Source organism: Phyllobates terribilis, unplaced genomic scaffold (genome assembly GCF_046119375.1).
Source record: "Phyllobates terribilis strain yellow unplaced genomic scaffold, ASM4611937v1 Scaffold_25__1_contigs__length_18738178, whole genome shotgun sequence".
Lineage (NCBI taxonomy): Eukaryota > Metazoa > Chordata > Amphibia > Anura > Dendrobatidae > Phyllobates > Phyllobates terribilis.
In genome coordinates, this window is record NW_027362785.1 from 11900443 (window position 1) to 11972531 (window position 72089).

The window sequence follows — 72089 nt, forward strand, 5'->3', positions numbered from 1 at the left end:
TCCCTACAATGCCTGGGCATGCTCCTGATGAGGCTGAGTATTGTGTGTGGCCTCCACGTGCCTGTATGACCTCCCTACAACACCTGGGCATGCTCCTGATGAGGCCGAGTATTGTGTGTGGCCTCCACGTGCCTGTATGACCTCCCTACAACACCTGGGCATGCTCCTGATGAGGCTGAGTATTGTGTGTGGCCTCCACGTGCCTGTATGACCTCCCTACAACGCCTGGGCATGCTCCTGATGAGGCTGAGTACTGTGCGTGGCCTCCACGTGTCTGTATGACCTCCCTACAACACCTGGGCATGCTCCTGATGAGGCTGAGTATTGTGTGTGGCCTCCACGTGCCTGTATGACCTCCCTACAACGCCTGGGCATGCTCCTGATGAGGCTGAGTACTGTGCGTGGCCTCCACGTGTCTGTATGACCTCCCTACAACGCCTGGGCATGCTCCTGATGAGGCTGAGTATTGTGTGTGGCCTCCACGTGCCTGTATGACCTCCCTACAACGCCTGGTTATGATCCTGATGAGGCTGAGTATTGTGTGTGGCCTCCACATGCCTGTATGACCTCCCTACAACGCCTGGGCATGCTCCTGATGAGGCTGAGTATTGTGTGTGGCCTCCACGTGCCTGTATGACCTCCCTACAACGCCTGGGCATGCTCCTGATGAGGCTGAGTATTGTATGTGGCCTCCACGTGCCTGTATGACCTCCCTACAGCGCCTGGGCATGCTCCTGATGAGGCTGAGTATTGTGTGTGGCCTCCACGTGCCTGTATGACCTCCCTACAACGCCTGGGCATGCTCCTGATGAGGCTGAGTATTGTGTGTGGCCTCCACGTGCCTGTATAACCTCCCTAGAACGCCTGGGCATGCTCCTGATGAGGCTGAGTATTGTGTGTGGCCTCCACGTGCCTGTATGACCTCCCTACAACGCCTGGGCATGCTCCTGATGAGGCTGAGTATTGTGTGTGGCCTCCACGTGCCTGTATGACCTCCCTACAACGCCTGGGCATGCTCCTGATGAGGCTGAGTATTGTGTGTGGCCTCCACGTGCCTGTATGACCTCCCTACAATGCCTGGGCATGCTCCTGATGAGGCTGAGTATTGTGTGTGGCCTCCACGTGCCTGTATGACCTCCCTACAACGCCAGGACATGCTCCTGATGAGGCTGAGTATTGTGTGTGGCCTCCACGTGCCTGTATGACCTCCCTACAACGCCAGGACATGCTCCTGATGAGGCTGAGTATTGTGTGTGGCCTCCACGTGCCTGTATGACCTCCCTACAACGCCTGGGCATGCTCCTGATGAGGCTCAGTATTGTGTGTGGCCTCCACGTGCCTGTATGACCTCCCTGCAACGCCTGGGCATGCTCCTGATGAGGCTCAGTATTGTGTGTGGCCTCCACGTGCCTGTATGACCTCCCTACAACGCCTGGGCATGCTCCTGATGAGGCTGAGTATTGTGTGTGGCCTCCACGTGCCTGTATGACCTCCCTACAACACCTGGGCATGCTCCTGATGAGGCTCAGTATTGTGTGTGGCCTCCTCGTGCCTGTATGACCTCCCTACAACGCCTGGGCATGCTCCTGATGAGGCTGAGTATTGTGTGTGGCCTCCACGTGCCTGTATGACCTCCCTACAATGCCTGGGCATGCTCCTGATGAGGCTGAGTATTGTGTGTGGCCTCCACGTGCCGGTATGACCTCCCTACAACGTCTGGGCATGCTCCTGATGAGGCTGAGTATTGTGTGTGGCCTCCAGGTGCCGGTATGACCTCCCTACAATGCCTGGGCATGCTCCTGATGAGGCTGAGTATTGTGTGTAGCCTCCACGTGCCTGTATGACCTCCCTACAACGCCTGGGCATGCTCCTGATGAGGGTGCGGATCGTCTCCTGTGGGATCTCCTCCCAGACCTGGACTAAAGCATCCGCCAACTCCTGGACAGTGTGTGGTGCAACGTGACGTTGGTGGATGGAGCGAGACATGATGTCCCAGATGTGCTCAATCGGATTCAGGTCTGGGGAACGGGCGGCCAGTCCATAGCTTCAATGCCTTCATCTTGCAGGAACTGCTGACACACTCCAGCCACATGAGGTCGGGCATTGTCCTGCATTAGGAGGAACCCAGGGCCAACCGCACCAGCATATGGTCTCACAAGGGGTCTGAGGATCTCATCTCGGTACCTAATGGAAGTCAAGCTACCTCTGGCGAGCACATGGAGGGCTGTGCGGCCCTCCAAAGAAATGCCACCCCACACCATTACTGACCCACTGCCAAACCGGTCATGCTGAAGGATGTTGCAGGCAGCAGATCGCTCTCCACGGCGTCTCCAGACTCTGTCACGTCTGTCACATGTGCTCAGTGTGAACCTGCTTTCATCTGTGAAGAGCACAGGGCGCCAGTGGGGACTTTGCCAATCCTGGTGTTCTGTGGCAAATTCCAAGCGTCCTGCACGGTGTTGGGCTGTGAGCACAACCCCCATCTGTGGACGTCGGGCCCTCATACCACCCTCATGGAGTCGGTTTCTAACCGTTTGTGCAGACACATGCACATTTGTGGCCTGCTGGAGGTTATTTTGCAGGGCTCTGGCAGTGCTCCTCCTGTTCCTCCTTGCACAAAGGCGGAGGTAGCGGTCCTGCTGCTGGGTTGTTGCCCTCCTACGGCCCCCTCCACGTCTCCTGGTGTACTAGCCTGTCTCCTGGTAGCACCTCCAGCCTCTGGACACTACGCTGACAGACACAGCAAACCTTCTTGCCACAGCTCGCATTGATGTGCCATCCTGGATGAGCTGCACTACCTGAGCAACTTCTGTGGGTTGTAGAGTAAGTCTCATGCTACCACAAGTGTGAAAGCACAACCAACATTCAAAAGTGACCAAAACATCAGCCAGAAAGCATTGGTACTGAGATGTGGTCTGTGGTCCCCACCTGCAGAACCACTCCTTTATTGAGGGGGTCTTGATAATTGCCAATAATTTCCATCTATTGTCTATTCCATTTGCACAGCAGCAGGTGACATTGATTGTCAATCAGTGTTGCTTCCTAAGTGGACAGAAGTTTCATTTACTTGGAGTTATATTCTGCTGTTTTCCCTTTAGTTTTTTGAGCAGTGTATATGTATATATATATATATATATATATATATATATATATATATATATATATATATATATATATATATATATATAATGCCTCAGTATCGGGGGTGGGGGTGCTGTTTTTTGCCCTCCTGATTCTCGGTTTGTCTTGCAGGCGTGTCTGCGGGGTCAATATTACATGTATTCTGTGAGTATAGCGCGGCGGTGTTCCCTCGGTCCTGCCGTATTGCTGTCACCGCCTCCCATGTGACGTCTGCGGCCGGTGATGGGTGACTGTGTCCCTACAGGTGCAGTCGGTGCGGAGCGTCGCCAGTCCGGATGGAGACTTCCTTTTTGAGATTGTCATGAAGAATGGGAAGAAGAAATTACTGGTAAACTCCTTGGGGGACGGCGAACGGGACAGGAAATGGAGGCGTGGCCTACAGCAGCCAATCAGATACCAAGGCAGGATAGAGCTTGGATTGGTGGCTGTGGGCCACGCCCCCTTGTCCTGCCAGCAGTGCGGGTCATGGCGGTGCGGTGGACTAGCTCTCCGTGTCTGTGGTGTCCATGACTATTAATCACCCCCAGCTGCTGACCCCGGGGGACTAGTGGGGGAGGGTGAGGGGAGGGGGATGTTCCCCAGACCCCCGGTGTCTGACCCCTGTGTGGTACGTGCAGAGTGCGGAGTCGGAGGATCTGCGGGACGTGTGGCTGAAGCTCCTGTGGAAATCCATGCAGCTCCCGGGCCCCGGACACTCCAGTTCCTCCTGCATCTGGTAAGTGAAGGGTTAATCATCCACCATCATTACGGAGCCGCAGGAGGAAGCGCGCTACTGCTCTCTGGTGTCAGTCTGCTGCCGGGTAAGCAGCACTGCCGGGGCTGGCATCGCAGCAGAGAGCTGGCGTCATTAGCAGGGGCTGGCATTTTTACTGGGGGCTGGCATCATTGCGGGGGGCTGGGAGCGTTGCAGGGGGCTGGCATCATTGTGGGGGGGGGCTGGCATCATTGCGAAGACTGCCATCATTGTGGGGGGCTGGCATTGTTAGCAGGGGCAGTCATCGTTGCGGGAAGCTGGCATCGTTGCAGGGGGGCTGGCATCGTTGTGGGAAGCTGGCATCATTGCGGGGGGCTGGCATCATTGCAGGGAGGCTGGCATCGTTGCGGGGGGGCTGGCATCATTGCGGGAAGCTGGTATTGTTGCGGGGGGCTGGCATCTTTGCTGGGGGGCTGCCATCGTTGTGGGGGGGGGCTGGGATAGTTGTGGGAAGCTGGCATCATTGCGGGGGGCTGGCATCGTTGCAGGGAGGCTGACATCGTTACAGGGGGCTGGCATCATTGCGGGAAGCTGCCATTGTTGAGGGAAGCAGGCATTGTTGAGGGAAGCAGGCATCGTTGCGAGGGGACTGTTATCATTGTGGGGGGCTGGCATCGTTGTGGGAAGCTGGCATCATTGCTGGAGGGTGGCATCATTGCGAGGGGACTGTCATCATTGCGGGGGGCTGGCATCGTTGTGGGGGGGCTGGTATCGTTGTGGGAATCTGGCATTGTTGCGGGGAGGCTGGCATCATTGCAGAGGGGCTGGAATAGTTGCGGAGTGGCTGGCATCGTTGTGGGAAGCTGGCATCGTTGCAAGGGGGCTGGCCATATTGTAGGGGCTGTCATCTTTGCGGGGGGGCTGGCACTATAATCTGTCCCTGCTGTGTCTCAGGTATGACATCCCAGAGTTGATCCAGCGCGGAATCTCCTTATCTGATTGGACCCCGAGAGACGACACCATCAATAATCCCCCGGAATATGCAGTACAAGGTGGTAATGTGTGACGTCCGGACCCCTCATGTTACTTCACCTCTCCCCCACACACAGAATCCCCTGTACATCCTGTCCTCAGCCTGGTGGGGGTTGTAGTCAGTGACCCCTGTCCTCTCCGCAGGAAGCTCCTCTTATGTATGAATACAATCTACTTAAGTCCAGCCGACCTGATCACAGCAATAAGAGGGGCCACACTGGCCCGGACCCCCGTGTGTAAGACACCTGGGGAATAGCGGGCACGACGCCTCACGTGACATTAACCATCTCTTTACTACAGAGAGTGAAGGTGGCACAAATTCCGACTCTGTGTTCAGCCACTACGACGTCCACACATCCCGGACTCTGGCGTCCACTCCACCTGCTGCTGCAACTAATGCTTCTCCTCCTGCGTCTCCTGTTCTCTCATGCGGTGATGAAAGATCCTCCTCTCCTGGTAAAGTCCTGTGACCTCCTGTTCCCTGCTGCGCCACCTGCAGCTGTTCCTCCTCCCTGCGGCGCCACCTGCAGCTGCTCCTCCACTCCACACGATACCTACAGCTGCTCCTCCACTCCACACAACAACTGCAGCTGCCCCTCCTCTCCACACAACACCTGCAGCTGCTCCTCCACTCCACACGACACCTGCAGCTGCCACTCCTCTCCACACGACACCTGCAGCTGCTCCTCCTCTCCACACGACACCTGCAGCTGCTCCTCCCCTTCACACGCCACCTACAGCTGCTCCTCCCCTCCACACGCCAACTGCATCTGCTCCTCCTCTCCACAGGACACCTGCAGCTGCTCCTCCTTTCCACACGACACCTGCAGCTGCTCCTCCTCTCCACACGACACCTGCAGCTGCTCCTCCCCTTCACACGCCACCTACAGCTGCTCCTCCCCTCCACATGATACCTACAGCTGCTCCTACTCTCCACACAACACCTGCAGCTGCTCCTCCTCTCCACAGGACACCTGCAGCTGCTCCTCCTCTCCACACGACACCTGCAGCTGCCACTCCTCTCCACACGACACCTGCAGCTGCTTCTCCTCTCCACACGCCACCTGCAGCTGTTCCTCCTCCCTGCGGCGCCACCTGCAGCTGCTCCTCCGCTCCACACGATACCTACAGCTGCTCCTCCACTCCACACAACACCTGCAGCTGCCCCTCCTCTCCACACAACACCTGCAGCTCCTCCTCCACTCCACACGACACCTGCAGCTGCCACTCCTCTCCACACGACACCTGCAGCTGCTCCTCCCCTTCACACGCCACCTACAGCTGCTCCTCCCCTCCACACGCCAACTGCATCTGCTCCTCCTCTCCACAGGACACCTGCAGCTGCTCCTCCTTTCCACACAACACCAGCAGCTGCTCCTACTCTCCACACGACACCTGCAGCTGCTCCTCCTCTCCACACGACACCTGCAGCTGCTCCTCCCCTTCACACGCCACCTACAGCTGCTCCTCCCCTCCACATGATACCTACAGCTGCTCCTACTCTCCACACAACACCTGCAGCTGCTCCTCCTCTCCACAGGACACCTGCAGCTGCTCCTCCTCTCCACACGACACCTGCAGCTGCCACTCCTCTCCACACGACACCTGCAGCTGCTTCTCCTCTCCACACGCCACCTGCAGCTGTTCCTCCTCCCTGCGGCGCCACCTGCAGCTGCTCCTCCGCTCCAAACGATACCTACAGCTGCTCCTCCACTCCACACAACACCTGCAGCTGCCCCTCCTCTCCACACAACACCTGCAGCTCCTCCTCCACTCCACACGACACCTGCAGCTGCCACTCCTCTCCACACGACACCTGCAGCTGCTCCTCCCCTTCACACGCCACCTACAGCTGCTCCTCCCCTCCACACGCCAACTGCATCTGCTCCTCCTCTCCACAGGACACCTGCAGCTGCTCCTCCTTTCCACACAACACCAGCAGCTGCTCCTACTCTCCACACGACACCTGCAGCTGCTCCTCCTCTCCACACGACACCTGCAGCTGCTCCTCCCCTTCACACACCACCTACAGCTGCTCCTCCCCTCCACATGATACCTACAGCTGCTCCTACTCTCCACAGGACACCTGCAGCTGCTCCTCCTCTCCACACGACACCTGCAGCTGCCACTCCTCTCCACACGACACCTGCAGCTGCTCCTCCTCTCCACACGACACCTGCAGCTGCTCCTCCCCTACACACGCCACCTACAGCTGCTCCTCCCCTCCACACGCCAACTGCATCTGCTCCTCCTCTCCACAGGACACCTGCAGCTGCTCCTCCTTTCCACACAACACCAGCAGCTGCTCCTCCTCTCCACACGACACCTGCAGCTGCTCCTCCTCTCCACACGACACCTGCAGCTGCTCCTCCCCTTCACACGCCACCTACAGCTGCTCCTCCTCTCCACACGACACCTGCAGCTTCTTCTCCTCTCCACAGGATACCTACAGCTGCTCCTCCTCTCCACACAACACCTGCAGCTGCTCCTCCTCTCCACACAACACCTGCAGCTGCTCCTCCACTCCACACGATACCTACAGCTGCCCCTCCACTCCACACGACACCTGCAGCTGCTCCTCCTCTCCACACAACACCTGCAGCTGCGCCTCCTCTCCACACGACACCTGCAGCTGCCACACCTCTCCACAAGACACCTGCAGCTGCTCCTCCTCTCCACACGACACCTGCAGCTGCTCCTCCCCTGCACACGCCACCTAAAGCTGCTCCTCCTCTCCACACGCCAACTGCATCTGCTCCTCCTCTCCACACGATACCTACAGCTGCTCCTCCTCTCCACAGGACACCTGCAGCTGCTCCTCCTTTCCACACAACACCTGCAGCTGCTCCTCCTCTCCACACGACACCTGCAGCTGCTTCTCCTCTCCACAGGATACCTACAGCTGCTCCTCCTCTCCACACAACACCTGCAGCTGCCCCTCCACTCCACACGACACCTGCAGATGCTCCTACTCTCCACACGATACCTACAGCTGCTTCTCCTCTCCACACGATACCTACAGCTGCTCCTCCTCTTCACACAACACCTGCAGCTGCCCCTCCTCTCCACACGATACATACAGCTGCTCCTCCTCTCCACACAACACCTGCAGCTGCCCCTCCTCTCCACACGATACCTACAGCTGCTCCTCCTCTCCACAAAACACCTGCAGTTACTCCTCCACTCCACACGATACCTACAGCTGTTCTTCCTCTCCACACGACACCTGCAGTTACTCCTCCACTCCACACGATACCTACAGCTGTTCTTCCTCTCCACACAATACCTACAGCTGCTCCTCCTCTCCACACAACACCTACAGCTGCCACTCCTCTCCACATGACACCTGGAGCTGCTCCTCCTCTCCACACGACACCAGCAGCTGCTCCTCCTCTCCACATGACACCTGCAGCTGCTCCTCCTCTCCACACGACACCTGCAGCTGCTCCTCCTCTCCACATGACACCTGCAGCTGCTTCTCCTCTCCTCATGACACCTGCAGTTGCTCCTTCTGTTCTCCACATGACACCTGAAGCTGCCCCTCCCCTCCACATGACACCTGCAGCTGCTCCTCCTCTCCACATGACACATGCAGCTGCTCCTCCTCTCCACACGACACCTGCAGCTGCTTCTCCTCTCCACATGACACCTGCAGCTGCTCCTCCTCTCCACACGCCACCTGCAGCTGCTTCTCCTCTCCTCATGACACCTGCAGCTGCTTCTCCTCTCCACATGACACCTGCAGCTGCTTCTCCTCTCCACATGACACCTGCAGCTGCTCCTCCTCTCTACACGACACCGGGAGCTGCTCCTCTACTCCACACGACACCGGCAGCTGCTCCTCTACTCCACACGACACCTGCAGCTGCTCCTCTCCACACGATACCTGCAGCTGCTCCTACTCTCCACACAACACCTGCAGCTGCCCCTCCACTCCACACGATACCTACAGCTGTTCCTCCTCTCCACATGACACCTGCAGCTGCTCCTCCTCTCCACACAATACCTACAGCTGCTTCTCCTCTCCACACGACACCTGCAGCTACTCCTCCTCTCCACACGATACCTACAGCTACTCCTCCTCTCCACAAAACACCTGCAGTTACTCCTCCACTCCACACGATACCTACAGCTGTTCTTCCTCTCCACACGATACCTACAGCTGCTCCTCCTCTCCACACGACACCTGCAGTTACTCCTCCACTCCACACGATACCTACAGCTGTTCTTCCTCTCCACACAATACCTACAGCTGCCCCTCCACTCCACACAACACCTGCAGCTGCTCCTCCACTCCACACAACACCTACAGCTGCTCCTCCACTCCACACGATACCTACAGCTGCTACTCCTCTCCACACAACACCTACAGCTGCCCCTCCTCTCCACATGACACCAGCAGCTGCTCCTCCTCTCCACACGACACCAGCAGCTGCTCCTCCTCTCCACATGACACCTGCAGCTGCTCCTCCTCTCCACACGACACCTGCAGCTGCTCCTCCTCTCCACATGACACCTGCAGCTGCTCCTCCTCTCCACACGCCACTTGCAGCTGCTTCTCCTCTCCACACGACACCTGCAGTTGCTCCTTCTGTTCTCCACATGACACCTGAAGCTGCCCCTCCTCTCCACATGACACCTGCAGCTGCTCCTCCTCTCCACATGACACATGCAGCTGCTCCTCCTCTCCACACGACACCTGCAGCTGCTTCTCCTCTCCACATGACACCTGCAGCTGCTCCTCCTCTCCACACGCCACCTGCAGCTGCTCCTCCTCTCCACACGCCACCTGCAGCTGCTTCTCCTCTCCTCATGACACCTGCAGCTGCTTCTCATCTCCACATGACACCTGCAGCTGCTTCTCCTCTCCACATGACACCTGCAGCTGCTCCTCCTCTCTATACTACACCGGCAGCTGCTCCTCTACTCCACACGACACCGGCAGCTGCTCCTCTACTCCACACGACATCTGCAGCTGCTCCTCCTCTCCACATGACACCTGCAGCTGCTTCTCCTCTCCACATGACACCTGCAGCTGCTCCTCCTCTCCACATGACACCTGCAGCTGCTTCTCCTCTCCACATGACACCTGCAGCTGCTCCTCCTCTCCACATGACACCTGCAGCTGCTCCTCCTCTCCACACGACACCTGCAGCTGCTCCTCCTCTCCACATGACACCTGCAGCTGCTCCTCCTCTCCACATGACACCTGCAGCTGCTTCTTCTCTCCACATGACACCTGCAGCTGCTTCTCCTCTCCACATGACACCTGCAGCTGCTTCTCCTCTCCACATGACACCTGCAGCTGCTCCTCCTCTCCACATGACACCTTCAGCTGCTCCTCCTCTCCACACGATACCTACAGCTGCCCCTCCACTCCACATGACACCTGCAGCTACTCCTCCTCTCCACAGGACACCTACAGCTGCTCCTCCACTCCACACGATACCTACAGCTGCTCCTCCTCTCCACACAACACCTACAGCTGCCCCTCCTCTCCACATGACACCTGGAGCTGCTCCTCCTCTCCACACGACACCAGCAGCTGCTCCTCCTCTCCACATGACACCTGCAGCTGCTTCTCCTCTCCTCATGACACCTGCAGTTGCTCCTTCTGTTCTCCACATGACACCTGAAGCTGCCCCTCCTCTCCACATGACACCTGCAGCTGCTCCTCCTCTCCACATGACACATGCAGCTGCTCCTCCTCTCCACACGACACCTGCAGCTGCTTCTCCTCTCCACATGACACCTGCAGCTGCTCCTCCTCTCCACACGCCACCTGCAGCTGCTCCTCCTCTCCACACGCCACCTGCAGCTGCTTCTCTCCTCATGACACCTGCAGCTGCTTCTCCTCTCCACATGACACCTGCAGCTGCTTCTCCTCTCCACATGACACCTGCAGCTGCTCCTCCTCTCTACACGACACCGGCAGCTGCTCCTCTACTCCACACGACACCGGCAGCTGCTCCTCTACTCCACACGACACCGGCAGCTGCTCCTCTACTCCACACGACACCTGCAGCTGCTCCCCTCTCCACATGACACCTGCAGCTGCTTCTCCTCTCCACATGACACCTGCAGCTGCTCCTCCTCTCCACATGACACCTGCAGCTGCTTCTCCTCTCCACATGACACCTGCAGCTGCTCCTCCTCTCCACATGACACCTGCAGCTGCTCCTCCTCTCCACACGACACCTGCAGCTGCTCCTCCTCTCCACATGACACCTGCAGCTGCTCCTCCTCTCCACATGACACCTGCAGCTGCTTCTCCTCTCCACATGACACCTGCAGCTGCTTCTCCTCTCCACATGACACCTGCAGCTGCTTCTCCTCTCCACATGACACCTGCAGCTGCTCCTCCTCTCCACATGACACCTGCAGCTGCTCCTCCTCTCCACACGATACCTACAGCTGCTCCTCCTCTCCACACAACACCTGCAGCTGCCCCTCCACTCCATATGACACCTGCAGCTGCTCCTACTCTCCACACGACACCTGCAGCTGCTTCTCCTGTCCACACGATACCTACAGATGCTCCTCCTCTCCACAAAACACCTGCAGCTGCTCCTCCTCTCCACATGACATCTGCAGCTGCTTCTCCTCTCCACATGACACCTGCAGCTGCTCCTCCTCTCCACACGGCACCTGCAGCTGCTCCTCCTCTCTACACGACACCGGCAGCTGCTCCTCTACTCCACACGACACCTGCAGCTGCTCCTCCTCTCCACACGACACGTGCAGCTGCTCCTCCTCTCCACATGACACCTGCAGCTGCTTCTCCTCTCCACATGACACCTGCAGCTGCTTCTCCTCTCCACATGACACCTGCAGCTGCTCCTCCTCTCCACATGACACCTGCAGCTGCTCCTCCTCTCCACACGACACCTGTTGCTGCTCCTCCTCTCCACATGACACCTGCAGCTGCTCCTCCTCTTTACACAATACCTAAGCTGCTCCTCCTCTCCACACAACACCTGCAGCTGCCCCTTCACTCCACACGACACCTGCAGCTGCTCCTCCTCTCCACACGACACCTGCAGCTGCTCCTCCTCTCCACACGAAACCTGCAGCTGCCCCTCCACTCCACACGATACCTACAGCTGCTCCTCCTCTCCACACGATACCTACAGCTGCTCCTCCTCTCCACACAACACCTGCAGCTGCCCCTCCATTCCACACGATACCTACAACTGCTCCTCCTCTCCACACGATACCTACAGCTGCTCCTCCTCTCCACACAACACCTGCAGCTGCTCCTCCTCTCCACACGATACCTACTGCTGCTCCTCCTCTCCACACGATACCTACAGCTGCTCCTCCTCTCCACACAACATCTGCAGCTGCCCCTCTACTCCACATGACACCTGCAGCTGCTCCTACTCTCCACATGACACCAGCAGCTGCCCCTCTACTCCACGTGACACCTGCAGCTGCTCCTCCTCTCCACATGACACCTGCAGCTGCTCCTCCTCTCCACATGACACCTGAAGCTGCCCCTCCTCTCCACACGACACCTGCAGCTGCTTCTCCTCTCCACATGACACCTGCAGCAGCGCCTCCTCTCCACATGCCACGTGCAGCTGCTCCTCCTCTCCACATGACACCAGCAGCTGCCCCTCCTCTCCACATGACACCTGCAGCTGCTCCTCCTCTCCACATGACACCTGCAGCTGCTCCTCCTCTCCACACGACACCTGCAGCTGCTCCTCCTCTCTACATGACACCTGCAGCTGCCCCTCCTCTCCACACGCCACCTGCAGCTGCTCCTCCTCTCCACATGACACCTGCAGCTGCTTCTCCTCTCCACATGACACCTGCAGCTGCTTCTCCTCTCCACATGACACCTGCAGCTGCTCCTCCTCTCCACACGACACCTGCAGCTGCTCCTCCCCTTCACACGCCACCTGCAGCTGCTGCTTCCCTCCACACAACACCTTCTGCTGCTCCTCCTCTCCACACGATACCTACAGCTGCTCCTCCTCTCCACACGATACCTACAGCTGCTCCTCCTCTCCACACAACACCTGCAGCTACTCCTCCTCTCCACACGATACCTACAGCTGCTCCTCCTCTCCACACAACACCTGCAGCTACTCCTCCTCTCCACACGATACCTACAGCTGCTCCTCCTCTCCACACGATACCTACAGCTGCTCCTCCTCTCCACACAACACCTGCAGCTGCTCCTCCTCTCCACACGATACCTACAGCTGCTCCTCCTCTCCACACAACACCTGCAGCTGCTCCTCCTCTCCACACGATACCTACAGCTGCTCCTCCTCTCCACACGATACCTACAGATGCTCCTCCTCTCCACACAACACCTGCAGCTGCCCCTCCACTCCACACAACACCTGCAGCTGCTCCTCCTCTCCACATGCCACCTGCAGCTGCTTCTCCTCTCTACATGACACCTGCAGCTGCTCCTACTCTCCACACGACACCTGCAGCTGCTCCTCCTTTCCACACGCCACCTGCAGCTGCTCCTCCTCTCCACATGACACCTGCAGCTGCTTCTCCTCTCCACATGACACCTGCAGCTGCTTCTCCTCTCCACATGACACCTGCAGCTGCTCCTCCTCTCCACACGACACCTGCAGCTGCTCCTCCCCTTCACATGCCACCTGCAGCTGCTGCTCCCCTCCACACGCCAACTCCATCTGCTCCTCCTCTCCACAGGTCACCTGCAGCTCCTCCTCCTCTCCACACAACACCTGCAGCTGCTCCTCCTCTCCACACGACACCTGCAGCTGCTTCTCCTCTCCACACGATACCTACAGCTGCTCCTCCTCTCCACACAACACCTGCAGCTGCTCCTCCTCTCCACACGATACCTACAGCTGCTCCTCCTCTGCAGCTCTGGACGTGACTGCAGGATGTTATGTGACATAGGATAGTGAGTGCAGCTCTGGATGTGACTGCAGGATGATATCTGACATAGGATAGTGAGTGCAGCTCTGGATGTGGCTGCAGGATGATTTCTGACATTGGATAGTGAGTGCAGCTCTGGATGTGACTGCAGGATGATATCTGACATAGGATAGTGAGTGCAGCTCTGGATGTGACACCTGCAGCTGCTTCTCCTCTCCACACTACACCTGCAGCTGTTCCTCCTCTCCACATGACACCTGAAGCTGCCCCTCCTCTCCACATGACACCTGCAGCTGCTCCTCCTCTCCACATGACACCTGCAGCTGCTTATCCTCTCCACATGACACCTGCAGCTGCTCCTCCTCTCCACATGACACCTGCAGCTGCTCCTCCTCTCCACATGACACCTGCAGCTGCTCCTCCTCTCCACACGACAGCTGCAGCTGCTCCTCCTCTCCACATGACACCTGCAGCTGCTCCTCCTCTCCACACGATACCTACAGCTGCTCCTCCTCTCCACACAACACCTGCAGCTGCCCCTCCACTCCACACGACACCTGCAGCTGCTCCTCCTCTCCACACGACACCTGCAGCTGCCCCTCCTCTCCACACGATACCTACAGCTGCTCCTCCTCTCCACACGATACCTACAGCTGCTCCTCCTCTCCACACGATACCTACAGCTGCTCCTCCTCTCCACACGATACCTACAGCTGCTCCTCCTCTCCACACAACACCTACAGCTGCTCCTCCTCTCCACACGATACCTACAGCTGCTCCTCCTCTCCACACAACACCTGCAGCTACTCCTCCTCTCCACACGATACCTACAGCTGCTCCTCCTCTCCACACAACACCTGCAGCTACTCCTCCTCTCCACACGATACCTACAGCTGCTCCTCCTCTCCACACGATACCTACAGCTGCTCCTCCTCTCCACACAACACCTGCAGCTGCTCCTCCTCTCCACACGATACCTACAGCTGCTCCTCCTCTCCACACAACACCTGCAGCTGCTCCTCCTCTCCACACGATACCTACAGCTGCTCCTCCTCTCCACACGATACCTACAGATGCTCCTCCTCTCCACACAACACCTGCAGCTGCCCCTCCACTCCACACAACACCTGCAGCTGCTCCTCCTCTCCACATGCCACCTGCAGCTGCTTCTCCTCTCTACATGACACCTGCAGCTGCTCCTACTCTCCACACGACACCTGCAGCTGCTCCTCCTTTCCACACGCCACCTGCAGCTGCTCCTCCTCTCCACATGACACCTGCAGCTGCTTCTCCTCTCCACATGACACCTGCAGCTGCTTCTCCTCTCCACATGACACCTGCAGCTGCTCCTCCTCTCCACACGACACCTGCAGCTGCTCCTCCCCTTCACATGCCACCTGCAGCTGCTGCTCCCCTCCACACGCCAACTCCATCTGCTCCTCCTCTCCACAGGTCACCTGCAGCTCCTCCTCCTCTCCACACAACACCTGCAGCTGCTCCTCCTCTCCACACGACACCTGCAGCTGCTTCTCCTCTCCACACGATACCTACAGCTGCTCCTCCTCTCCACACAACACCTGCAGCTGCTCCTCCTCTCCACACGATACCTACAGCTGCTCCTCCTCTGCAGCTCTGGACGTGACTGCAGGATGTTATGTGACATAGGATAGTGAGTGCAGCTCTGGATGTGACTGCAGGATGATATCTGACATAGGATAGTGAGTGCAGCTCTGGATGTGGCTGCAGGATGATTTCTGACATTGGATAGTGAGTGCAGCTCTGGATGTGACTGCAGGATGATATCTGACATAGGATAGTGAGTGCAGCTCTGGATGTGACACCTGCAGCTGCTTCTCCTCTCCACACTACACCTGCAGCTGTTCCTCCTCTCCACATGACACCTGAAGCTGCCCCTCCTCTCCACATGACACCTGCAGCTGCTCCTCCTCTCCACATGACACCTGCAGCTGCTTATCCTCTCCACATGACACCTGCAGCTGCTCCTCCTCTCCACATGACACCTGCAGCTGCTCCTCCTCTCCACATGACACCTGCAGCTGCTCCTCCTCTCCACACGACAGCTGCAGCTGCTCCTCCTCTCCACATGACACCTGCAGCTGCTCCTCCTCTCCACACGATACCTACAGCTGCTCCTCCTCTCCACACAACACCTGCAGCTGCCCCTCCACTCCACACGACACCTGCAGCTGCTCCTCCTCTCCACACGACACCTGCAGCTGCCCCTCCTCTCCACACGATACCTACAGCTGCTCCTCCTCTCCACACGATACCTACAGCTGCTCCTCCTCTCCACACGATACCTACAGCTGCTCCTCCTCTCCACACGATACCTACAGCTGCTCCTCCTCTCCACACAACACCTACAGCTGCTCCTCCTCTCCACACAACACCTGCAGCTGCCCCTCCACTCCACACGATACCTACAGCTGCTCCTCCTCTCCACACGATACCTACAGCTGCTCCTCCTCTCCACACAACACCTGCAGCTGCTCCTCCTCTCCACACGATACCTACAGCTGCTCCTCCTCTCCACACGATACCTACAGCTGCTCCTCCTCTCCACACAACACCTGCAGCTGCCCCTCCACTCCACATGACACCTGCAGCTGCTCCTCCTCTCCACATGACACCTGCAGCTGCTTCTCCTCTCCACACGATACCTACAGCTGCTCCTCCTCTCCACACAACACCTGCAGCTGCCCCTCCACTCCACACGACACCTGCAGCTGCTCCTACTCTCCACACGATACCTGCAGCAGCTCCTCCTCTCCACACAACACCTGCAGCTGCCCCTCCACTCCACACGACACCTGCAGCTGCTCCTCCTCTCCACACGACACCTGCAGCTGCTCCTCCTCTCCACACGATACCTACAGCTGCTCCTCCTCTCCACACGATACCTGCAGCTGCCCCTCCACTCCACACGATACCTGCAGCTGCTCCTACTCTCCACACAACACCTGCAGCTGCTCCTCCTCTCCACACGATACCTACAGCTGCTCCTCCTCTCCACACGATACCTGCAGCTGCCCCTCCACTCCACACGATACCTGCAGCTGCTCCTACTCTCCACACAACACCTGCAGCTGCCCCTTCACTCGACACGATACCTACAACTGCTCCTCCTCTCCACAGGACACCTACAGCTGCTCCTCCTCTCCACACGACATCTGCAGCTGCTCCTCCACTCCACACGATACCTACAGCTGCTCCTCCTCTCCACACAGCACCTGCAGCTGCTCCTCCTCTCCACATGACACAGGCAGCTGTTCCTCCTCTCCACATGACACCTGCAGCTGCTCCTCCTCTCCATACGACACCTGCAGCTGCTCCTCCTCTCCACATGACACCTGCAGCTGCTACTTCTCTCTGCACGACACCTGCAGCTTCTCCTCCTCTCCACACGACACCTGCAGCTGCTTCTCCTCTCTACACGACACCTGCAGCTGCTCCTCCTCTCCACACGACACCTGCAGCTGCTCCTCCTCTCCACATGACACCTGCAGCTGCTTCTCCTCTCCACATGACACCTGCAGCTGCTCCTCCTCTCTACACGACACCTGCAGCTGCTCCTCCTCTCCACATGCCACCTGTAGCTGCTTCTCCTCTCCACACAACACCTGCAGCTGTTCCTCCTCTCCACATGACACCTGCAGCTTCTCCTCCTCTCCACATGACACCTGCAGCTGCTCCTCCTCTCCACACGACACCTGCAGCTGCTCCTCCTCTCCACACGACACCTGCAGCTGCTCCTCCTCTCCACACGACACCAGCAGCTGCTCCTCCTCTCCACACGACACCTGCAGCTGCTCCTCCTCTCCACACGACACCTGCAGCTGCTTCTCCTCTCCACGCGACACCTGCAGCTGCTCCTTCTGTTCTCCACATGACACCTGCAGCTGCTTCTCCTCTCCACACTACACCTGCAGCTGTTCCTCCTCTCCACATGACACCTGAAGCTGCCCCTCCTCTCCACATGACACCTGCAGCTGCTTCTCCTCTCCACATGACACCTGCAGCTGCTCCTCCTCTCCACATGACACCTGCAGCTGCTCCTCCTCTCCACACGACACCTGCAGCTGCTTCTCCTCTCCACATGACACCTGCAGCTGATTCTCCTCTCCACATGACACCTGCAGCTGCTCCTCCTCTCTACACGACACCGGCAGCTGTTCCTTCTCTCCACACAACACCTGCAGCTGCTCCTCCTCTCCACATGACACCTGCAGCTGCTTCTCCTCTCCACGTGACACCTGCAGCTGCTCCTCCTCTCCACGTGACACCTGCAGCTGCTCCTCCTCTCCACACGACACCTGCAGCTGCTTCTCCTCTCCACATGACACCTGCAGCTGCTTCTCCTCTCCACATGACACCTGCAGCTGCTCCTCCTCTCCACACGACACCTGCAGCTGTCCTTCCTCTCCACATGACACCTGCAGCTGCCCCTCCACTCCACACGACACCTGCAGCTGCCCCTCCACTCCACACGACACCTGCAGCTGCTCCTCCACTCCACACGACACCTGCAGCTTCTCCTCCTCTCCACACGACACCTGCAGCTGCTCCTCCTCTCCACACGACACCTGCAGCTGCTCTTCCTCTCCACATGACACCTGCAGCTTCTCCTCCTCTACATGGCGCCACTTGCAGATGCCCCTCCTCTTGCACCCTCTACCTCCTCGCTGACTACCCTGTCACCCCCTTCCCTTTTGTATCCTGCAGACACTGCATTTGGTACGGACAGATTGAAGAGTTTCTTTTCTGGAGGAAATGAAAGTGATGACAATTCTAACTCTGTGTCCAGCATCTACGACATCCCCACATCCCGGATCCTGGCGTCCACTCCACCTGCTGCAGCACCTAATGCTTCTCCTCCTGCGTATCCTGTTCTCTCATATGATGATGAACAATTCTCCTCTCCTGGTAAACTGCTGTGACCCCCTCCTCTCCATCGCGCCACCTGCAGCTGCCCCTCCTCTCCACACAACACCTGCAGCTTCTCCTCCTCATGCACCACCTGCTGCTCCTCCTCCTGCACCACCTTCTGCTCCTCCTCCTGCACCATCTGCTGCTCCTTCTCCTGCACCACCTGCTTCTATCCCTCCTGCTATGCCACCACGTGCTGCTCCTCCTCCTGCTGCGCCATCACCTGCTGCTCCTCCTGCTGTGCCACAACCTGCTGCTCCTCCTGCTGTGCCACCTCCTGCACCACCTGCTACTCCTCCTCCTGCACCACCTTCTGCTCCTCCTCCTGCACCACCTGCTTCTACCCCTCCTGCTGTGCCACCACTTGCTGCTCCTCCCCCTGCTGCGCCACCACCTGCTTTTCCTCCTGTTGCGCCACCACCTGCTGCTCCTCCTGCTGCACCATCACCTGCTGCCCCTCCTCCTGCACCATCTGCTGCTCCTCCTGTACCACCTGCTTCTATCCCTCCTGCTATGCCACCACTTGCTCCTCCTCCTCCTGCTGCGCCATCACCTGCTGCTCTTCCTGCTGTGCCACCACCTGCTGCTCCTCCTGCTGTGCCACCTCCTGCACCACCTGCTACTCCTCCTCCTGCACCACCCTCTGCTCCTCCTCCTGCACCACCTGCTACTCCACCACCTGCTTCTACCCATCCTGCTGTGCCACCACTTGTTGCCCGTCCTCCTGCTGTGCCACCACCTGCTTTTCCTTCTGCTGCGCCACCACCTGCTGCTCCTCCTGCTGTTCCACCACCTGCTGCTCCTCCTCCTGCACCCCCTGCTGCTCCTCCTCCTGCTTTGCCACCACCTGCTGCTCCTCCTCCAGCATCCCCTGCTGCTCCTTCTCCTGCACCATCTGCTGCTCCTCCTCCTGCTGTGCCACCACCTGCTGCTCCTCCTCCTGCACCCCCTGCTGCTCCTTCTCCTCCTCCTCCTTCACCACCTGCAGCTCCTCCTCCTGCACCCCCTGCTGCTCCTCCTCCTGCACCCCCTGCTGCTCCTCCTCCTGCACCCCCTGCTGCTCCCCCTCCTGCACCCCCTACTGCTCCTCCTCCTCCTCCTGCACCACCTGCTGCTCTTCTTCCTGCACCCCCTGCTGCTCCTCCTCCTCCTGCACCACCTGCTGCTCCTCCTGCTGTTCCACCTGCTGCTCCCCCTCCTGCACCCCCTGCTGCTCCTCCTCCTCCTGCACCACCTGCTGCTCCTCCTCCTGCACCCCCTGCTGCTCCCCCTGCTGCTCCTCCTCCTCCTCCTGCACCACCTCCTGCTCCTCCTCTTGCACTCCCTGCTTCTCCTCCTCCTCCTGCACCACCTGCTGCTCCTCCTCCTGCTTCACCCCCATCCACTGCGCCATTTGCCTCCACCCTGTGAGCCCCTCTCCTGTGTCCGGCAGAAACTGCGCTGGGGCAGAACTACATGACGATGGAGAAGCTCAACCTCTGCGAGTCGCCTGCTCTGGAGGAGGATGAAGACTGCAGCTTTGGTAATCTGCAATAAAGGCTGCTCCACCTGCTGAAGGATGGACACCCTCAAATCCTGTAGAAGCTTCAGTAATGATCCCCAAACCCTGCAACAGATGAAAACATGGCAGCTCTGGATGTGACTGCAGCATCATGAAGTAGAATGAGTGCAGATCTAGGTGTGAATGGAGCACGATGTGATGTAGGATAGTGAGTGCAGCTCTGGATGTGACTGCAGGATGATATCTGACATAGGATAGTGAGTGCAGCTCTGGATGTGACTGCAGGATGATATCTGACATTGGATAGTGAGTGCAGCTCTGGATGTGACTGCAGGATGATATCTGACATAGGATAGTGAGTGCAGCTCTGGATGTGACTGTGGGATGATATCTGACATAGGATAGTGAGTGCAGCTCTGGATGTGACTGCAGGATGATATCTGACATAGGATAGTGAGTGCAGCTCTGGATGTGACTGCAGGATGATATCTGACATAGGATAGTGAGTGCAGCTCTGGACGTGACTGCAGGATGTTATGTGACATAGGATAGTGAGTGCAGCTCTGGATGTGACTGCAGGATGATATCTGACATAGGATAGTGAGTGCAGCTCTGGATGTGACTGCAGGATGATTTCTGACATAGGATAGTGAGTGCAGCTCTGGATGTGACTGCAGGATGATATCTGACATAGGATAGTGAGTGCAGCTCTGGATGTGACTGAACGATGATATCTGACATAGGATAGTGAGTGCAGCTCTGGATGTGACTGCAGGATGATATCTGACATAGGATAGTGAGTGCAGCTCTGGACGTGACTGCAGGATGTTATGTGACATAGGATAGTGAGTGCAGCTCTGGATGTGACTGCAGGATGATATCTGACATTGGATAGTGAGTGCAGCTCTGGATATGACTGCAGGATGATATCTGACATAGGATAGTGAGTGCAGCTCTGGATGTGACTGTGGGATGATATCTGACATAGGATAGTGAGTGCAGCTCTGGATGTGACTGCAGGATGATATCTGACATAGGATAGTGAGTGCAGCTCTGGATGTGACTGCAGGATGATATCTGACATAGGATAGTGAGTGCAGCTCTGGACGTGACTGCAGGATGTTATGTGACATAGGATAGTGAGTGCAGCTCTGGATGTGACTGCAGGATGATATCTGACATAGGATAGTGAGTGCAGCTCTGGATGTGACTGCAGGATGATTTCTGACATTGGATAGTGAGTGCAGCTCTGGATGTGACTGCAGGATGATATCTGACATAGGATAGTGAGTGCAGCTCTGGATGTGACTGTGGGATGATATCTGACATAGGATAGTGAGTGCAGCTCTGGATGTGACTGCAGGATGATATCTGACATAGGATAGTGAGTGCAGCTCTGGACGTGACTGCAGGATGTTATGTGACATAGGATAGTGAGTGCAGCTCTGGATGTGACTGCAGGATGATATCTGACATAGGATAGTGAGTGCAGCTCTGGACGTGACTGCAGGATGTTATGTGACATAGGATAGTGAGTGCAGCTCTGGATGTGACTGCAGGATGATATCTGACATAGGATAGTGAGTGCAGCTCTGGATGTGACTGCAGGATGATATCTGACATTGGATAGTGAGTGCAGCTCTGGATGTGACTGCAGGATGATATCTGACATTGGATAGTGAGTGCAGCTCTGGATGTGACTGTGGGATGATATCTGACATAGGATAGTGAGTGCAGCTCAGGATGTGACTGCAGGATGATATCTGACATTGGATAGTGAGTGCAGCTCTGGATGTGACTGCAGAATGATGTGTGACATAGGATAGTGAGTGCAGCTCTGGATGTGACTGCAGGATGATGTGTGACATAGGATAGTGAATGCAGCTCTGGATGTGACTGCAGGATGATATCTGACATAGGATAGTGAGTGCAGCTCTGGATGTGACTGCAGGATGATGTGTGACATAGGATAGTGAGTGCAGCTCTGGATGTGACTGCAGGATGATATGTGACATAGGATAGTGAGTGCAGCTCCGGATGTGACTGCAGGATGATATCTGACATAGGATAGTGAGTGCAGCTCTGGATGTGACTGCAGGGTGATATCTGACATAGGATAGTGAGTGCAGCTCTGGAGGTGACTGTGGGATCGGGAATGATATTACTGTATAGTGAGTGCAGCTCTGGAGGTGACTGTGGGATCAGGAATGATATGGCAGAATAGTGAGTGCAGCTCTGGAGGTGACTGTGGGATCAGGAATGATATGGCAGAATAGTGAGTGCAGCTCTGGAGGTGATGGAGCAGCAGTGTCTCCTCTTGCGTTGCAGCTGTGGATGTGAGTGCAGCTCTGGAGGTGACTGTGGGATCAGGAATGATATGGCAGAATAGTGAGTGCAGCTCTGGAGGTGATGGAGTAGCAGTATCTCCTCTTGCGTTGCAGCTGTGGATGTGAGTGCAGCTCTGGAGGTGACTGTGGGATCAGGAATGATAAGGCAGAATAGTGAGTGCAGCTCTGAATGTGACTGTGGGATCAGGAATAATATGGCAGAATAGTGAGTGCAGCTCTGAATGTGACTGTGGGATCAGGAATGATATGGCAGAATAGTGAGTGCAGCTCTGAATGTGACTGTGGGATCAGGAATGATATGGCAGAATAGTGAGTGCAGCTCTGAATGTGACTGTGGGATCAGGAATGATATGGCAGAATAGTGAGTGCAGCTCTGAATGTGACTGTGGGATCAGGAATGATATGGCAGAATAGTGAGTGCAGCTCTGAATGTGACTGTGGGATCAGGAATGATATGGCAGAATAGTGAGTGCAGCTCTGGAGGTGATGGAGTAGCAGTGTCTCCTCTTCCATTGCAGCTGTAGATGTGAGTGCAGCTCTGAATGTGACTCTGTGATCAGGAGTGATATGGCAGAATAGTGAGTGCAGCTCTGAATGTGACTGTGGGATCAGGAATGATATGGCAGAATAGTGGGTGCAGCTCTGGAGGTGACTGTGGGATCAGGAGTGATATGGCAGAATAGTGAGTGCAGCTCTGAATGTGACTGTGGGATCAGGAATGATATGGCAGAATAGTGAGTGCAGCTCTGAATGTGACTGTGGGATCAGGAATGATAAGGCAGAATAGTGAGTGCAGCTCTGAATGTGACTGTGGGATCAGGAATGATAAGGCAGAATAGTGAGTGCAGCTCTGAATGTGACTGTGGGATCGGGAATGATACGGCAGAATAGTGAGTGCAGCTCTGAATGTGACTGTGGGATCAGGAATGATATGGCAGAATAGTGAGTGCAGCTCTGAATGTGACTGTGGGATCAGGAATGATATGGCAGAATAGTGAGTGCAGCTCTGAATGTGACTGTGGGATCAGGAATGATATGGCAGAATAGTGAGTGCAGCTCTGAATGTGACTGTGGGATCAGGAATGATATGGCAGAATAGTGAGTGCAGCTCTGAATGTGACTGTGGGATCAGGAATGATATGGCAGAATAGTGAGTGCAGCTCTGAATGTGACTGTGGGATCAGGAATGATATGGCAGTATAGTGAGTGCAGTTCTGGAGGTGACTGTGGGATCAGGAATGATATGGCAGTATAGTGAGTGCAGTTCTGGAGGTGACTGTGGGATCAGGAATGATATGACAGAATAGTGAGTGCAGCTCTGGAGGTGTGTGATGAACCTGTAGCCGCCATCTTGGTAATGATAAATCATATCCAGGGATGGCCACACTTCAGCAGCCCCCACCCTTGGGACCTTCTGTTAAAACGTCAACTAGATAGTTTCCCCCCATCCAGGCTCCTGTAAGATAAGAAGCCTACTTAACACTTGAATGCTAGGAGCTTCAAAGACTTCGAGAGGAAACACAGCCAGCAGGGGGGGGTGCTTCGTCTATCTGTACCTGACCATTTGTCCCATAGGACTAGTTTCTTTGTCTGTCACAAGCATGGAGGCATAAGATATAGAAACATGAAAAGTACACGCATGTTGCGTGGGATGGGCCAATAAAAAAATATCACGGCGTCCCGGAGCCATTGCGCACACAAGCCTCCGCGGTAGACGTTTGTACGTGCTCTGGAAGCCAAGATATAGCGCTGAGCCATTCCTGAGGACCGTATGGTATCATAATTGATATCAAAAGGTCGGTTACGGCGGCCCGAATCCGTGGGAACCCCTGTGGGTATCCTGAGACCATCCCAGAAGAAGTTATTGGGTTCCTTAGAATTTGGGCTTCTGATCGAAGTTAGACCTGAGGGTGGAGACTGAGCCAGCTGACCTCACCAGCAGTGGGCGGGACGGGGCAGGTAAGATAGCAGGACAGACAAGAGATAAGTCAGTCTTGACCCAAGAGTGGTGTGCTGAACATCTGAGCACCAGCTGAGGCCACCAAGGGGAGGAGCAGTTTGACCATGCGGTGGTAGGCCTCAGCCTGTAACAAAGAACCGTGCCTGCGACCGCAGAATCCTCTCCCTGCGTCACAAGAAAATCAAGAAACCGGTAACTGATATGCTGTGGTGATTCTGTGTGTTGTATTCCATTGTTGTATAGTTTAGCCTGACCTTATACCTGTGTATATTTAGTTGTATATCGTGTATCTAGTGTATTATTATAATCAATTACCTCAAGTAATTGTGGGCCTGCCTTTTATTCTGCATAACGAACGCACGTCCGTGTGAGCTCGGCTCAAGCCAAAAACGCTACCCAGGGTTGGTTCCTGACCCGATATAGGCCCATTCACGGACTGGGCGTATATCTAAAATAGGGACTGGTGGCAGCATACCAACTGGGGATTGGGGAAGGCTGGTAGTGACGGTCGGAGGTTCAGATATATATATTCCTGGCGCGGCCAAGGAAGATATATATACCGCCCTCACTACAGAGGGCCCCGATACCCAGTAGGTTACAGGACAGTCTCCCTGGCGACCGCTTATCCTAGGTGCAGTTCCTTGACTGACCTGAGGCTAAGAGGGCGCTAGCGAGTTGTGCTGTGTAGTGACGTTACGGTTTAGTGACGTTGAAGGGATAACACACTACCGTGTTCCCTGCGCTGGTTGCAGCTTCCTGGCACTACTTTCTCTAGGTGCAGTACCTGGACTGACCTGAGAGGTAAGGGGGCGCCAGAGAGCTGCACCCACCGGCCGGCTTTCATCACATTGGTGGCAGAGCGGTGGGATTGCAGAATAATAGTGTTGTGGGACCCCTACTCCCAGGCACTAAAGACTGCCAGTGGTAACTTCCACTGCTGGAGTCTTAAGGTCAGCCCAACGTTAGACGGTCAGGCTAAAAGTATAACAAGGTGTGTGCAAACTCAGGGTTGCAGCGGTGTCGGTTACCAAGATGGCAGACGGCACCAGGAGCAAGACCCTGCAGGAGGCTAATGCTACGGTCCGTGTGGCAGGAGGGGAGGACATTGTTACTCATGGCGAGGAGGAGTCCAGCCCGGGCACCTCAGGGAGCCAGTCCCCAGTATACGGTCCCGCAGTGGGCTGCCCACCACCTACCCAGCCCAGCCTGTCCAGATCACAAGCCCTTTTACAAGCGGCTATGGCAAGTCTCCAGTCTCATGGCGATGCCGTCTACAAAACCCTCCTGGCAGCATCAGAGAAGGCAGCGGAGGAGGAGCGCGAAGCTGCGGAGCGCCGGGAGGCTGCGGAGCGTGCAGAGCGGGCTGCAGAGCGCCGGGAGGCTGCGGAGCGTGCAGAGCGAGCTGCGGAGCGCCAGCACCAACTGGACCTGGCCCAGCGGGGGCTTCCGCTAGAGCAACCAACCCATCAGGAGACCAAGTCGTCCAAAGTCCGAGCTGAGGACTTCCCTCTACTGGAGAAGGATGGGGACCTGGACTCCTTTCTGGTGGCATTTGAACGGACCTGTCTTCAGCACCATCTGGCCCGGGATCAGTGGGCCAGATACCTGACCCCCCGTTTGAGGGGTAAGTCCCTGGATGCCTTGGGGGACTTACCTGCCGGGGAGGTACAGAACTACGACTGCATCAAGCGGGCCCTGATCCGGCAGTACAACCTCACTCCCGAGTCGTACCGCCAGAAGTTCCGGAGCCTGCTGCGTGGCCCCAAGGACACCTGGACCGATCATATGCGGGCGCTGTTGAGAGCCGCAGAGCACTGGACCTCGGGTCTAGCGCTTACTACCCGCCAGGAGGTCCAGGAACTGTTCGTCACGGAGCAGTTCTTGTGGAACTGCCCAGAGGACCTCCGACAGTTCCTCCGTGACCGAAAACCAACAGGGGCTTCTGCTACAGCCGCCCTGGCAGACGAGTATGCCAATAACAGGGCGCCTGAGCTGAAGAAGTCTGCCAGCAGCACCTGGAGAGGGGGTAAGCCCAGTCATGCCCCTGTTTCCCCGGCCCCTAGAACACAAGGGGTGTATCCCCCTGTTGCCCTCTCCAGGCAAGGACCAGACGTAAGACGTTGTCATCTATGCAACAAACCAGGACACTTTAGGGCTGAGTGTCCCCAGCGCCAAAAGACCCCATCCCAGTCCCAGAGAGCGCCCAATGTTTTGTGTGTGGGAGGGGGTGGTGGTAGGTCCCTGGACAACATCCAACCCGTCACCATAGGCCGTTCTGCGGTCATGGGACTGCGGGACACGGGCGCTGAACGAACACTGGTACGGCCTGAGGTGGTGTCCCCCCAGGACTTGGTACCAGGAAAGACTCTTTCCGTCTCCGGGGTTGGAGGCGTGGAGCCGGCACTTCCCGTTGCCATGGTGTATTTGGACTGGGGTGCCGGAAGGGGGATGCGGGAGGTGGGAGTAACGCCAAATATTCCCGCAAATGTTTTATTAGGGACCGACTTGGGGCGTCTAGTATCGCAGTATGTACCCTCTGAACCCCCAAGTTCGGCCCCCCAAGAGTGTATTGATTTGTCTGCTGCTAATGCCAACCATGTTGTATGTAGTGTGTGTCCTGCTGAGGAGGAGGGAGTGAAACCTGAGGGTAACACCTGCACAGACACAACACAAACAGGGTTAGTGAAAGCAGGTGGGGAGTGTGGGGATGCCCGCAGAGGTGCTCAGCCGGCGTGCCGTGACCTCTTGTCCTCCGGTGAGGGAGGGGGCGGGCAGGATTCTGTAGAGGGAAGCTCAGGGATGGAGAGGGGGGCAGCTACCGGCAGTGTAGGGCTCCCAGGGGTATCCAGGCTGCTGAGTATAGGCCCACTGCAGGGGGAGGAACAGGCCATGGGAGGTGGGGGTGTCCCAAGAGAGGAGCCGCCAGGTAAGACCCCAGGGCAGGAGTTCCCCACATCCGAGATGTCCAAAGGCCTAGGAAGCCTGCCTGATCGGGCGGCTTGGTCAGAAACAGAGGGGAAGCAGGCACTACCCACGGTCACAGCGGTCATAGCCGCTGTCACCAGGAGTGGGAGCGCCGGAGCCCAAGGAGCCTTGCAGAGGTCCGACGGCTTCCCCACTTCTGACCAAGTGTCTGCCGGGTCAGACAGCGGCCAGGTGACATGCCCGGAGGGGCTGACGGAGGATGTGGCAGTTTCGTCGATTCTGGCCACATCAAGTCAGGAATTTCAGGCTGCGTTGGAAGCAGACGACAGCCTGAAAGCTCTCAAGGAACAGGCGGCACAGCCTCCCATGGAGTCAGACTGCGAGCGGGTGGTCTGGGACCAGGGACGGCTGTACCGGGTAACGGTCCAGCAGGGTTCACCGGAGGCGTGGCCCAGGGACCGACAGTTAGTGGTACCCTATCCGTTCAGGGCGGAATTGTTGCGGATCGCACACGAGATTCCGATGGCCGGACACCTAGGGATCGCTAAAACCAAGGCCAGGATAGCTCAGCATTTCTACTGGCCTGGGATGGGAGCCGCGGTGGGTGCCTACTGCCGTTCGTGTGACACCTGTCAGAGGGTGGGGAAGGCGGGGCCGCGCCCCAAAGCCCCACTGGTAACTCTGCCAATCATCGAAGAGCCTTTCTCGAGGGTCGCTGTGGATCTTATTGGACCTCTGTCCACTCCCAGCCACTCCGGGAAATGCTTCATACTCACGGTAGTGGACTATGCCACCCGGTACCCGGAAGCGGTAGCTTTGTCGTCCATTCGGGCCGACAAGGTGGCTACCGCCTTACTGGAGATCTTCTCCAGAGTGGGTTTCCCCCAAGAAATGCTCACCGACCGAGGGACCCAGTTCATGTCGCGGCTGATGGAGTCCCTCTGTAAGCAAATGCAGGTGCAACATCTGGTGGCCAGCCCGTATCACCCACAGACCAATGGCCTGTGTGAGCGGTTCAATGGCACCTTAAAGCAGATGCTTAAGATGTTGGTCGACTCCCACGGGAGAGACTGGGAGCGTTACCTCCCACACCTCCTATTTGCTTACCGGGAGGTTCCGCAGGCCTCAACGGGGTTCTCCCCCTTTGAGCTCCTGTACGGGCGACGGGTACGGGGCCCCCTGGCTCTGGTGAAGGAAGCATGGGAAGGGGATTTGGCCACCCCCGAGGTGTCGGTCATCGAGTATGTCGTGCGCCACCGGGACAGGATGATGGCCTTGGCAAAGCTGGGGCAGGACAATATGGCCCAGGCCCAGGCCGACCAGAAGCGGTGGTACGACCAGAATGCTTGTGAGAGGACCTACCAGGTGGGTCAAAAGGTGTGGGTACTGGTCCCCGTACCACAGAACAAGCTTCAGGCAGCCTGGGAAGGTCCCTACTTCGTGCACCAGAAACTCAATGCCGTCACCTATCTGGTCACCCTGGATCACGCCCGTGGAAGGAGGAAGGCCTTCCACGTGAACATGATGAAGGCTCATCATGAGCGGGAAGCGACTGCCCACCCAGTGTGCAACCTTCCCGAGGAAGGAGAGGTAGAAACCCTCCTGGATCTGCTCACCCAAGCCAAGGCGGGTGGGTCCATCGAGGATGTGGGGGTTGGCCACCAGCTCACGGAGGACCAACGGTCCCAGCTGGGGACCACCCTGCACCCCTTCCGGGGGCTGTTCAGCAGCCTGCCCGGAAGGACTGAGATGGCTGTCCACGACGTGGACACTGGCGATCACCCGCCGATCCGGCGTTCAGCATATCGGGTCTCTTTCGAGGTGCAGGGAAACATGCGCCAAGAGATAGACGAGATGCTGAAGCTGGGGGTGATCCAGGCATCCAGCAGCGCGTGGGCCTCGCCTGTAGTCCTCGTACCAAAGAAGGACCGAACTACACGGTTCTGCGTGGACTACCGGGGGCTCAACGCTGTAACGGCCACCGATGCGTTCCCCATACCACGCATCGATGACCTGCTCGATCGGATGGCCGGGGCTAAGTACCTGACCATCATGGATCTGAGCCGGGGGTACTGGCAGATTCCTCTGACCCCCGCGGCAAGGGAACGCTCTGCCTTTATCACCCCTTTTGGACTGTACGAGTCCACAGTGATGCCATTCGGCATGAAGAATGCCCCTGCCACTTTTCAGCGGATGGTCAATACGCTGCTTGAGGGACTTGAAGGGTACGCGGCTGCGTACTTGGACGATATTGCAGTCTTCAGTCCCACTTGGGAGGATCACCTAGAGCACCTGCGGCAGGTGCTCGGTCGGATCCACCGGGCAGGCTTGACCATCAAGCCGGAAAAGTGCCAGCTGGGCATGAGTGAGGTCCTCTACCTGGGTCACCGGGTAGGCGGGGGGGTTCTGAAGCCAGAACCGGGGAAAGTGGATGCCATCGCATCCTGGCCCACTCCTAGGACCAAAAAGCAGGTGATGTCCTTCTTGGGGACCGCCGGGTACTATAGGAGGTTCGTCCCACACTATAGCACCCTGGCCAAGCCCCTGACGGACCTCACCAAGAAGAAGCTGCCCGTCGCAGTCGACTGGACAGTCGCCTGCGAGACAGCTTTCGGGGCACTCAAGGCCGCCCTAAGTAGCTCCCCTGTACTGCAAGCTGCCGACTTCGACCGGCCGTTTGTGGTACAGACCGACGCCAGTGACTTTGGCCTCGGTGCTGTGCTAAGTCAGGTCAACACGACAGGCCAGGAACATCCTGTCTTGTACCTGAGCAGGAAGCTACTGCCCCGGGAGGTGGCTTACTCCACGGTGGAAAAAGAATGCCTGGCAATTGTATGGGCCCTGCAGCGTCTGCAGCCCTACTTGTACGGGAGCCATTTCACCGTGGAGACGGACCACAACCCCCTCAGCTGGTTACACACGGTCTCTGGGTCGAATGGCAGGTTGCTACGCTGGAGCCTCGCTCTCCAGCAGTACCACTTCTCCATTCGCCACAGAAGAGGCCGTGACCACGGTAACGCTGACGGGTTATCCCGGCAAGGGGAGGGTGCAGAAGGACGCACGGGGGAACACAGGAATGTGCTACCCCCTCGCGCCCTCGTATAGGGGGAGGTGTGATGAACCTGTAGCCGCCATCTTGGTAATGATAAATCATATCCAGGGATGGCCACACTTCAGCAGCCCCCACCCTTGGGACCTTCTGTTAAAACGTCAACTAGATAGTTTCCCCCCATCCAGGCTCCTGTAAGATAAGAAGCCTACTTAACACTTGAATGCTAGGAGCTTCAAAGACTTCGAGAGGAAACACAGCCAGCAGGGGGGGGTGCTTCGTCTATCTGTACCTGACCATTTGTCCCATAGGACTAGTTTCTTTGTCTGTCACAAGCATGGAGGCATAAGATATAGAAACATGAAAAGTACACGCATGTTGCGTGGGATGGGCCAATAAAAAAATATCACGGCGTCCCGGAGCCATTGCGCACACAAGCCTCCGCGGTAGACGTTTGTACGTGCTCTGGAAGCCAAGATATAGCGCTGAGCCATTCCTGAGGACCGTATGGTATCATAATTGATATCAAAAGGTCGGTTACGGCGGCCCGAATCCGTGGGAACCCCTGTGGGTATCCTGAGACCATCCCAGAAGAAGTTATTGGGTTCCTTAGAATTTGGGCTTCTGATCGAAGTTAGACCTGAGGGTGGAGACTGAGCCAGCTGACCTCACCAGCAGTGGGCGGGACGGGGCAGGTAAGATAGCAGGACAGACAAGAGATAAGTCAGTCTTGACCCAAGAGTGGTGTGCTGAACATCTGAGCACCAGCTGAGGCCACCAAGGGGAGGAGCAGTTTGACCATGCGGTGGTAGGCCTCAGCCTGTAACAAAGAACCGTGCCTGCGACCGCAGAATCCTCTCCCTGCGTCACAAGAAAATCAAGAAACCGGTAACTGATATGCTGTGGTGATTCTGTGTGTTGTATTCCATTGTTGTATAGTTTAGCCTGACCTTATACCTGTGTATATTTAGTTGTATATCGTGTATCTAGTGTATTATTATAATCAATTACCTCAAGTAATTGTGGGCCTGCCTTTTATTCTGCATAACGAACGCACGTCCGTGTGAGCTCGGCTCAAGCCAAAAACGCTACCCAGGGTTGGTTCCTGACCCGATATAGGCCCATTCACGGACTGGGCGTATATCTAAAATAGGGACTGGTGGCAGCATACCAACTGGGGATTGGGGAAGGCTGGTAGTGACGGTCGGAGGTTCAGATATATATATTCCTGGCGCGGCCAAGGAAGATATATATACCGCCCTCACTACAGAGGGCCCCGATACCCAGTAGGTTACAGGACAGTCTCCCTGGCGACCGCTTATCCTAGGTGCAGTTCCTTGACTGACCTGAGGCTAAGAGGGCGCTAGCGAGTTGTGCTGTGTAGTGACGTTACGGTTTAGTGACGTTGAAGGGATAACACACTACCGTGTTCCCTGCGCTGGTTGCAGCTTCCTGGCACTACTTTCTCTAGGTGCAGTACCTGGACTGACCTGAGAGGTAAGGGGGCGCCAGAGAGCTGCACCCACCGGCCGGCTTTCATCACAAGGTGACTGTGTGATCAGGAATGATATGGCAGAATAGTGAGTGCAGCTCTGATTGTGACTGTGGGATCAGGAATGATATGGCAGAATAGTGAGTGCAGCTCTGAATGTGACTGTGGGATCAGGAATGATATGGCAGAATAGTGAGTGCAGCGCTGAATGTGACTGTGGGATCAGGAATGATATGGCAGAATAGTGAGTGCAGCTCTGAATGTGACTGTGGGATCAGGAATGATATGGCAGAATAGTGAGTGCAGCTCTGAATGTGACTGTGGGATCAGGAATGATATGGCAGAATAGTGAGTGCAGCTCTGAATGTGACTCTGTGATCAGGAATGATATGGCAGAATAGTGAGTGCAGCTCTGAATGTGACTGTGGGATCAGGAATGATATGGCAGAATAGTGAGTGCAGCTCTAGAGGTGATGGAGTAGCAGTGTCTCCTCTTGCGTTGCAGGTGTGCATGTGAGTGCAGCTCTGAATGTGACACTGGGATCAGGAATGAGATGGAAGAATAGTGAGTGCAGCTCTGAATGTGACTGCGCGATCAGGAATGATATGGCAGAATAGTGAGTGCAGCTCTGGAGGTGATGGTGTAGCAGTGTCTCTTCTTCCATTGCAGCTGTAGATGTGAGTACAGCTCTGAATGTGACTGTGGGATCAGGAATGATATGGCAGAATAGTGAGTGCAGCTCTGAATGTGACTCTGTGATCAGGAGTGATATGGCAGAATAGTGAGTGCAGCTCTGAATGTGACTGTGGGATCGGGAATGATATGGCAGAATAGTGAGTGCAGCTCTGAATGTGACTGTGGGATGAGGAATGATATGGCAGAATAGTGAGTGCAGCTCTGAATGTGACTGTGGGATCGGGAATGATATGGTAGAATAGTGAGTGCAGCTCTGGACGTGATGGAGTAGCAGTGTCTCCTCTTCCATTGCAGCTGTAGATGTGAGTGCAGCTCTGGAGGTGACTGTGGGATCAGGAATGATATGGCAGTATAGTGAGTGCAGCTCTGAATGTGACTGTGGGATCAGGAGTGATATGGCAGTATAGTGAGTGCAGCTCTGAATGTGACTGTGGGATCAGGAATGATATGGCAGAATAGTGAGTGCAGTTCTGGAGGTGACTGTGGGATCGGGAATGATATGGCAGAATAGTGAGTGCAGCTCTGAATGTGACTGTGGGATCGGGAATGATATGGCAGAATAGTGAGTGCAGCTCTGAATGTGACTGTGGGATCAGGAATGATATGGCTGAATAGTGAGTGCAGCTCTGAATGTGACTGTGGGATCGGGAATGATATGGCAGAATAGTGAGTGCAGCTCTGAATGTGACTGTGGGATCAAGAATGATATGGCTGAATAGTGAGTGCAGCTCTGAATGTGACTGTGGGATCAGGAATGATATGGCAGTATAGTGAGTGCAGCTCTGAATGTGACTGTGGGATCAGGAATGATATGGCAGAATAGTGAGTGCAGTTCTGGAGGTGACTGTGGGATCGGGAATGATATGGCAGAATAGTGAGTGCAGCTCTGAATGTGACTGTGGGATCGGGAATGATATGGCAGAATAGTGAGTGCAGCTCTGAATGTGACTGTGGGATCAGGAATGATATGGCTGAATAGTGAGTGCAGCTCTGAATGTGACTGTGGGATCAGGAATGATATGGCTGAATAGTGAGTGCAGCTCTGGATGTGACTGTGGGATCAGGAATGATATGGCAGAATAGTGAGTGCAGCTCTGAATGTGACTGTGGGATCAGGAATGATATGGCAGAATAGTGGGTGCAGCTCTGAATGTGACTGTGGGATCAGGAATGATATGGCAGAATAGTGGGTGCAGCACTGGAGGTGACTGTGGGATCAGGAATGATATGGCAGAATAGTGGGTGCAGCTCTGAATGTGACTGTGGGATCAGGAATGATATGGCAGAATAGTGAGTGCAGCTCTGAATGTGACTGTGGGATCAGGAATGATATGGCTGAATAGTAAGTGCAGCTCTGAATGTGACTGTGGGATCAGGAATGATATGGCAGAATAGTGAGTGCAGCTCTGAATGTGACTGTGGGATCAGGAATGATATGGCAGAATAGTGAGTGCAGCTCTGGAGGTGATGGAGTAGCAGTGTCTCTTCTTCCATTGCAGCTGTAGATGTGAGTACAGCTCTGAATGTGACTGTGGGATCAGGAATGATACGGCAGCATAGTGAGTGCAGCTCTGAATGTGACTGTGGGATCAGGAATGATATGGCAGAATAGTGAGTGCAGTTCTGGAGGTGACTGTGGGATCGGGAATGATATGGCAGAATAGTGAGTGCAGCTCTGAATGTGACTGTGGGATCAGCAATGATAAGGCAGAATAGTGAGTGCAGCTCTGAATGTGACTGTGGGATCAGGAATGATATGGCAGAATAGTGAGTGCAGCTCTGAATGTGACTGTGGGATCAGGAATGATAAGGCAGAATAGTGAGTGCAGCTCTGAATGTGACTGTGGGATCAGGAATGATATGGCAGAATAGTGAGTGCAGCTCTGAATGTGACTGTGGGATCAGGAATGATATGGCAGAATAGTGAGTGCAGCTCTGAATGTGACTGTGGGATCAGGAATGATATGGCTGAATAGTGAGTGCAGCTCTGGAGGTGACTGTGGGATCGGGAATGATATGGCAGAATAGTGAGTGCAGCTCTGAATGTGACTGTGAGATCAGGAATGATAAGGCAGAATAGTGAGTGCAGTTCTGGAGGTGACTGTGTGATCAGGAATGATATGGCAGAATAGTGGGTGCAGCTCTGAATGTGACTCTGTGATCAGGAATGATATGGCAGAATAGTGAGTGCAGTTCTGGAGGTGACTGTGGGATCAGGAATGATATGGCAGTATAGTGAGTGCAGCTCTGAATGTGACTGTGGGATCAGGAATGATATGGCAGAATAGTGAGTGCAGCTCTGGAGGTGACTGTGGGATCAGGAATGATATGGCAGTATAGTGAGTGCAGCTCTGAATGTGGCTGTGGGATCAGGAATGATATGGCAGAATAGTGAGTGCAGTTCTGGAGGTGACTGTGGGATCGGGAATGATATGGCAGAATAGTGAGTGCAGCTCTGAATGTGACTGTGGGATCAGGAATGATATGGCAGTATAGTGAGTGCAGCTCTGAATGTGACTGTGGGATCAGGAATAATATGGCAGAATAGTGAGTGCAGCTCTGAATGTGACTGTGGGATCAGGAATGATATGGCAGTATAGTGAGTGCAGCTCTGAATGTGACTGTGGGATCAGGAATGATATGGCAGAATAGTGAGTGCAGCTCTGAATGTGACTGTGGGATCAGGAATGATATGGCAGTATAGTGAGTGCAGCTCTGAATGTGACTGTGGGATCAGGAATGATATGGCAGAATAGTGAGTGCAGCTCTGAATGTGACTGTGTGATCAGGAATGATATGGCAGAATAGTGAGTGCAGCTCTGAATGTGACTCTGTGATCAGGAGTGATATGGCAGTATAGTGAGTGCAGCTCTGGAGGTGACTGTGGGATCGGGAATGATATGGCAGAATAGTGAGTGCAGTTCTGGAGGTGACTGTGGGATCGGGAATGATATGGCAGAATAGTGAGTGCAGCTCTGAATGTGACTGTGGGATCAGGAATGATATGGCAGCATAGTGAGTGCAGCTCTTAATGTGACTGTGGGATCAGGAATGATATGGCAGAATAGTGAGTGCAGCTCTGAATGTGACTGTGGGATCAGGAATGATATGGCAGTATAGTGAGTGCAGCTCTGAATGTGACTGTGGGATCAGGAATAATATGGCAGAATAGTGAGTGCAGCTCTGAATGTGACTGTGGGATCAGGAATGATATGGCAGTATAGTGAGTGCAGCTCTGAATGTGACTGTGGGATCAGGAATGATATGGCAGAATAGTGAGTGCAGCTCTGAATGTGACTGTGGGATCAGGAATGATATGGCAGTATAGTGAGTGCAGCTCTGAATGTGACTGTGGGATCAGGAATGATATGGCAGAATAGTGAGTGCAGCTCTGAATGTGACTCTGTGATCAGGAGTGATATGGCAGTATAGTGAGTGCAGCTCTGAATGTGACTGTGGGATCAGGAATGATATGGCAGTATAGTGAGTGCAGCTCTGAATGTGACTGTGGGATCAGGAATGATATGACAGAATAGTGAGTGCAGCTCTGAATGTGACTGTGGGATCGGGAATGATATGGCAGAATAGTGAGTGCAGCTCTGGACGTAATGGAGTAGCAGTGTCTCCTCTTCCATTGCAGCTGTAGATGTGAGTGCAGCTCTGGAGGTGACTGTGGGATCAGGAATGATATGGCAGTATAGTGAGTGCAGCTCTGAATGTGACTGTGGGATCAGGAATGATATGGCAGAATAGTGAGTGCAGCTCTGAATGTGACTGTGGGATCGGGAATGATATGGCAGTATAGTGAGTGCAGCTCTGAATATGACTGTGGGATCAGGAATGATATGGCAGTATAGTGAGTGCAGCTCTGAATGTGACTGTGGGATCAGGAATGATATGGCAGAATAGTGAGTGCAGGTCTGAATGTGACTGTGGGATCAGGAATGATATGGCAGAATAGTGAGTGCAGCTCTGGAGGTGATGGAGTAGCAGTGTCTCCTCTTGCGTTGCAGCTGTGGATGTGAGTGCAGCTCTGGAGGACACTGTGGGATCATGAATGATATGGCAGAATAGTGAGTGCAGCTCTGGATGTGACTGCGCGATCAGGAATAATATGGCAGAATAGTGAGTGCAGCTCTGGAGGTGATGGAGTAGCAGTGTCTCCTCTTGCGTTGCAGCTGTGGATGTGAGTGCAGCTCTGGTGGTGACTGTGGGATCAGGAATGATATGGCAGAATAGTGAGTGCAGCTCTGAATGTGACTGTGGGATCAGGAATGATATGGCAGAATAGTGAGTGCAGCTCTGAATGTGACTGTGGGATCAGGAATGATATGGCAGAATAGTGAGTGCAGCTCTGAATGTGACTGTGGGATCAGGAATGATATGGCTGAATAGTGAGTGTAGCTCTGGAGGTGACTGTGGGATCAGGAATGATATGGCTGAATAGTGAGTGCAGCTCTGAATGTGGCTGTGGGATCAGGAATGATATGGTAGAATAGTGAGTGCAGCTCTGAATGTGACTGTGGGATCGGGAATGATATGGTAGAATAGTGAGTGCAGCTCTGTAGGTGATGTAGTAGCAGTGTCTCCTCTTGCCTTGCAGCTGTGGATGTGAGTGCAGCTCTGAATGTGGCTGTGGGATCAGGAAAGATATGACAGAATAGTGAGTGCAGCTCTGAACGTGACTGTGGGATCGGGAATGATATGGCAGAATAGTGAGTGCAGCTCTGGACGTGATGGAGTAGCAGTGTCTCCTCTTCCATTGCAGCTGTAGATGTGAGTGCAGCTCTGGAGGTGACTGTGGGATCAGGAATGATATGGCAGAATAGTGAGTGCAGCTCTAAATGTGGCTGTGGGATCAGGAATGATATGGCAGTATAGTGAGTGCAGCTCTGGAGGTGACTGTGGGATCGGGAATGATATGGCAGAATAGTGAGTGCAGCTCTGAATGTGACTGTGGGATCAGGAATGATAAGGCAGCATAGTGAGTGCAGCTCTGAATGTGACTGTGGGATCAGGAATGATATGGCAGAATAGTGAGTGCAGCTCTGAATGTGACTGTGGGATCAGGAATGATATGGCAGTATAGTGAGTGCAGCTCTGAATGTGACTGTGGGATCAGGAATAATATGGCAGAATAGTGAGTGCAGCTCTGAATGTGACTGTGGGATCAGGAATGATATGGCAGTATAGTGAGTGCAGCTCTGAATGTGACTGTGGGATCAGGAATGATATGGCAGAATAGTGAGTGCAGCTCTGAATGTGACTGTGGGATCAGGAATGATATGGCAGTATAGTGAGTGCAGCTCTGAATGTGACTGTGGGATCAGGAATGATATGGCAGAATAGTGAGTGCAGCTCTGAATGTGACTGTGTGATCAGGAATGATATGGCAGAATAGTGAGTGCAGCTCTGAATGTGACTCTGTGATCAGGAGTGATATGGCAGTATAGTGAGTGCAGCTCTGGATGTGACTGTGGGATCGGGAATGATATGGCTGAATAGTTAGTGCAGTTCTGAATGTGACTGTGGGATCAGGAATGATATGGCAGTATAGTGAGTGCAGCTCTGGATGTGACTGCGCGATCAGGAATGATATGGCAGAATAGTGAGTGCAGCTCTGAATGTGACTGTGGGATCAGGAATGATATGGCAGAATAGTGAGTGCAGCTCTGAATGTGACTGTGTGATCAGGAATGATATGGCAGAATAGTGAGTGCAGCTCTGAATGTGACTGTGTGATCAGGAATGATATGGCAGAATAGTGAGTGCAGCTCTGAATGTGACTCTGTGATCAGGAGTGATATGGCAGTATAGTGAGTGCAGCTCTGAATGTGACTGTGGGATCAGGAATGATATGACAGAATAGTGAGTGCAGCTCTGAATGTGACTGTGGGATCAGGAATGATATGACAGAATAGTGAGTGCAGCTCTGAATGTGACTGTGGGATCGGGAATGATATGGCTGAATAGTGAGTGCAGCTCTGAATGTGACTGTGTGATCAGGAATGATATGGCAGAATAGTGAGTGCAGCTCTGAATGTGACTCTGTGATCAGGAGTGATATGGCAGTATAGTGAGTGCAGCTCTGAATGTGACTGTGGGATCAGGAATGATATGACAGAATAGTGAGTGCAGCTCTGAATGTGACTGTGGGATCAGGAATGATATGGCAGTATAGTGAGTGCAGCTCTGAATGTGACTGTGGGATCAGGAATAATATGGCAGAATAGTGAGTGCAGCTCTGAATGTGACTGTGTGATCAGGAATGATATGGCAGAATAGTGAGTGCAGCTCTGAATGTGACTGTGGGATCGGGAATGATATGGCAGTATAGTGAGTGCAGCTCTGAATGTGACTGTGGGATCAGGAATAATATGGCAGAATAGTGAGTGCAGCTCTGAATGTGACTGTGGGATCGGGAATGATATGGCAGTATAGTGAGTGCAGCTCTGAATGTGACTGTGGGATCGGGAATGATATGGCAGTATAGTGAGTGCAGCTCTGAATGTGACTGTGGGATCAGGAATAATATGGCAGAATAGTGAGTGCAGCTCTGAATGTGACTGTGTGATCAGGAATGATATGGCAGAATAGTGAGTGCAGCTCTGAATGTGACTCTGTGATCAGGAGTGATATGGCAGTATAGTGAGTGCAGCTCTGAATGTGACTGTGGGATCGGGAATGATATGACAGAATAGTGAGTGCAGCTCTGAATGTGACTGTGGGATCAGGAATGATATGACAGAATAGTGAGTGCAGCTCTGAATGTGACTGAGGGATCGGGAGTGATATGGCAGAATAGTGAGTGCAGCTCTGAATGTGACTGTGTGATCAGGAATGATATGGCAGAATAGTGAGTGCAGCTCTGAATGTGACTGTGTGATCAGGAATGATATGGCAGAATAGTGAGTGCAGCTCTGAATGTGACTCTGTGATCAGGAGTGATATGGCAGTATAGTGAGTGCAGCTCTGAATGTGACTGTGGGATCAGGAATGATATGACAGAATAGGGAGTGCAGCTCTGAATGTGACTGTGGGATCAGGAATGATATGACAGAATAGTGAGTGCAGCTCTGAATGTGACTGTGGGATCAGGAATGATATGGCAGTATAGTGAGTGCAGCTCTGAATGTGACTGTGGGATCAGGAATGATATGGCAGAATAGTGAGTGCAGCTCTGAATGTGACTGTGGGATCAGGAATGATATGGCAGAATAGTGAGTGCAGCTCTGAATGTGACTGTGTGATCAGGAATGATATGGCAGAATAGTGAGTGCAGCTCTGAATGTGACTGTGTGATCAGGAATGATATGGCAGAATAGTGAGTGCAGCTCTGAATGTGACTCTGTGATCAGGAGTGATATGGCAGTATAGTGAGTGCAGCTCTGAATGTGACTGTGGGATCAGGAATGATATGACAGAATAGTGAGTGCAGCTCTGAATGTGACTGTGGGATCTGGAATGATATGACAGAATAGTGAGTGCAGCTCTGAATGTGACTGTGGGATCGGGAATGATATGGCAGAATAGTGAGTGCAGCTCTGAATGTGACTGTGGGATCGGGAATGATATGGCAGAATAGTGAGTGCAGCTCTGAATGTGACTGTGGGATCAGGAATGATATGGCTGAATAGTGAGTGTAGCTCTGGAGGTGACTGTGGGATCAGGAATGATATGACAGAATAGTGAGTGCAGCTCTGAATGTGACTGTGGGATCAGGAATGATATGACAGAATAGTGAGTGCAGCTCTGAATGTGACTGTGGGATCGGGAATGATATGGTAGAATAGTGAGTGCAGCTCTGGAGGTGATGTAGTAGCAGTGTCTCCTATTGCCTTGCAGCTGTGGATGTGAGTGCTGCTCTGAATGTGGCTGTGGGATCAGGAAAGATATGACAGAATAGTGAGTGCAGCTCTGAACGTGACTGTGGGATCGGGAATGATATGGCAGAATAGTGAGTGCAGCTCTGGACGTGATGGAGTAGCAGTGTCTCCTCTTCCATTGCAGCTGTAGATGTGAGTGCAGCTCTGGAGGTGACTGTGGGATCAGGAATGATATGGCAGAATAGTGAGTGCAGCTCTGAATGTGACTGTGGGATCAGGAATGATATGGCAGTATAGTGAGTGCAGCTCTGAATGTGACTGTGGGATCAGGAATGATATGGCAGTATAGTGAGTGCAGCTCTGAATGTGACTGTGGGATCAGGAATGATATGGCAGAATAGTGAGTGCAGCTCTGAATGTGACTGTGGGATCAGGAATAATATGGCAGTATAGTGAGTGCAGCTCTGAATGTGACTGTGGGATCGGGAATGATATGGTAGAATAGTGAGTGCAGCTCTGGAGGTGATGTAGTAGCAGTGTCTCCTCTTGCGTTGCAGCTGTGGATGTGAGTGCAGCTCTGGAGGACACTGTGGGATCATGAATGATATGGCAGAATAGTGAGTGCAGCTCTGGATGTGACTGCGCGATCAGGAATAATATGGCAGAATAGTGAGTGCAGCTCTGAATGTGACTGTGGGATCAGGAATGATATGGCTGAATAGTGAGTGCAGCTCTGAATGTGACTGTGGGATCAGGAATGATATGGCTGAATAGTGAGTGTAGCTCTGGAGGTGACTGTGGGATCAGGAATGATATGGCAGAATAGTGAGTGCAGCTCTGAATGTGACTGTGGGATCAGGAATGATATGTCTGAATAGTGAGTGTAGCTCTGGAGGTGACTGTCGGATCAGGAATGATATGGCAGAATAGTGTGTGCAGCTCTGCAGGTGACTGTGGGATCGGGAAAGATATTACTGTATAGTGAGTGCAGCTCTTGAGGTGACTGTGGGATCAGGAATGATATGGCAGAATAGTGAGTGCAGCTCTGGAGGTGACTGTGGGATCAGGAATGATATGGCAGAATAGTGAGTGCAGCTCTGAAGGTCATGGAGTAGCAGTGTCTCCTCTTGCGTTGCAGCTGTAGATGTGAGTGCAGCTCTGAATGTGACTGTGGGATCAGGAATGATATGGCAGACTTGTGAGTGCAGCTCTGGATGTGACTGCGCGATCAGGAATGATATGGCAGAATAGTGAGTGCAGCTCTGGAGGTGATGGAGTAGCAGTGTCTCCTCTTGCGTTGCAGCTGTGGATGTGAGTGCAGCTCTGGTGGTGACTGTGGGATCAGGAACGATATGGCAGAATAGTGAGTGCAGCTCTGAATGTGACTGTGGGATCTGGAATGATATGGCAGAATAGTGAGTGCAGCTCTGGAGGTGATGGAGTAGCAGTGTCTCCTCTTGCGTTGCAGCTGTGGATGTGAGTGCAGCTCTGGAGGTGACTGTCTGATCAGTAATGATATGGCAGAATAGTGAGTGCAGCTCTGGAGGTGATGGAGTAGCAGTGTCTCCTCTTGCGTTGCAGCTGTGGATGTGAGTGCAGCTCTGGAGGTGACTGTGGGTTCAGGAATGATATGGCAGAATAGTGAGTGCAGCTCTGGAGGTGATGGAGTAACAGTGTCTCCTCTTGCGTTGCAGCTGTGGATGTGAGTGCAGCTCTGGTGGTGACTGTGGGATCAGGAACGATATGGCAGAATAGTGAGTGCAGATCAGAATGTGACTGTGGGATCAGGAATGATAAGTCAGAATAGTGAGTGCAGCTCTGAATGTGACTGTGGGATCAGGAATGATAAGGCAGAATAGTGAGTGCAGCTCTGAATGTGACTGTGGGATCAGGAATGATAAGGCAGAATAGTGAGTGCAGCTCTGAATGTGACTGTGGGATCGGGAATGATACGGCAGAATAGTGAGTGCAGCTCTGAATGTGACTGTGGGATCAGGAATGATATGGCAGACTAGTGAGTGCAGCTCTGAATGTGACTGTGGGATCAGGAATGATATGGCAGAATAGTGAGTGCAGCTCTGAATGTGACTGTGGGATCAGGAATGATATGGCAGAATAGTGAGTGCAGCTCTGAATGTGACTGTGGGATCAGGAATGATATGGCAGAATAGTGAGTGCAGCTCTGAATGTGACTGTGGGATCAGGAATGATATGGCAGAATAGTGAGTGCAGCTTTGAATGTGACTGTGGGATCAGGAATGATATGGCAGAATAGTGAGTGCAGCTCTGGAGGTGATGGAGTAGCAGTGTCTCCTCTTCCATTGCAGCTGTAGATGTGAGTGCAGCTCTGAATGTGACTGGGATCAGGAATGATATGGCAAAATAGTGAGTGCATCTCTAGAGGTGATGGAGTAGCAGTGTCTCCTCTTGCGTTGCAGGTGTGCATGTGAGTCCAGCTCTGAATGTGACACTGGGATCAGGAATGATATGGAAGAATAGTGAATGCAGCTCTGAATGTGACTGCGCGATCAGGAATGATATGGCAGAATAGTGAGTGCAGCTCTGGAGGTGATGGAGTAGCAGTGTCTCTTCTTCCATTGCAGCTGTAGATGTGAGTACAGCTCTGAATGTGACTGTGGGATCAGGAATGATATGGCAGAATAGTGAGTGCAGCTCTGAATGTGACTCTGTGATCAGGAGTGATATGGCAGAATAGTGAGTGCAGCTCTGAATGTGACTGTGGGATCAGGAATGATATGGCAGAATAGTGAGTGCAGCTCTGAATGTGACTGTGGGATCAGGAATGATATGGCAGAATAGTGAGTGCAGCTCTGAATGTGACTGTGGGATCGGGAATGATATGGCAGAATAGTGAGTGCAGCTCTGGACGTGATGGAGTAGCAGTGTCTCCTCTTCCATTGCAGCTGTAGATGTGAGTGCAGCTCTGGAGGTGACTGTGGGATCAGGAATGATATGGCAGTATAGTGAGTGCAGCTCTGAATGTGACTGTGGAATCGGGAATGATATGGCAGTATAGTGAGTGCAGCTCTGAATGTGACTGTGGGATCAGGAATGATATGGCAGAATAGTGAGTGCAGTTCTGGAGGTGACTGTGGGATCGGGAATGATATGGCAGAATAGTGAGTGCAGCTCTGAATGTGACTGTGTGATCAGGAATGATATGGCAGAATAGTGGGTGCAGCTCTGGAGGTGACTGTGGGATCAGGAATGATATGGCAGAATAGTGGGTGCAGCTCTGAATGTGACTGTGGGATCAGGAATGATATGGCAGAATAGTGAGTGCAGCTCTGAATGTGACTGTGGGATCAGGAATGATATGGCTGAATAGTGAGTGTAGCTCTGGTGGTGACTGTGGGATCAGGAATGATATGGCAGAATAGTGTGTGCAGCTCTGGAGGTGACTGTGGGATGGGGAATGATATTACTGTATAGTGAGTGCAGCTCTTGAGGTGACTGTGCTATCAGGAATGATATGGCAGAATAGTGAGTGCAGCTCTGGAGGTGACTGTGGGATCAGGAATGATATGGCAGAATAGTGAGTGCAGCTCTGGAGGTCATGGAGTAGCAGTGTATCCTCTTGCCTTGCAGCTGTAGATGTGAGTACAGCTCTGAATGTGACTGTGGGATCAGGAATGATATGGCAGACTTGTGAGTGCAGCTCTGGATGTGACTGCGCGATCAGGAATGATATGGCAGAATAGTGTAGTGAGTGCAGCTCTGGAGGTGATGGAGTAGCAGTGTCTCCTCTTGTGTTGCAGCTGTGGATGTGAGTGCAGCTCTGGAGGACACTGTGGGATCATGAATGATATGGCAGAATAGTGAGTGCAGCTCTGGATGTGACTGCGCGATCAGGAATGATATGGCTGAATAGTGAGTGCAGCTCTGGAGGTGATGGAGTAGCAGTGTCTCCTCTTGCGTTGCAGCTGTGGATGTGAGTGCAGCTCTGGTGGTGACTGTGGGATCAGGAATGATATGGCAGAATAGTGAGTGCAGCTCTGGAGGTGATGGAGTAGCAGTGTCTCCTCTTGCGTTGCAGCTGTGGATGTGAGTGCAGCTCTGGAGGTGACTGTCTGATCAGTAATGATATGGCAGAATAGTGAGTGCAGCTCTGGAGGTGATGGAGTAGCAGTGTCTCCTCTTGCGTTGCAGCTGTGGATGTGAGTGCAGCTCTGGAGGTGACTGTGGGTTCAGGAATGATATGGCAGAATAGTGAGTGCAGCTCTGGAGGTGATGGAGTAACAGTGTCTCCTCTTGCGTTGCAGCTGTGGATGTGAGTGCAGCTCTGGTGGTGACTGTGGGATCAGGAACGATATGGCAGAATAGTGAGTGCAGATCAGAATGTGACTGTGGGATCAGGAATGATAAGTCAGAATAGTGAGTGCAGCTCTGAATGTGACTGTGGGATCAGGAATGATAAGGCAGAATAGTGAGTGCAGCTCTGAATGTGACTGTGGGATCAGGAATGATAAGGCAGAATAGTGAGTGCAGCTCTGAATGTGACTGTGGGATCGGGAATGATACGGCAGAATAGTGAGTGCAGCTCTGAATGTGACTGTGGGATCAGGAATGATATGGCAGACTAGTGAGTGCAGCTCTGAATGTGACTGTGGGATCAGGAATGATATGGCAGAATAGTGAGTGCAGCTCTGAATGTGACTGTGGGATCAGGAATGATATGGCAGAATAGTGAGTGCAGCTCTGAATGTGACTGTGGGATCAGGAATGATATGGCAGAATAGTGAGTGCAGCTTTGAATGTGACTGTGGGATCAGGAATGATATGGCAGAATAGTGAGTGCAGCTCTGGAGGTAATGGAGTAGCAGTGTCTCCTCTTCCATTGCAGCTGTAGATGTGAGTGCAGCTCTGAATGTGACTGTGGGATCAGGAATGATATGGCAAAATAGTGAGTGCATCTCTAGAGGTGATGGAGTAGCAGTGTCTCCTCTTGCGTTGCAGGTGTGCATGTGAGTCCAGCTCTGAATGTGACACTGGGATCAGGAATGATATGGAAGAATAGTGAATGCAGCTCTGAATGTGACTGCGCGATCAGGAATGATATGGCAGAATAGTGAGTGCAGCTCTGGAGGTGATGGAGTAGCAGTGTCTCTTCTTCCATTGCAGCTGTAGATGTGAGTACAGCTCTGAATGTGACTGTGGGATCAGGAATGATATGGCAGAATAGTGAGTGCAGCTCTGAATGTGACTCTGTGATCAGGAGTGATATGGCAGAATAGTGAGTGCAGCTCTGAATGTGACTGTGGGATCAGGAATGATATGGCAGAATAGTGAGTGCAGCTCTGAATGTGACTGTGGGATCAGGAATGATATGGCAGAATAGTGAGTGCAGCTCTGAATGTGACTGTGGGATCGGGAATGATATGGCAGAATAGTGAGTGCAGCTCTGGACGTGATGGAGTAGCAGTGTCTCCTCTTCCATTGCAGCTGTAGATGTGAGTGCAGCTCTGGAGTTGACTGTGGGATCAGGAATGATATGGCAGTATAGTGAGTGCAGCTCTGAATGTGACTGTGGAATCGGGAATGATATGGCAGTATAGTGAGTGCAGCTCTGAATGTGACTGTGGGATCAGGAATGATATGGCAGAATAGTGAGTGCAGTTCTGGAGGTGACTGTGGGATCGGGAATGATATGGCAGAATAGTGAGTGCAGCTCTGAATGTGACTGTGTGATCAGGAATGATATGGCAGAATAGTGGGTGCAGCTCTGGAGGTGACTGTGGGATCAGGAATGATATGGCAGAATAGTGAGTGCAGCTCTGGATGTGACTGCGCGATCAGGAATGATATGGCTGAATAGTGAGTGCAGCTCTGGAGGTGATGGAGTAGCAGTGTCTCCTCTTGCGTTGCAGCTGTGGATGTGAGTGCAGCTCTGGTGGTGACTGTGGGATCAGGAATGATATGGCAGAATAGTGAGTGCAGCTCTGGAGGTGATGGAGTAGCAGTGTCTCCTCTTGCGTTGCAGCTGTGGATGTGAGTGCAGCTCTGAATGTGACTGTGTGATCAGGAATGATATGGCAGAATAGTGGGTGCAGCTCTGAATGTGACTGTGGGATCAGGAATGATATGGCAGAATAGTGAGTGCAGCTCTGAATGTGACTGTGGGATCAGGAATGATATGGCTGAATAGTGAGTGTAGCTCTGGTGGTGACTGTGGGATCAGGAATGATATGGCAGAATAGTGAGTGCAGCTCTGAATGTGACTGTGGGATCAGGAATGATATGGCAGTATAGTGTGTGCAGCTCTGGAGGTGACTGTGGGATGGGGAATGATATTACTGTATAGTGAGTGCAGCTCTTGAGGTGACTGTGCTATCAGGAATGATATGGCAGAATAGTGAGTGCAGCTCTGGAGGTGACTGTGGGATCAGGAATGATATGGCAGAATAGTGAGTGCAGCTCTGGAGGTCATGGAGTAGCAGTGTATCCTCTTGCCTTGCAGCTGTAGATGTGAGTACAGCTCTGAATGTGACTGTGGGATCAGGAATGATATGGCAGACTTGTGAGTGCAGCTCTGGATGTGACTGCGCGATCAGGAATGATATGGCAGAATAGTGTAGTGAGTGCAGCTCTGGAGGTGATGGAGTAGCAGTGTCTCCTCTTGTGTTGCAGCTGTGGATGTGAGTGCAGCTCTGGAGGACACTGTGGGATCATGAATGATATGGCAGAATAGTGAGTGCAGCTCTGGATGTGACTGCGCGATCAGGAATGATATGGCTGAATAGTGAGTGCAGCTCTGGAGGTGATGGAGTAGCAGTGTCTCCTCTTGCGTTGCAGCTGTGGATGTGAGTGCAGCTCTGGAGGTGACTGTGGGATCAGGAATGATAAGGCAGAATAGTGAGTGCAGCTCTGAATGTGACTGTGGGATCAGGAATGATATGGCAGAATAGTGAGTGCAGCTCTGAATGTGACTGTGGGATCAGGAATGATATGGCAGTATAGTGAGTGCAGTTCTGGAGGTGACTGTGGGATCAGGAATGATATGGCAGAATAGTGAGTGCAGCTCTGAATGTGACTGTGGGATCAGGAATGATATGGCTGAATAGTGATTGCAGCTCTGAATGTGACTGTGGGATCAGGAATGATATGGCAGAATAGTGGGTGCAGCTCTGAATGTGACTGTGGGATCGGGAATGATATGGCAGAATAGTGGGTGCAGCTCTGAATGTGACTGTGGGATCGGGAATATGGCAGAATAGTGAGTGCAGTTCTGGAGGTGACTGTGGGATCGGGAATGATATGGCAGTATAGTGAGTGCAGCTCTGAATGTGACTGTGGGATCAGGAATGATATGGCAGCATAGTGAGTGCAGCTCTGAATGTGACTGTGGGATCAGGAATGATATGGCAGTATAGTGAGTGCAGCTCTGAATGTGACTGTGGGATCAGGAATGATAAGGCAGAATAGTGAGTGCAGCTCTGGAGGTGACTGTGGGATCAGGAATGATATGGCAGAATAGTGAGTGCAGTTCTGGAGGTGACTGTGGGATCGGGAATGATATGGCAGAATAGTGAGTGCAGCTCTGAATGTGACTGGGATCAGGAATGATAAGGCAGAATAGTGAGTGCAGTTCTGGAGGTGACTGTGGGATCAGGAATGATATGGCAGAATAGTGAGTGCAGCTCTGAATGTGACTGTGGGATCAGGAATGATATGGCAGTATAGTGAGTGCAGCTCTGGAGGTGACTGTGGGATCGGGAATGATATGGCAGAATAGTGAGTGCAGTTCTGAATGTGACTGTGGGATCAGGAATGATATGGCTGAATAGTGAGTGCAGCTCTGAATGTGACTGTGGGATCAGGAATGATATGGCAGAATAGTGAGTGCAGTTCTGGAGGTGACTGTGGGATCGGGAATGATATGGCAGAATAGTGAGTGCAGCTCTGAATGTGACTGTGGGATCAGGAATGATAAGGCAGAATAGTGAGTGCAGCTCTGAATGTGACTGTGGGATCAGGAATGATAAGGCAGAATAGTGAGTGCAGTTCTGAATGTGACTGTGGGATCAGGAATGATATGGCAGAATAGTGGGTGCAGCTCTGAATGTGACTGTGGGATCAGGAATGATATGGCAGAATAGTGAGTGCAGCTCTGAATGTGACTGTGGGATCAGGAATGATATGGCTGAATAGTGAGTGTAGCTCTGGAGGTGACTGTGGGATCAGGAATGATATGGCAAAATAGTGAGTGCAGCTCTGAATGTGATTGTGGGATCAGGAATGATTTGGCAGAATAGTGAGTGCAGTTCGGAGGTGACTGTGAGATCGGGAATGATATGGCAGAATAGTGAGTGCAGCTCTGAATGTGACTCTGTGATCAGGAGTGATATGGCAGAATAGTGAGTGCAGTTCTTGAGGTGACTGTGGGATCAGGAATGATATGGCAGAATCGTGAGTGTAGCTCTGGAGGTGACTGTGGGATCAGGAATGATATGGTAGAATAGTGAGTGCAGCTCTGGAGGTGATGGAGTAGCAGTGTCTCCTCTTGCCTTGCAGCTGTGGATGTGAGTGCAGCTCTGAATGTGGCTGTGGGATCAGGAAAGATATGACAGAATAGTGAGTGCAGCTCTGAATGTGACTGTGGGATCAGGAATGATATGGCAGTATAGTGAGTGCAGCTCTGAATGTGACTGTGGGATCAGGAATGATATGGCAGTATAGTGAGTGCAGCTCTGAATGTGACTGTGGGATCAGGAATGATATGGCAGAATAGTGAGTGCAGCTCTGAATGTGACTGTGGGATCAGGAATGATATGGCAGTATAGTGAGTGCAGCTCTGAATGTGACTGTGGGATCAGGAATGATATGGCAGAATAGTGAGTGCAGCTCTGGAGGTGATGTAGTAGCAGTGTCTCCTCTTGCGTTCCAGCTGTGGATGTGAGTGCAGCTCTGGAGGACACTGTGGGATCATGAATGATATGGCAGAATAGTGAGTGCAGCTCTGGAGGTGATGGAGTAGCAGTGTCTCCTCTTGCGTTGCAGCTGTGGATGTGAGTGCAGCTCTGGAGGACACTGTGGGATCATGAATGATATGGCAGAATAGTGAGTGCAGCTCTGGATGTGACTGCGCGATCAGGAATAATATGGCAGAATAGTGAGTGCAGCTCTGGAGGTGATGGAATAGCAGTGTCTCCTCTTGCGTTGCAGCTGTGGATGTGAGTGCAGCTCTGGTGGTGACTGTGGGATCAGGAATGATATGGCAGAATAGTGAGTGCAGCTCTGAATGTGACTGTGGGATCAGGAATGATATGGCTGAATAGTGACTGCAGCTCTGAATGTGACTGTGGGATCAGGAATGATATGGCAGAATAGTGAGTGCAGCTCTGAATGTGACTGTTTGATCAGGAATGATATGGCAGAATAGTGAGTGCAGCTCTGAATGTGACTGTGGGATCAGGAATGATATGGCTGAATAGTGAGTGTAGCTCTGGAGGTGACTGTGGGATCAGGAATGATATGACAGAATAGTGAGTGCAGCTCTGAATGTGACTGTGGGATCAGGAATGATATGACAGAATAGTGAGTGCAGCTCTGAATGTGACTGTGGGATCGGGAATGATATGGTAGAATAGTGAGTGCAGCTCTGGAGGTGATGTAGTAGCAGTGTCTCCTCTTGTCTTGCAGCTGTGGATGTGAGTGCAGCTCTGAATGTGGCTGTGGGATCAGGAAAGATATGACAGAATAGTGAGTGCAGCTCTGAATGTGACTGTGGGATCGGGAATGATATGGCAGAATAGTGAGTGCAGCTCTGGACGTGATGGAGTAGCAGTGTCTCCTCTTCCATTGCAGCTGTAGATGTGAGTGCAGCTCTGGAGGTGACTGTGGGATCAGGAATGATATGGCAGAATAGTGAGTGCAGCTCTGAATGTGACTGTGGGATCGGGAATGATATGGCAGTATAGTGAGTGCAGCTCTGAATGTGACTGTGGGATCAGGAATGATATGGCAGAATAGTGAGTGCAGCTCTGAATGTGACTGTGGGATCAGGAATGATATGGCAGAATAGTGAGTGCAGCTCTGAATGTGACTGTGGGATCAGGAATGATATGGCAGTATAGTGAGTGCAGCTCTGATTGTGACTGTGGGATCAGGAATGATATGGCAGTATAGTGAGTGCAGTTCTGGAGGTGACTGTGGGATCAGGAATGATATGGCAGAATAGTGAGTGCAGCTCTGGAGGTGATGGAGTAGCAGTGTCTCCTCTTGCGTTGCAGCTGTGGATGTGAGTGCAGCTCTGGAGGACACTGTGGGATCATGAATGATATGGCAGAATAGTGAGTGCAGCTATGGATGTGACTGCGCGATCAGGAATAATATGGCAGAATAGTGAGTGCAGCTCTGGAGGTGATGGAGTAGCAGTGTCTCCTCTTGCGTTGCAGCTGTGGATGTGAGTGCAGCTCTGGTGGTGACTGTGGGATCAGGAATGATATGGCAGAATAGTGAGTGCAGCTCTGAATGTGAATGTGGGATCAGGAATGATATGTCTGAATAGTGAGTGCAGCTCTGAATGTGACTGTGGGATCAGGAATGATATGGCAGAATAGTGAGTGCAGCTCTGAATGTGACTGTGGGATCAGGAATGATATGGCTGAATAGTGAGTGTAGCTCTGGAGGTGACTGTGGGATCAGGAATGATATGGCAGAATAGTGAGTGCAGCTCTTGAGGTGACTGTGGGATCGGGAATGATATTACTGTATAGTGGGTGCAGCTCTTGAGGTGACTGTGCTATCAGGAATGATATGGCAGAATAGTGAGTGCAGCTGTGGAGGTGACTGTGGGATCAGGAATGATATGGCAGAATAGTGAGTGCAGCTCTGAAGGTCATGGAGTAGCAGTGTCTCCTCTTGCGTTGCAGCTGTAGATGTGAGTGCAGCTCTGAATGTGACTGTGGGATCAGGAATGATATGGCAGACTTGTGAGTGCAGCTCTGGATGTGACTTCGCGATCAGGAATGATATGGCAGAATAGTGAGTGCAGCTCTGGAGGTGATGGAGTAGCAGTGTCTCCTCTTGCGTTGCAGCTGTGGATGTGAGTGCAGCTCTGGAGGTGACTGTGGGATCAGGAATGATATGGCAGAATAGTGAGTGCAGCTCTGAAGGTGATGGAGTAGCAGTGTCTCCTCTTGCGTTGCAGCTGTGGATGTGAGTGCAGCTCTGGAGGACACTGTGGGATCATGAATGATATGGCAGAATAGTGAGTGCAGCTCTGAATGTGACTGTGGGATCAGGAATGATATGGCTGAATAGTGAGTGCAGCTCTGAATGTGACTGTGGGATCAGGAATGATATGGCAGAATAGTGAGTGCAGCTCTGAATGTGACTGTGGGATCAGGAATGATATGACAGAATAGTGAGTGCAGCTCTGAATGTGACTGTGGGATCAGGAATGATATGGCAGAATAGTGAGTGCAGCTCTGAATGTGACTGTGGGATCAGGAATGATATGACAGAATAGTGAGTGCAGCTCTGAATGTGACTGTGGGATCAGGAATGATATGGCAGAATAGTGAGTGCAGCTCTGAATGTGACTGTGGGATCAGGAATGATATGGCAGAATAGTGAGTGCAGCTCTGAATATGACTGTGGGATCAGGAATGATATGGCAGTATAGTGTGTGCAGCTCTGGAGGTGACTGTGGGATCGGGAATGATATTACTGTATAGTGAGTGCAGCTCTTGAGGTGACTGTGCTATCAGGAATGATATGGCAGAATAGTGAGTGCAGCTCTGGAGGTGTCTGTGGGATCAGGAATGATATGGCAGAATAGTGAGTGCAGCTCTGAAGGTCATGGAGTAGCAGTGTCTCCTCTTGCGTTGCAGATGTAGATGTGAGTGCAGCTCTGAATGTGACTGTGGGATCAGGAATGATATGGCAGACTTGTGAGTGCAGCTCTGGATGTGACTGCGCGATCAGGAATGATATGGCAGAATAGTGAGTGCAGCTCTGGAGGTGATGGAGTAGCAGTGTCTCCTCTTGCGTTGCAGCTGTGGATGTGAGTGCAGCTCTGGTGGTGACTGTGGGATCAGGAACGATATGGCAGAATAGTGAGTGCAGCTCTGATTGTGACTGTGGGATCTGGAATGATATGGCAGAATAGTGAGTGCAGCTCTGGAGGTGATGGAGTAGCAGTGTCTCCTCTTGCGTTGCAGCTGTGGATGTGAGTGCAGCTCTGGAGGTGACTGTCTGATCAGTAATGATATGGCAGAATAGTGAGTGCAGCTCTGGAGCTGATGGAGTAGCAGTGTCTCCTCTTGCTTTGCAGCTGTGGATGTGAGTGCAGCTCTAGAGGTGACTGTGGTATCAGGAATGATATGGCAGAATAGTGAGTGCAGCTCTGGAGGTGATGGAGTAACAGTGTCTCCTCTTGCGTTGCAGCTGTGGATGTGAGTGCAGCTCTGGTGGTGACTGTGGGATCAGGAACGATATGGCAGAATAGTGAGTGCAGCTCTGAATGTGACTGTGGGATCAGGAATGATATGGCAGAATAGTGAGTGCAGCTCTGGGGGTGATGGAGTAGCAGTGTCTCCTCTTGCGTTGCAGCTGTGGATGTGAGTGCAGCTCTGGAGGTGACTGTGGGATCAGGAATGATATGGCAGAATAGTGAGTGCAGCTCTGGAGGTGATGGAGTAGCAGTGTCTCCTCTTGCGTTGCAGCTGTGGATGTGAGTGCAGCTCTGGAGGTGACTGTGGGATCAGGAATGATATGGCAGAATAGTGAGTGCAGCTCTGGAGGTGATGGAGTAGCAGTGTCTCCTCTTGCGTTGCAGCTGTGGATGTGAGTGCAGCTCTGTAGGTGACTGTGGGATCAGTAATGATATGGCAGAATAGTGAGTGCAGCTCTGGAGGTGATGGAGTAGCAGTGTCTCCTCTTGCGTTGCAGCTGTGAATGTGACTGCAGCTCTGGGGGTGACTGTGGGGTCAGGAATGATATGGCAGAATAGTGAGTGCAGCTCTGGAGGTGATGGAGTAGCAGTGTCTCCTCTTGCGTTGCAGCTGTAGATGTGAGTGCAGCTCTGGAGGTGACTGTGGGATCAGGAATGATATGGCAGAATACTGAGTGAAGCTCTGGGGGTGACTGTGGGATCATGAACGATATGGCGGAATAGTGAGTGCAGCTCTGGAGGTGATGGAGTAGCAGTGTCTCCTCTTGCGTTGTAGCTGTGGATGTGAGTGCAGCTCTGGAGGTGACTGTGGGATGAGGAATGATATGGCAGAATAGTGAGTGCAGCTCTGGAGGTGATGGAGTAGCAGTGTCTCCTCTTGCGTTGCAGCTGTGAATGTGAGTGCAGCTCTGGGGGTGACTGTGGGATCAGGAATGATATGGCAGAATAGTGAGTGCAGCTCTGGAGGTGATGGAGTAGCAGTGTCTCCTCTTGCGTTGCAGCTGTTGATGTGAGTGCAGCTCTGGAGGTGACTGTGGGATCAGGAATGATATGGCAGAATAGTGAGTGCAGCTCTGGGGGTGACTGTGGGATCAGGAATGATATGGCAGAATAGTGAGTGCAACTCTGGGGGTGACTGTGGGATCATGAACGATATGGCGGAATAGTGAGTGCAGCTTTGGAGGTGATGGAGTACCAGTGTCTCCTCTTGCGTTGCAGCTGTGAATGTGAGTGCAGCTCTGGGGGTGACTGTGGGATCAGGAATGATATGGCAGAATAGTGAGTGCAGCTCTGGAGGTGATGGAGTAGCAGTGTCTCCTCTTGCTTTGCAGCTGTAGATGTGAGTGCAGCTCTGGAGGTGACTGTGGGAACAGGAATGATATGGCAGAATAGTGAGTGCAGCTCTGGGGGTGACTGTGGGATCATGAACGATATGGCAGAATAGTGAGTGCAGCTCTGGAGGTGATGGAGTAGCAGTGTCTCCTCTTGCGTTGCAGGTGCGGATGTGAGTGCAGCTCTTGAGGTGACTGTGGGATCAGGAATGATATGGCAGAATAGTGAGTGCAGCTCTTGAGGTGACTGTGCTATCAGGAATGATATGGCAGAATAGTGAGTGCAGCTCTGGAGGTGACTGTGGGATCAGGAATGATATGGCAGAATAGTGAGTGCAGCTCTGAAGGTCATGGAGTAGCAGTGTCTCCTCTTGCGTTGCAGCTGTAGATGTGAGTGCGGCTCTGGAGGTGACTGTGGGATCAGGAATGATATGGCGGAATAGTGAGTGCAGCTCTGGAGGTGATGGAGTAGCCATGTCTCCTCTTGCGTTGCAGCTGTGAATGTGAGTGCAGCTCTGCGGGTGACTGTGGGATCAGGAATGATATGGCAGAATAGTGAGTGCAGCTCTGGAGGTGATGGAGTAGCAGTGTCTCCTCTTGCGTTGCAGCTGTGAATGTGAGTGCAGCTCTGGGGGTGACTGTGGGATCAGGAATGATATGGCAGAATAGTGAGTGCAGCTCTGGAGGTGATGGAGTAGCAGTGTCTCCTCTTGCGTTGCAGCTGTAGATGTGAGTGCAGCTCTGGAGGTGACTGTGGGATCAGGAATGATATGGCAGAATAGTGAGTGCAGCTCTGGAGGTGACTGTGGGATCAGGAATGATATGGCAGAATAGTGAGTGCAGCTCTGGAGGTGATGGAGTAGCAGTGTCTCCTCTTGCGTTGCAGCTGTAGATGTGAGTGCCGCTCTGGAGGTGACTGTGGGATCAGGAATGATATGGCAGAATAGTGAGTGCAGCTCTGGAGGTGATGGAGTAGCAGTGTCTCCTCTTGCGTTGCAGCTGTGGAGGCGCAGTACATGCTGATGTCGGATCTGGAGGTCACACACACGGACTGGCAGGTGAGTGTTGCGGCAGCAGTGCAGATGGGGCGTTCTTTAGTGCCGTCTCCTGCAGTAACGTGTTCTTCCTCAGGATCGGTCACAGCTCGGACAGTAGATCCCAGGGATTCTGGATTACCGGAGAAAGCTGCAGAAAGGTCTGCTCCACCTGCGGACACACTGGATTGGACCATTATACTTCATGTCCGGAGGTTGCAGGGTTGGGGGTCTCCCCTGATGTGGCAGAACCAACAGAAGTGGATACAGATGGGGGTCCTCTGTGTATGAAAACTGCAGAGTCTGGGGGTCCTGGATCAATGACCCCTGGACTCAGGAAGGGTCACATGACCTGTAATCATGTATCATTAATAAATGACCGGTGAGATATAATGACTGACACGCGATGGCGTCACTCAGCACAACGCCGCCTGCAAGTGCCCCCATAAGAGCATTGGCCACAGAGCCCCCACAACAGTGATCCTCTCATGAATTGGCCAATGTGTGCTGTGAAGCAGAACAGCCGACAGATCACACAGATCCCGTCCTCCAGTCTGTCCAGAGACACAACTCCGCTGCCTCCAATCGTCAGGACAATTACACAATGGACTGACGAGTGATGGACGAGGCCGCGGTTGCTTCCAGTACCAGGCCGGTTATTGGGGAACTCACAGTGAGCGTATGGTATATACACCTCCGATTCCAAAGCATGGAATATATATATATATACCCCTGTACGGTCATTGCCAGCTCCGCAATAACAAAAAGAATTAATAGCTGCCACCACCAATCGTTTATACAGGCCAATTGGACGCCGTTTACAGGGATCGTATGGCTTCAGGGGTGCGGTTAATAGAGCAAGAGGAGCAGAGTTATTAAATGTATAGATTTAATATGAAAGTGAGCGGCGCTAATAAAAATATACAAAGATGAAACAAAATGGACAAAACAATACGATATATACAATTACATCATATAAAAAGGAATAACGAAAGAAAAGTACTAAACCTGATGCCGCAGGGTTGGCTCTGGCTCTTATGAAATGGAGCTCTTCGTTTTCTAGGGGCAACGGTACAGAACTATAGCGCACTGTCACCCAGGACTGACACTGATCATAGTTCAGTATTTGCATTTATTAACACCAGTCACATCTACGTACCTCCCCTCTGGTGACTTATAACAGGGTCGGTCTTCAGAAAATGATGAGATGTGACTGATCCTTAGAAAATTAAGGGATCTCCAATTTCCAAGATATCTTCTCCGCTGTAGGTCCCAGGCGGGAGATATTACTGTTACATTTCTCATCACAATTTTACCTTCTATAGATTGGAAACATGGCATGGATAGCATGATTCATCTGATGCAACCGCCCAGTGACACAAGTCCATGCGCTACGTTCGCCTCTTCGCTACGACGTCGAAAATATGTCTTTCATCACCGTAGGAATCTTCCTATTCCTAAAAAAAACTGTATTCTTAACTGGAATAAAACAAAACAGCCCAAAGTAATCTGCTTGCCTTCCTGCTCAAGCTGAGGCTGGAGGTGATGGGTTATCTCTACCCGTCAAAAATCTGTTGTATCCCAAAATTCCTCTGTCAGCCCTGCCTGGTCTGAGACCCATCAGATAATCCTCTTTAATTACCTGTTCATATCTGGGGGGATCACCTTGCATCGGGGTCATCCATCCTTGCTTCAATATTCACTATCAATTATGAAATGGCTTATAGATTTTACAATTACATCTATGACATTCAGGCTGTATCACCTATCACAGTGTCTCACTGATTACCCTGCAGCTCAGTCTGTATCACCTATCACAGTGTCTCACTGATTACCCTGCAGCTCAGTCTGTATCACCTATCACAGTGTCTCGCTGATTACCCTGCAGCTCAGTCTGTATCACCTGTCACAGTGTCTCACTGATTACCCTGCAGCTCAGTCTGTATCACCTATCACAGTGTCTGACTGATTACCCTGCAGCTCAGACTGTATCACCTTTCACAGTGTCTGACTGATTACCCTGCAGCTCAGACTGTATCACCTATCACAGTGTCTCACTGATTACCCTGCAGCTCAGTCTGTATCACCTATCACAGTGTCTCACTGATTACCCTGCAGCTGAGTCTGTATCACCTATCACAGTGTCTCACTGATTACCCTGCAGCTCAGTCTGTATCACCTGTCACAGTGTCTCACTGATTACCCTGCAGCTCAGACTGTATCACCTATCACAGTGTCTCACTGATTACCCTGCAGCTCAGTCTGTATCACCTATCACAGTGTCTCACTGATTACCCTGCAGCTCAGTCTGTATCACCTATCACAGTGTCTCACTGATTACCCTGCAGCTCAGTCTGTATCACCTATCACAGTGTCTCGCTGATTACCCTGCAGCTCAGTCTGTATCACCTATCACAGTGTCTCACTGATTACCCTGCAGCTCAGTCTGTATCACCTATCACAGTGTCTCACTGATTACCCTGCAGCTCAGTCTGTATCACCTATCACAGTGTCTCACTGATTACCCTGCAGCTCAGTCTGTATCACCTATCACAGTGTCTCACTGATTACCCTGCAGCTCAGTATGTATCACCTATCACAGTGTCTCACTGATTACCCTGCAGCTCAGTCTGTATCACCTGTCACAGTGACTCACTGATTACCCTGCAGCTCAGTCTGTATCACCTATCACAGTGTCTGACTGATTACCCTGCAGATCAGTCTGTATCACCTATCACAGTGTCTCACTGATTACCCTGCAGCTCAGTCTGTATCACCTATCACAGTGTCTCACTGATTACCCTGCAGCTGAGTCTGTATCACCTATCACAGTGTCTCACTGATTACCCTGCAGCTCAGTCTGTATCACCTATCACAGTGTCTCACTGATTACCCTGCAGCTCAGTCTGTATCACCTGTCACAGTGTCTCACTGATTACCCTGCAGCTCAGTCTGTATCACCTATCACAGTGTCTCACTGATTACCCTGCAGCTCAGTCTGTATCACCTATCACAGTGTCTCACTGATTACCCTGCAGCTCAGTCTGTATCACCTATCACAGTGTCTCACTGATTACCCTGCAGCTCAGTCTGTATCACCTATTACAGTGTCTCACTGATTACCCTGCAGCTCAGTCTGTATCACCTATCACAGTGTCTCACTGATTACCCTGCAGCTCAGTCTGTATCACCTATCACAGTGTCTCACTGATTACCCTGCAGCTCAGTCTGTATCACCTATCACAGTGTCTCACTGATTACCCTGCAGCTCAGTCTGTATCACCTATCACAGTGTCTCACTGATTACCCTGCAGCTCAGTCTGTATCACCTATCACAGTGTCTCACTGATTACCCTGCAGCTCAGTCTGTATCACCTATCACAGTGTCTCGCTGATTACCCTGCAGCTCAGTCTGTATCACCTATCACAGTGTCTCACTGATTACCCTGCAGCTCAGTCTGTATCACCTATCACAGTGTCTCACTGATTACCCTGCAGCTCAGACTGTATCACCTATCACAGTGTCTCACTGATTATCCTGCTGCTCAGACTGTATCACCTATCACAGTGTCTCACTGATTACCCTGCAGATCAGTCTGTATCACCTATCACAGTGTCTCACTGATTACCCTGCAGCTCAGTCTGTATCACCTATCACAGTGTCTCACTGATTACCCTGCAGCTCAGTCTGTATCACCTATCACAGTGTCTCACTGATTACCCTGCAGCTCAGTCTGTATCACCTGTCACAGTGACTCACTGATTACCCTGCAGCTCAGTCTGTATCACCTATCACAGTGTCTGACTGATTACCCTGCTGCTCAGACTGTATCACCTATCACAGTGTCTCACTGATTACCCTGCAGCTCAGTCTGTATCACCTATCACAGTGTCTCACTGATTACCCTGCAGCTCAGTCTGTATCACCTATCACAGTGTCTCACTGATTACCCTGCAGCTCAGTCTGTATCACCTATCACAGTGTCTGACTGATTACCCTGCAGCTCAGTCTGTATCACCTATCACAGTGTCTCACTGATTACCCTGCAGCTCAGTCTGTATCACCTATCACAGTGTCTGACTGATTACCCTGCAGCTCAGTCTGTATCACCTATCACAGTGTCTCACTGATTACCCTGCAGATCAGTCTGTATCACCTATCACAGTGTCTCACTGATTACCCTGCAGCTCAGTCTGTATCACCTATTACAGTGTCTCACTGATTACCCTGCAGCTCAGTCTGTATCACCTATCACAGTGTCTCACTGATTACCCTGCAGCTCAGTCTGTATCACCTATCACAGTGTCTCACTGATTACCCTGCAGCTCAGTCTGTATCACCTATCACAGTGTCTCACTGATTACCCTGCAGCTCAGACTGTATCACCTATCACAGTGTCTCACTGATTACCCTGCAGCTCAGTCTGTATCACCTATCACAGTGTCTGACTGATGACCCTGCAGCTCAGTCTGTATCACCTATCACAGTGTCTCACTGATTACCCTGCAGCTGAGTCTGTATCACCTATCACGGTGTCTCACTGATTACCCTGCAGATCAGTCTGTATCACCTATCACAGTGTCTCACTGATTACCCTGCAGCTGAGTCTGTATCACCTATCACAGTGTCTGACTGATTACTCTGCTGCTCAGACTGTATCACCTATCACAGTGTCTCACTGATTACCCTGCAGCTCAGTCTGTATCACCTATCACAGTGTCTGACTGATTACCCTGCTGCTCAGACTGTATCACCTATCACAGTGTCTCACTGATTACCCTGCAGCTCAGTCTGTATCACCTATCACAGTGTCTGACTGATTACCCTGCAGCTCAGTCTGTATCACCTATCACAGTGTCTCACTGATTACCCTGCAGCTCAGTCTGTATCACATGTCACAGTGTCTCACTGATTACCCTGCAGCTCAGTCTGTATCACCTATCACAGTGTCTGACTGATTACCCTGCTGCTCAGACTGTATCACCTATCACAGTGTTTCACTGATTACCCTGCAGCTCAGTCTGTATCACCTATCACAGTGTCTGACTGATTACCCTGCAGCTCAGTCTGTATCACCTATCACAGTGTCTCACTGATTACCCTGCAGCTCAGACTGTATCACCTATCACAGTGTCTCACTGATTACCCTGCAGCTCAGTCTGTATCACCTATCACAGTGTCTCACTGATTACCCTGCAGCTCAGTCTGTATCACCTATCACAGTGTCTCACTGATTACCCTGCAGCTGAGTCTGTATCACCTATCACGGTGTCTCACTGATTACCCTGCAGATCAGTCTGTATCACCTATCACAGTGTCTGACTGATTACCCTGCAGCTCAGTCTGTATCACCTATCACAGTGTTTCACTGTTTACCCTGCAGATCAGACTGTATCACCTATCACAGTGTCTCACTGATTACTCTGCAGCTCAGTCTGTATCACCTATCACAGTGTCTCACTGATTACCCTGCAGCTCAGACTGTATCACCTATCACAGTGTCTCACTGATTACCCTGCAGCTCAGTCTGTATCACCTGTCACAGTGTCTCACTGATTACCCTGCAGCTCAGTCTGTATCACCTATCACAGTGTCTCGCTGATTACCCTGCAGCTCAGTCTGTATCATCTATCACAGTGTCTCACTGATTACCCTGCATCTCAGACTGTATCACCTATCACAGTGTCTCACTGATTACCCTGCAGCTCAGTCTGTATCACCTATCACAGTGTCTCACTGATTACCCTGCAACTCAGTCTGTATCACCTATCACAGTGTCTCACTGATTACCCTGCAGCTCAGTCTGTATCACCTATCACAGTGTCTCACTGATTACCCTGCAGCTCAGTCTGTATCACCTATCACAGTGTCTCACTGATTATCCTGCTGCTCAGACTGTATCACCTATCACAGTGTCTCACTGATTACCCTGCAGCTCAGTCTGTATCACCTATCACAGTGTCTCACTGATTACCCTGCAGCTCAGTCTGTATCACCTATCACAGTGTCTCACTGATTACCCTGCAGCTCAGTCTGTATCACCTATCACAGTGTCTGACTGATTACCCTGCAGCTCAGTCTGTATCACCTGTCACAGTGTCTCACTGATTACCCTGCAGCTCAGTCTGTATCACCTATCACAGTGTCTCGCTGATTACCCTGCAGCTCAGTCTGTATCACCTATCACAGTGTCTCACTGATTACCCTGCAGCTCAGACTGTATCACCTATCACAGTGTCTCACTGATTATCCTGCTGCTCAGACTGTATCACCTATCACAGTGTCTCACTGATTACCCTGCAGCTCAGTCTGTATCACCTATCACAGTGTCTGACTGATTACCCTGCAGCTCAGTCTGTATCACCTATCACAGTGTCTCACTGATTACCCTGCAGCTCAGTCTGTATCACCTATCACAGTGTCTCACTGATTACCCTGCAGCTCAGTCTGTATCACCTATCACAGTGTCTCACTGATTACCCTGCAGCTCAGTCTGTATCACCTATCACAGTGTCTCACTGATTACCCTGCAGCTCAGTCTGTATCACCTGTCACAGTGTCTCACTGATTACCCTGCAGCTCAGTCTGTATCACCTATCACAGTGTCTCACTGATTACCCTGCAGCTCAGTCTGTATCACCTATCACAGTGTCTCACTGATTACCCTGCAGCTCAGTCTGTATCACCTATCACAGTGTCTCACTGATTACCCTGCAGCTCAGTCTGTATCACCTGTCACAGTGTCTCACTGATTACCCTGCAGCTCAGTCTGTATCACCTATCACAGTGTCTCGCTGATTACCCTGCAGCTCAGTCTGTATCATCTATCACAGTGTCTCACTGATTACCCTGCATCTCAGACTGTATCACCTATCACAGTGTCTCACTGATTACCCTGCAGCTCAGTCTGTATCACCTATCACAGTGTCTCACTGATTACCCTGCAACTCAGTCTGTATCACCTATCACAGTGTCTCACTGATTACCCTGCAGCTCAGTCTGTATCACCTATCACAGTGTCTCACTGATTACCCTGCAGCTCAGTCTGTATCACCTATCACAGTGTCTCACTGATTATCCTGCTGCTCAGACTGTATCACCTATCACAGTGTCTCACTGATTACCCTGCAGCTCAGTCTGTATCACCTATCACAGTGTCTCACTGATTACCCTGCAGCTCAGACTGTATCACCTGTCACAGTGTCTCACTGATTACCCTGCAGCTCAGTCTGTATCACCTATCACAGTGTCTCACTGATTACCCTGCAGCTCAGTCTGTATCACCTATCACAGTGTCTCACTGATTACCCTGCAGCTCAGTCTGTATCATCTATCACAGTGTCTCACTGATTACCCTGCATCTCAGACTGTATCACCTATCACAGTGTCTCGCTGATTACCCTGCAGCTCAGTCTGTATCATCTATCACAGTGTCTCACTGATTACCCTGCATCTCAGACTGTATCACCTATCACAGTGTCTCACTGATTACCCTGCAGCTCAGTCTGTATCACCTATCACAGTGTCTCACTGATTACCCTGCAACTCAGTCTGTATCACCTATCACAGTGTCTCACTGATTACCCTGCAGCTCAGTCTGTATCACCTATCACAGTGTCTCACTGATTACCCTGCAGCTCAGTCTGTATCACCTATCACAGTGTCTCACTGATTATCCTGCTGCTCAGACTGTATCACCTATCACAGTGTCTCACTGATTACCCTGCAGCTCAGTCTGTATCACCTATCACAGTGTCTCACTGATTACCCTGCAGCTCAGTCTGTATCACCTATCACAGTGTCTCACTGATTACCCTGCAGCTCAGTCTGTATCACCTATCACAGTGTCTGACTGATTACCCTGCAGCTCAGTCTGTATCACCTGTCACAGTGTCTCACTGATTACCCTGCAGCTCAGTCTGTATCACCTATCACAGTGTCTCGCTGATTACCCTGCAGCTCAGTCTGTATCACCTATCACAGTGTCTCACTGATTACCCTGCAGCTCAGTCTGTATCACCTATCACAGTGTCTCACTGATTATCCTGCTGCTCAGACTGTATCACCTATCACAGTGTCTCACTGATTATCCTGCTGCTCAGACTGTATCACCTATCACAGTGTCTCACTGATTACCCTGCAGCTCAGTCTGTATCACCTATCACAGTGTCTGACTGATTACCCTGCAGCTCAGTCTGTATCACCTATCACAGTGTCTCACTGATTACCCTGCAGCTCAGTCTGTATCACCTATCACAGTGTCTCACTGATTACCCTGCAGCTCAGTCTGTATCACCTGTCACAGTGTCTCACTGATTACCCTGCAGCTCAGTCTGTATCACCTATCACAGTGTCTCACTGATTACCCTGCAGCTCAGTCTGTATCACCTATCACAGTGTCTCACTGATTACCCTGCAGCTCAGTCTGTATCACCTATCACAGTGTCTCACTGATTACCCTGCTGCTCAGTCTGTATCACCTGTCACAGTGTCTCACTGATTACCCTGCAGCTCAGTCTGTATCACCTATCACAGTGTCTCGCTGATTACCCTGCAGCTCAGTCTGTATCATCTATCACAGTGTCTCACTGATTACCCTGCATCTCAGACTGTATCACCTATCACAGTGTCTCACTGATTACCCTGCAGCTCAGTCTGTATCACCTATCACAGTGTCTCACTGATTACCCTGCAACTCAGTCTGTATCACCTATCACAGTGTCTCACTGATTACCCTGCAGCTCAGTCTGTATCACCTATCACAGTGTCTCACTGATTACCCTGCAGCTCAGTCTGTATCACCTATCACAGTGTCTCACTGATTACCCTGCAGCTCAGTCTGTATCACCTATCACAGTGTCTCACTGATTATCCTGCTGCTCAGACTGTATCACCTATCACAGTGTCTCACTGATTACCCTGCAGCTCAGTCTGTATCACCTATCACAGTGTCTCACTGATTACCCTGCAGCTCAGACTGTATCACCTGTCACAGTGTCTCACTGATTACCCTGCAGCTCAGTCTGTATCACCTATCACAGTGTCTCACTGATTACCCTGCAGCTCAGTCTGTATCACCTATCACAGTGTCTCACTGATTACCCTGCAGCTCAGTCTGTATCACCTATCACAGTGTCTCACTGATTATCCTGCTGCTCAGACTGTATCACCTATCACAGTGTCTCACTGATTACCCTGCAGCTCAGTCTGTATCACCTATCACAGTGTCTCACTGATTACCCTGCAGCTCAGACTGTATCACCTGTCACAGTGTCTCACTGATTACCCTGCAGCTCAGTCTGTATCACCTATCACAGTGTCTCACTGATTACCCTGCAGCTCAGTCTGTATCACCTATCACAGTGTCTCACTGATTACCCTGCAGCTCAGTCTGTATCATCTATCACAGTGTCTCACTGATTACCCTGCATCTCAGACTGTATCACCTATCAGTGTCTCACTGATTACCCTGCAGCTCAGTCTGTATCACCTATCACAGTGTCTCACTGATTACCCTACAGCTCAGTCTGTATCACCTATCACAGTGTCTGACTGATTACCCTGCAGCTCAGTCTGTATCACCTGTCACAGTGTCTCACTGATTACCCTGCAGCTCAGTCTGTATCACCTATCACAGTGTCTCGCTGATTACCCTGCAGCTCAGTCTGTATCACCTATCACAGTGTCTCGCTGATTACCCTGCAGCTCAGACTGTATCACCTATCACAGTGTCTCACTGATTATCCTGCTGCTCAGACTGTATCACCTATCACAGTGTCTCACTGATTACCCTGCAGCTCAGTCTGTATCACCTATCACAGTGTCTGACTGATTACCCTGCAGCTCAGTCTGTATCACCTATCACAGTGTCTCACTGATTACCCTGCAGCTCAGTATGTATCACCTATCACAGTGTCTCACTGATTACCCTGCAGCTCAGTCTGTATCACCTATCACAGTGTCTGACTGATTACCCTGCTGCTCAGACTGTATCACCTATCACAGTGTCTCACTGATTACCCTTCAGCTCAGTCTGTATCACCTATCACAGTGTCTGACTGATTACCCTGCAGCTCAGTCTGTATCACCTATCACAGTGTCTCACTGATTACCCTGCAGCTCAGTATGTATCACCTATCACAGTGTCTCACTGATTACCCTGCAGCTCAGTCTGTATCACCTGTCACATTGACTCACTGATTACCCTGCAGCTCAGTCTGTATCACCTATCACAGTGTCTCGCTGATTACCCTGCAGCTCAGTCTGTATCACCTGTCACAGTGTCTCACTGATTACCCTGCAGCTCAGTCTGTATCACCTATCACAGTGTCTGACTGATTACCCTGCAGCTCAGTCTGTATCACCTATCACAGTGTCTCACTGATTACCCTGCAGCTCAGTATGTATCACCTATCACAGTGTCTCACTGATTACCCTGCAGCTCAGTCTGTATCACCTGTCACAGTGACTCACTGATTACCCTGCAGCTCAGTCTGTATCACCTATCACAGTGTCTCGCTGATTACCCTGCAGCTCAGTCTGTATCACCTATCACAGTGTCTCACTGATTACCCTGCAGCTGAGTCTGTATCACCTATCACAGTGTCTGACTGATTACCCTGCAGCTCAGTCTGTATCACCTATCACAGTGTCTGACTGATTACCCTGCAGCTCAGTCTGTATCACCTATCACAGTGTCTCACTGATTACCCTGCAGCTCAGTCTGTATCACCTATCACAGTGTCTCACTGATTACCCTGCAGCTCAGTCTGTATCACCTATCACAGTGTCTCACTGATTACCCTGCAGCTGAGTCTGTATCACCTATCACAGTGTCTCACTGATTACCCTGCAGCTCAGACTGTATCACCTATCACAGTGTCTCACTGATTACCCTGCAGCTCAGTCTGTATCACCTATCACAGTGTCTGACTGATTACCCTGCAGCTCAGTCTGTATCACCTATCACAGTGTCTCACTGATTACCCTGCAGATCAGACTGTATCACCTATCACAGTGTCTCACTGATTACCCTGCAGCTCAGTCTGTATCACCTATCACAGTGTCTCACTGATTACCCTGCAGATCAGTCTGTATCACCTATCACAGTGTCTCACTGATTACCCTGCAGCTCAGTCTGTATCACCTATCACAGTGTCTCACTGATTACCCTGCAGCTCAGTCTGTATCACCTATCACAGTGTCTCACTGATTACCCTGCAGCTCAGTCTGTATCACCTATCACAGTGTCTCACTGATTACCCTGCAGCTCAGTCTGTATCACCTATCACAGTGTCTCACTGATTACCCTGCAGCTCAGTCTGTATCACCTATCACAGTGTCTCACTGATTACCCTGCAGCTCAGTCTGTATCACCTATTACAGTGTCTCACTGATTACCCTGCAGCTCAGTCTGTATCACCTATCACAGTGTCTGACTGATTACCCTGCAGCTCAGTCTGTATCACCTGTCACAGTGTCTCACTGATTACCCTGCAGCTCAGTCTGTATCACCTATCACAGTGTCTCGCTGATTACCCTGCAGCTCAGTCTGTATCACCTATCACAGTGTCTCACTGATTACCCTGCAGCTCTGTCTGTATCACCTATCACAGTGTCTCACTGATTACCCTGCAGCTCAGACTGTATCACCTATCACAGTGTCTCACTGATTACCCTGCAGCTCAGTCTGTATCACCTATCACAGTGTCTCGCTGATTACCCTGCAGCTCAGTCTGTATCACCTATCACAGTGTCTGACTGATTACCCTGCAGCTCAGTCTGTATCACCTATCACAGTGTCTCACTGATTACCCTGCAGATCAGACTGTATCACCTATCACAGTGTCTCACTGATTACCCTGCAGATCAGACTGTATCACCTATCACAGTGTCTCACTGATTACCCTGCAGCTCAGTCTGTATCACCTATCACAGTGTCTCACTGATTACCCTGCAGATCAGTCTGTATCACCTATCACAGTGTCTCACTGATTACCCTGCAGCTCAGTCTGTATCACCTATCACAGTGTCTCACTGATTACCCTGCAGCTCAGTCTGTATCACCTATCACAGTGTCTCACTGATTACCCTGCAGCTCAGTCTGTATCACCTATCACAGTGTCTCACTGATTACCCTGCAGCTCAGTCTGTATCACCTATTACAGTGTCTCACTGATTACCCTGCAGCTCAGTCTGTATCACCTATCACAGTGTCTGACTGATTACCCTGCAGCTCAGTCTGTATCACCTGTCACAGTGTCTCACTGATTACCCTGCAGCTCAGTCTGTATCACCTATCACAGTGTCTCACTGATTACCCTGAAGCTCAGTCTGTATCACCTATCACAGTGTCTCACTGATTACCCTGCAGCTCAGACTGTATCACCTATCACAGTGTCTCACTGATTACCCTGCAGCTCTGTCTGTATCACCTATCACAGTGTCTCACTGATTACCCTGCAACTCAGTCTGTATCACCTATCACAGTGTCTCACTGATTACCCTGCAGTTCAGTCTGTATCACCTATCACAGTGTCTCAGTGATTACCCTGCAGCTCAGTCTGTATCACCTATCACAGTGTCTCACTGATTACCCTGCAGCTCAGTCTGTATCACCTATCACAGTGTCTCACTGATTATCCTGCTGCTCAGACTGTATCACCTATCACAGTGTCTCACTGATTACCCTGCAGCTCAGTCTGTATCACCTATCACAGTGTCTCACTGATTACCCTGCAGCTCAGTCTGTATCACCTATCACAGTGTCTCACTGATTATCCTGCTGCTCAGTCTGTATCACCTATCACAGTGTCTCACTGATTACCCTGCAGCTCAGTCTGTATCACCTATCACAGTGTCTCACTGATTACCCTGCAGCTCAGTCTGTATCACCTATCACAGTGTCTCGCTGATTACCCTGCAGCTCAGACTGTATCACCTATCACAGTGTCTCACTGATTATCCTGCTGCTCAGACTGTATCACCTATCACAGTGTCTCACTGTTTACCCTGCAGCTCAGTCTGTATCACCTATCACATTGTCTCACTGATTACCCTGCAGCTCAGTCTGTATCACCTGTCACAGTGACTCACTGATTACCCTGCAGCTCAGTCTGTATCACCTATCACAGTGTCTCACTGATTACCCTGCAGCTCAGTCTGTATCACCTGTCACAGTGTCTCACTGATTATCCTGCTGCTCAGACTGTATCACCTATCACAGTGTCTCACTGATTACCCTGCAGCTCAGTCTGTATCACCTATCACAGTGTCTCACTGATTACCCTGCAGCTCAGTCTGTATCACCTATCACAGTGTCTGACTGATTACCCTGCAGCTCAGTCTGTATCACCTATCACAGTGTCTGACTGATTACCCTGCAGCTCAGTCTGTATCACCTATCACAGTGTCTCACTGATTACCCTGCAGCTCAGTCTGTATCACCTATTACAGTGTCTCGCTGATTACCCTGCAGCTCAGTCTGTATCACCTATCACAGTGTCTCACTGATTACCCTGCAGCTCAGACTGTATCACCTATCACAGTGTCTCACTGATTACCCTGCAGCTCAGACTGTATCACCTATCACAGTGTCTCACTGATTACCCTGCAGCTCAGACTGTATCACCTATCACAGTGTCTCACTGATTACCCTGCAGCTCAGACTGTATCACCTATCACAGTGTCTCACTGATTACCCTGCAGCTCAGTCTGTATCACCTATCACAGTGTCTCACTGATTACCCTGCAGCTCAGTCTGTATCACCTATCACAGTGTCTCACTGATTACCCTGCAGCTGAGTCTGTATCACCTATCACAGTGTCTTACTGATTACCCTGCAGCTCAGTCTGTATCACCTATCACAGTGTCTCACTGATTACCCTGCAGCTCAGACTGTATCACCTATCACAGTGTCTCACTGATTACCCTGCAGCTCTGTCTGTATCACCTATCACAGTGTCTCACTGATTACCCTGCAACTCAGTCTGTATCACCTATCACAGTGTCTCACTGATTACCCTGCAGTTCAGTCTGTATCACCTATCACAGTGTCTCAGTGATTACCCTGCAGCTCAGTCTGTATCACCTATCACAGTGTCTCACTGATTACCCTGCAGCTCAGTCTGTATCACCTATCACAGTGTCTCACTGATTACCCTGCAGCTCAGTATGTATCACCTATCACAGTGTCTCACTGATTACCCTGCAGCTCAGTCTGTATCACCTGTCACAGTGACTCACTGATTACCCTGCAGCTCAGTCTGTATCACCTATCACAGTGTCTCGCTGATTACCCTGCAGCTCAGTCTGTATCACCTGTCACAGTGTCTCACTGATTACCCTGCAGCTCAGTCTGTATCACCTATCACAGTGTCTGACTGATTACCCTGCAGCTCAGTCTGTATCACCTATCACAGTGTCTCGCTGATTACCCTGCAGCTCAGTCTGTATCACCTGTCACAGTGTCTCACTGATTACCCTGCAGCTCAGTCTGTATCACCTATCACAGTGTCTCACTGATTACCCTGCAGTTCAGTCTGTATCACCTATCACAGTGTCTCAGTGATTACCCTGCAGCTCAGTCTGTATCACCTATCACAGTGTCTCACTGATTACCCTGCAGCTCAGTCTGTATCACCTATCACCGTGTCTCACTGATTACCCTGCAGATCAGACTGTATCACCTATCACAGTGTCTCACTGATTACCCTGCAGCTCAGTCTGTATCACCTATCACAGTGTCTCACTGATTGCCCTGCAGCTCAGTCTGTATCACCTATCACAGTGTCTCACTGATTACCCTGCAGATCAGTCTGTATCACCTATCACAGTGTCTCACTGATTACCCTGCAGCTCAGTCTGTATCACCTATCACAGTGTCTCACTGATTACCCTGCAGCTCAGTCTGTATCACCTATCACAGTGTCTCACTGATTACCCTGCAGCTCAGTCTGTATCACCTATCACAGTGTCTCACTGATTACCCTGCAGCTCAGTCTGTATCACCTGTCACAGTGTCTCACTGATTACCCTGCAGCTCAGTCTGTATCACCTGTCACAGTGTCTCGCTGATTACCCTGCAGCTCAGTCTGTATCACCTATCACAGTGTCTCGCTGATTACCCTGCAGCTCAGTCTGTATCACCTATCACAGTGTCTCACTGATTACCCTGCAGCTCTGTCTGTATCACCTATCACAGTGTCTCACTGATTACCCTGCAGCTCAGACTGTATCACCTATCACAGTGTCTCACTGATTACCCTGCAGCTCAGTCTGTATCACCTATCACAGTGTCTCACTGATTATCCTGCTGCTCAGACTGTATCACCTATCACAGTGTCTCACTGATTACCCTGCAGCTCAGTCTGTATCACCTATCACAGTGTCTGACTGATTACCCTGCAGCTCAGTCTGTATCACCTATCACAGTGTCTCACTGATTACCCTGCAGCTCAGTCTGTATCACCTATTACAGTGTCTCGCTGATTACCCTGCAGCTCAGACTGTATCACCTATCACAGTGTCTCACTGATTACCCTGCAGCTCAGACTGTATCACCTATCACAGTGTCTCACTGATTATCCTGCTGCTCAGACTGTATCACCTATCACAGTGTCTCACTGATTACCCTGCAGCTCAGTCTGTATCACCTATCACAGTGTCTCACTGATTATCCTGCTGCTCAGACTGTATCACCTATCACAGTGTCTCACTGTTTACCCTGCAGCTCAGTCTGTATCACCTATCACAGTGTCTGACTGATTACCCTGCAGCTCAGTCTGTATCACCTATCACAGTGTCTGACTGATTACCCTGCAGCTCAGTCTGTATCACCTATCACAGTGTCTCACTGATTACCCTGCAGCTCAGTCTGTATCACCTATCACAGTGTCTCACTGTTTACCCTGCAGCTCAGTCTGTATCACCTATCACAGTGTCTGACTGATTACCCTGCAGCTCAGTCTGTATCACCTATCACAGTGTCTCACTGATTACCCTGCAGCTCAGTCTGTATCACCTATCACAGTGTCTCACTGTTTACCCTGCAGCTCAGTCTGTATCACCTATCACAGTGTCTGACTGATTACCCTGCAGCTCAGTCTGTATCACCTATCACAGTGTCTGACTGATTACCCTGCAGCTCAGTCTGTATCACCTATCACAGTGTCTCACTGATTACCCTGCAGCTCAGTCTGTATCACCTATCACAGTGTCTCACTGATTACCCTGCAGCTCAGTCTGTATCACCTATCACAGTGTCTCACTGATTACCCTGCAGCTGAGTCTGTATCACCTATCACAGTGTCTCACTGATTACCCTGCAGCTCAGTCTGTATCACCTATCACAGTGTCTCACTGATTACCCTGCAGCTCAGTCTGTATCACCTATTACAGTGTCTCGCTGATTACCCTGCAGCTCAGACTGTATCACCTATCACAGTGTCTCACTGATTACCCTGCAGCTCAGACTGTATCACCTATCACAGTGTCTCACTGATTATCCTGCAGCTCAGTCTGTATCACCTATCACAGTGTCTCACTGATTACCCTGCAGCTCAGACTGTATCACCTATCACAGTGTCTCACTGATTACCCTGCAACTCAGTCTGTATCACCTATCACAGTGTCTCACTGATTACCCTGCAGCTCAGTCTGTATCACCTATCACAGTGTCTCACTGATTACCCTGCAGCTCAGTCTGTATCACCTATCACAGTATCTCACTGATTACCCTGCAGCTCAGTCTGTATCACCTATCACAGTGTCTCACTGATTACCCTGCAGCTCAGTCTGTATCACCTATCACAGTGTCTC

The 72089-nt window shown here is 52.0% G+C and overlaps 1 protein-coding gene across 1 annotated transcript; it reads left to right on the forward strand.

Moving 5' to 3' along the window:
• Positions 1-3254: 3254 nt before the first annotated feature.
• On the forward strand, positions 3255-56766 carry LOC141176428 (uncharacterized). The gene is made up of 9 exons (XM_073660412.1): positions 3255-3285; positions 3386-3469; positions 3759-3856; positions 4790-4887; positions 5168-5323; positions 18485-18685; positions 20121-20210; positions 55235-55293; positions 55367-56766. The coding sequence occupies exons 1-9, from the start codon at positions 3277-3279 to the stop codon at positions 55388-55390; spliced, it is 819 nt and encodes a 272-aa protein (XP_073516513.1). The 5' UTR covers positions 3255-3276; the 3' UTR covers positions 55391-56766.
• Positions 56767-72089: the final 15323 nt, after the last annotated feature.

Excerpts from the sequence above, each read along its gene's own strand:
- LOC141176428 (XM_073660412.1), top strand. Across the intron at positions 3,470-3,758 it reads ATGGGAAGAAGAAATTACTG|AGTGCGGAGTCGGAGGATCT; the intron begins GTAAACTCCTTG and ends TGGTACGTGCAG. Across the intron at positions 3,857-4,789 it reads TCCAGTTCCTCCTGCATCTG|GTATGACATCCCAGAGTTGA; the intron begins GTAAGTGAAGGG and ends GCTGTGTCTCAG.